Here is a 72,089-nt window from a genome sequence, read left to right on the forward strand (position 1 = left end):
ATTTCCATCCTACGGGTAAAAGATACAAGCTCTCTGGTCTACTTGCGTCCCGTATTGTTATAAACCTCAAAACTAAACTTAACTCGAGGTTGCATCTATCCTTTTCCATAGTTATCCTGTATCTAATGGCATTACCAACACTAGATGCAAATTGTTCCCTGACACACACTTCTGACCCCTGGCGTGTCCTAATCGCTAGGATGAGATCAAGTATTGCACTCTCTCATTGGGACTAACTATCTGCTGATTAAGGTTCCTTCCTTAACTGATTAAGAAAACTATCCCAGTGGTCCTTTCACAGTCAGTACCAAGAATCTTAAACTCACCCGATGCCACAACCTGATGTCTCTTACAACAGACTCCGAACTCTCCACAGATTTGTTCCTCTAAATCCCCCGACTGTACGGTGGTCGATAATGTTGCCCCATGAACGAGTTCATACCCTTCTCATTCCTCAGTTCCACCTGTGAAGCCTCACCTTAGCTTAAATTATATAAACATTAGTACGACAAAAACAGCGGTAAACTGGAAGGCTGAGCTAACAGACTTGCCCCTCCTGCAAACAAATCTTACTAATGGCTAAACTATCATGCTTTCAATCGTTGGCTCCGACCCTGAGCTCATCTGCTCTTCGTATAATACTTATTGCTTTGAAATGGACGTAGCTCAGAACATGAGATCCAGCAGGTTCAACATTTTGCTCGCTGACTTTATCTGAGGTCTTAACAACATCTGTCCCAACAATGACTCAACTTTCTGTTCAATCATTCTGGTTATCATCCCCCTGCAACTCTAGCTTAAACAACACATCGACCCCTTTCTTAATGGCAAACCTTCCCGCTGGGATATTAGTTCCACTCTGGTTCAGGTGTAAACTGAGAGAGTTGCCAGATGGCGGAGAAAATGAAGGAGCTGCACAACGAGGGGCGGTGTGGCGCGATCTCCAGGCAGGAGTCTGTGCTGTCTCCCAGTGTTCATTCGGCAGAACACAAGAGCAGTTGTTGTAGTTTCTAGATTTCGGTGGCTTTTACACTGTCTCGGACCTCAAGCTGATTATATATACATGTGCTCGTGCGCGCGCGTGCGTGTGTGCGCCTGTACATAAAGCGTGAATATATCTCACTGATACCCTACATATGCTTGCTATCTTGCTATTTTATACATATTATGTGAGCTTGGTGTATCGTGTGGCAGTTGGTATTGCGTTTTGAAGCTTGGCCCTGGCGGTCATATGTGATGGAATTGCAAATAAACTTGAAAAGAATTGAATTGAAATGAAATAAACCGCTCCGTTTGCAGAGGTCGCAGCTTCCGAGCAGGAGCGCCCAGTGATACAGATATCTCAAGACTTCGTTCCAAATCCTAACATTTCAGTCACAGTTTAAACTGAATGTTCTTTCAAAGTTTGCAGAACCGGCTCCATTTTCCTGCCTATATACTGGTTAGTATATCGACCGCATACCATTGAGAAATCTCGTTCTCGTCCTCAGTCCCTCTTTTCTGCTCACCTAACAAAGACTACCCTCAGGATAAAGCTCGGCAAATTTCACTGCTTTCCTTTCTGAGCCACAGAGCCATAGTCTCTGTCAGAGACCTGACCGGTGAGACTTTCCCCTGCTTGGTAATTTGCACCCCTCTCCTCCCATCCAGAAGCATCCAAACTGGTCTACCTGTTATTGAGCGGATTGGCCGCAAGGGATGTCTGCACTGGCTCTGGTCTAAAGTGGTCTAACGCAACTCTTCCGCACATCTACCCTCACCCCATCCGCCCACCACCCCACTCGGGATGAAGTTTTGTCCAAACAAACGATCGGCCTGTTCACACAGAACAGAGCAAAGGCTCAGAAACGAGAGATCAATATCCGTTTGAAGGGAGCTGGTTGGTGTAACACTAGACGTCACCTCTCCCCCTTCCTCGCCATACTTCTATATAAACAGTGAGAGGGAGACGTGTAAAGGAGGAAGACGGTTAATGGAAGCGGGGTGGACCTGCAGGGGATCAAGCAGATCAGGGAGACGTGGAGAGGTGTTGGAGAAGGAGGAGATGACGAAGACGGCACGCAGCGCAGTGAACGGAGGGTTGCTAGAGTCAAGAAGTGTGGAAGAAGAATGCGGTGGCGGAAACGGACTGGGCTGCAGAGGAAGTCGTGGCGGACGGTGACAAGGATGGTCGTCTGGGAAGGAGGGTTGACGAGAAACAGGAGGCCGAAATCTCAATGAACCAGAAACACCTTCTTCCCTTCCGCTGGCATTTTCTTGAACGTATGAGCACCACCTCCACATTTTTTGCGGCATTTATTAGCTTGTTGCATTTGACGGTAATTTTTACATATTAGCGCCCCACTGATCCTTCAAAAGAACAAATCTCAGGTGGTCTACGTCACAGATAATACAACAGACCGTGAATCCGGTAGAGAAGATGCGGTACTGGTGGACAGGATATTTGACACGCTGGCCTTCATCAGTCAGGACACTGAGTCCGGGAGTCGGAGGTCACGTTGCAGTTGCAGATGACGTCGGTCGGGCCGCACATGGAGTATGGAGTTTAGTTCTGCTTGCCTTGCTCTGAGAACACTCTCAACGAACTGGAAAGATTACAGAGGGAGAATTCCGAAGTTTCTGCCAGGATTTTAGGAGCTGAGTTATGGTGCAGTCGGAAATTTTCAGGCTTTATTTTGTGACCATGTAGAGCTGTACAAAACTACAAGGGGCACGGATAAGGCGAATACATGCACTCTTATTCCACAGGACTGGGGTATCGAGAACATTGACGCGCATGATTGAGGTGAGAGTAGCTGAAGACAGAAGCGGGAGAGCGAGTTGAGTTCCATAAAAGGGAAAGAGAGGGATTGGGAGAGTGTGTAGAGGGGGAATAGAGAATCGAGAGAGAGACAGGGATAGAAGAGGAAGAGTTCGGGGAAAGGGAGGCGAGATGCGGGAGAGAGAAAATGCGGATGAAATGGAAGAGGGGGGAGTGGAGAGGGATGAGAGAGAGTGTTTAGAGGAACGAAGGTGAAGAGTGGGCGAGATGGTGGGTAAGATTGCGATAGAGGGAAAGATAATAAGGCAAGGGTGAGGGGCAGAGCTGATGATGTAATGTGAGTCGGTGAGATAAAGACGGTTTTGCCACTTGTTTAAGTCGACCATATTGACTGTTGACAGAGATCTTGGATCTTTTCAGAAAGATCTGAGCACAGAAGCGCCGACTTCTCGCAAATGAAGCAACGCTTATCCTCACTGCAATGTTCAAAGTGAGGGTACCATCCACATTCAATGCATTCGAAGACTCCAGCCTTCATTTGGAACACGATATTCGAGGCCACTCTCCTATCAAGAAGGGGTAAGCAATATCAGCGTACCTTCAGCAGGCAGCCGTGTGTTACTCCCCAAAATCACTGACGCCCACTCTCGCCAACGACCTGCGGCACCCCAAAATTTCCCACAATCCCACTTTCCCAGCACAGCCCTGTGTCAGTATCCAGAATTTTCACAATGGTCCACTTTCTCACTGCAGCCCTTTGTCAGTCCCCAAAATATTCCCACAGCGCCAGTCTCTCCCAAGGCCCAATATCAGTCCTCAAAATGCTGCCACATCTTCAATGTCTCCCCACAGGCCTGTGTTTTCTGCCTAAGTACTCAGACTCACCACTCCCACCACACAGATCAGTGTCAGTCCAAACTACACGGCCTGACTCTCTCCCCACAGCCCCGTGCCGGAACCCAAAATAATCCCACTGCTCAACCCTCTTCTTAGAGACCTGTGTCAATCATCAAAACACCTCCCGCTTCCCATGCTCTCCCCACGGACGTGTCTCAGTCCCCAGAGTACTCCCACTGAACTATTCTCTCCCCACAGATCTGTGTGTGTCCGCTATGTACACCCCTCCCTCATTCCCTCACCACAGACATGTGCTAGGCCCCAAAGTGTTCCCACTGCCTCACTCTCTCCCACAACCTGGGTCAGTTCCCAAAAGAGCTCTGCAGCTCCAGTCTCTCCCCACAGTCCCGTGTTAGTCCCCAAAATACGTGTACATCCCACTTTCACTCCAAGACCCCGCGCGAGTCCCCACGATAAACCCAATGCCTAGCCTTCTCCCTAAAGATCTGTGGCAACCACCAAAACACTCCCACTTCGCACTCTCTTCCCACAGCCCATGTCAGTTCCAACATTAATTCAACTGCACACACTCTACCAACAGACTTTGTCAATCCCCAAACAAAGCCAATTGCACACGCTCTCCATACAGCCCTTATCAGTCCGCAAACTAATATCAATGCCCACTCCTTCTTGCAAACAGCGTCAGTCCCCAAACTAATCTCACTGCCCACTCCCCTCTCGCAGACTGTGTCAGTCCCCAAACTAAACAGATTGCCCACTCCCTTCACTCAGCCTGCACCGATCCCCGACTCACTCTTTTCTCAGAAACTTGCAATACCCCAAATCTCACCCATAGTTGCATTTTCCAATCCAGTATGAACTGCCTTGGTCGCGGACAGATTTCTCAACAAAATTCTGTGAAAATAAATTACTATCATTAAAGTTTGAATTTAAGGAGCGTCACGTTACGTCTGACAAAGAGAGAGCGCGAAAGGATGGTGTGGAAGGAACTCTGTATCTCACACCAGTAGAATGTGATGGCAAGATACAGGGAGCCCCACTCTGTGTCTGAACCGGGGAGTGTGTAATGCGACGGTGTGGAGGGAGATTCACTCTGTGCCTGACCCCGGGAGTGTGTGATGGGACGGTGTGGTGGGAGATCACTCTGTGTCTGACACCGGGAGTGTGTGATGAGATGGTATGGAAGGGAGACCACTCTGTGTCTGACCACGGGAGTGTGTGATGGAACGTACTGGACGGAGACTCACTCTGTGTCTGAACCGGGGAGTGTGCGATGCCACGGTGTGGAGGGAGATTCACTCTGTGCCTGACCCCGGGAGTGTGTGATGGGACGGTGTGGTAGGAGATCACTCTCTGTCTGACACCGGGAGTGTGTGATGAGACGGTATGGGAGGGAGAGCACTCTGTGTCTGACCACGGGAGTGTGTGATGGGACGGTGTGGTGGGAGGTCACTCTGTGTCTGACACCGGGAGTGTGTGATGAGATGGTATGGAAGGGAGACCACTCTGTGTCTGACCTCGGGAGTGTGTGATGGGACGTACTGGACGGAGACTCACTCTGTGTCTGAACCGGGGAGTGTGCGATGCGACGGTGTGGAGTGAGCTTCACTTTGTGTCTGATCAAGGGAGTGTGAGTTGGGACGGTGATGCTGGAGCCTAACTCTGACTCTGAGCCCCGGAGTGTGTGATGAGACCGTATGGAGGGAGCTCAAGTAGATTCGATTTAGAGTTGCAGCAATGCAGATCGGCCTCAGTGTAGGATCTTTCAAACGTTGATATGTAATAAAGCCGGTCTTCATTTCTTTTTTTTTAAACTTTTTTTATTGCATTTTTAAATGGTTACAAAGTAAAGTATGAAAAAACAATGTATGTTACCCTTACCCCCTCCCTTAACCCCTCCCCCCTAACTGCCCTATAGAAAAAAAAGAGAAAGAAAGAAAGAATGCCTGGTTGTTGGAAGAACTCCACATGCTCCATGGAATTCGTAATAACTTTAATATGTATATTTATTTCTTTCCCCTAATAAGCAATTGTTTCATCTTCAGAGCATCTATATATTTAATCCTGTCTTTTGTAAATAAGGGCTCCAAATTTTCAGAAATGTTTCATATTTATCTCTTAAATTATAAGTATTTTTTTCTAATGGAATACAACCATAGATTTCTTTCTTCCAAGAGTCTATACTTAAATGTGTATCCGATTTCCAAGTAACTGCAATAGCTTTTTTGGCTACTGCCAGTGCAATTTTTATAAATTCTTTCTGATACTTATTTAGTTTGAGTTTCGGTTTTATCCCTTCAATATCACCTAGTAAAATAATATTGGATTATGAGGAAATTGTGTTCCTGTAATTTGTTCCAGTAAAAGTCTTAAATTTGTCCAAAAAGGTTGAATTTTAGAGCAAGACCATGTCGAATGTAAAAAAGTACCAGTTTCCTGGTTACATCGGAAACACTGATCCGATAAATTTGGATTTATTTTTTTTATTTTTTTGTGGTGTAATATATAATTGATGTAGAAAATTATACTGCGCTAATCTTAACCGAAGATTTATTGTATTTGTCATACTATCAAGACACAGTCTTGACCAATTTGTTTCTTCAATTTTAATATTCAAATCACTTTCCCATTTTTGTCTTGACTTATGCACTCCTTGTTTAAATACCTGTCTTTGAATCAAATTATACATACAAGATATATTTATTTTATTATTTCCTTTTTGAATTAAAATTTCTATTTCATTAGATTTCGACAATAACATTGTTTGACCTAATTTTTCTATTAAATAAGCCCTTAATTGAAAGTAACAAAATAAAGTGTTATTTGATATTTTATATTTATTCTTTAATTGATCAAATGACATTAATATACCTCCTTCAAAACAATTCCCTATATATCTAATCCCATTTTGAATCCAGTTATATAAAAGTTGATTGTCCATTGTGAAAGGAATAAGTCTATTTTGAATTAAAGATCTCTTTGCTAATAAAGATTTTTTTTGTCTCATCATCAACATTTATCTTATTCTATAAATCAATCAAATGTTTTAATATAGGAGATTCTTTCTTTTCCCGTATCCATTTAGATTCCCATTTGTATATAAAATCTTCTGGTACGTTTTCTCCTATTTTATCTAATTCTATTCTAATCCATGCCGGTTTATCTTTCTCGAAAAAAGATGCAATAAATCTAAGTTGATTTGCTTTATAATAATTCCTAAAATTTGAAAGTTGTAATCCTCCTGGATCAAATTTCCATGTCAATTTTTCCAACGATATTCTTGATATCTTACCTTTCCAGAGGAATTTCCTCACATATTTGTTTAACTCTTGAAAAAACTTCTGGGGTAATTGATTGTAATGATTGAAATAAATATTGTAATCTAGGGAATATATTAATTTTTATAGTATTTACTCTACCTACTAATGTTATTGGTAATGCCATCCATTTTTCAAGATCTTCCTGAATTTTTTTCAAAAGTGGTAAATAATTTAATTTGTGTAAGATTTTTATATCATTATCAACTCTTATACCTAAATATTTTATACCATTTGCTGGCCATCTAAATTGAGTTATTAATCGACATTGATTATAATCTCCTTTAGTAAGAGGTAAAATTTCACTTTTATCCCAATTTATTTTATAACCCGATATTTTCCCATATTCTTCTCGTCTATAAGATAATTTGCGTAGTGAATGTAATGGATCTGTTAAATAAAGTAGAACATCATCAGCAAATAAGTTAATCTTGTATTCTTCCTGATTAACTCTGAAACCCTTAATATCTGGGTCCATTCTAATTAATTCAGCTGGTGGTTCTATTGCCAACACAAGTAAAGCAGGTGATAGTGGGCAACCTTGCCTTGTTGATCTTGTTAACTGAAATGATGTTGAAATTTGACCATTTGTCACTACTTTAGCTTTGGGATTAGTATTTAAGGTTTTAATCCATTTTATAAATGATGTTCCTAGTCCATATTTTTCCAGTACCCTAAATAAAAAATCCCATTCCAATCTATCAAATGCTTTTTCTACATCTAAAGCAACTGCCACACTCATTTCCTCCCTCTTTTGTGCTAGATGGATTATACTAAATAACCGAGTTACATTATCTGCCGATTGTCTATTTTTCATAAATCCTGTTTGATCCATATGCACTAATTTTGGTAAGCATTTAGATGATCTATTAGATAAGATTTTTGCTGTTATTTTATAATCGGTGTTTAATAAATAAATAGGTCTATATGATGTTGGTTTTAAAAGGTCTCTATCTTTTTTTGGCAACACTATTAAAATAGCTGTTGAAAAAGATTCTGGAAGTTTATGCGTTCTTTCCGCTTGATATATTAACTCCATAAAAGGAGGAATTAATAAATCTTTAAACTTTTTTATAAAATTCAGGTGGAAAACCATCTTCTCCTGGAGATTTATTACTTTGAAGTGATCCCAAAGCTTCTTCAACTTCCTTCAATGTAAAAGGCATACCTAATCCCTTCTGTTCTTCTGTATTTAATTTTGGAAGAGTTATTTGTGATAAAAATTTTTCTATCTTAACGTCATCATTCTTTGATTCTGATTCATACAACTCAGAATAAAAATTCTTAAAAGCCTCATTAATTTCTAGAGGTTTATAAGTAATTTCATTCACTTTTGTTCGAATTGCATTTATTGTTTTAGAAATCTGATCAGTTTTTAACTGCCATGCAAGAAATTCACCTAGTTCATAATATCTCTGTTTAGTTCTCATAATTGCTTTTTCTGTTCAATATGTCTGGAGTGTATTATGTTTTAACTTCTTATTAATAAGTTGCCTTCATTTTTCTTCTGTCATATTTCTTTGAGATTCTTTTTCTAATTTTATAATCTCTTTTTCCAATTGATCTATTTCTTTCATATATTCCTTCTTAATTTTAGAAGTATAACATTATCTGGCCTCTCAAATATGCTATCATTGCTTCCCACAATATAAATTTATCATCAACTGAATGTAAATTTGTATCTAAAAAGAACTGAATCTGCTTTTTCATAAAATCACAAAAATCTTGACGTTTTAGTAGAATTGAATTAAATCTCCATCTATAAATTGATTCCTCTTTATCTATCATTATCATTGTCATTATTAAAGGAGAGTGATCAGACAATATTCTTGCTTTATATTCCACATTTTTCACTCTATCTTGAGTATTTGTTGATAATAGGAAAAAATCTATCCTTGAATATGTTTTATGTCTATTTGAATAAAATGAATAATCCCTTTCTTTTGGATTGATTCTTCTCCATATATCAATCAAATTTAAATCTTTCATCAATGATAGAGTTAATTTTGCTACTTTTGATTTTGTAATAGCCTTTGTTGATCTATCTAAAACTGGATCTAAACAAAATATTAAAATCTCCACCTATTAATATTTTATCATGTGCTTTAGCCAAATTCAAAAAGACCTCCTATATAAATTTTACATCATTTTCATTTGGTGCATAAATATTCATAAGAGTCCATAGTTCTGAAAAAAATTGACAATGTATAATTAAATATCTTCCGGCCGAATCAATTAATATATTTTGTATTTTAATTGGTAAATTTTTATTAACCAAAATTGCAACTCCTCTTGCCTTTGAGTTAAGTGAAACTGCAATAACATTTCCAACCCAGTCTCTTTTTAATTTCTGATGTTCTATATCCGTTAAATGAGTTTCTTGTAAGAAAGCTATATCTATTTTCATTTTTTTTATTATATGTTAAAATTCTTTTTCTTTTTATTGGTCCATTAAGCCCACTAACATTAAAACTTAAAAAAATCAATAAATTAGTCATTATTTTTATTTATGTCACTCCAATCTATAATAATACCTAATCTTTCAACTTTCATTGCATCCTGGGAAATCTTTTTAGAAGTCACCATGTTGCTATGTGTGTCCCCACCAATCATCCAGGCAAAACAATAGAAGAAAAATAGAAAATAAAGAAAAAAACAAAATACCCCCTTACTAATGTTGTGAAAGAAAAAAAACACAACATTACCCCCCTCTATTGTACGGGTCATGGCAATCGCCATGATTACACACGTGAATCCCGTAGTAACCGATTCAAAGCTCCGCAGCCCCCCGCAACATAAAAAGTATATATTAAAAAACATACTATTCTCAATTAATATTTCTAAAATTTTACTTTTCTCCCTTATATCGTCCTTAAATGTCCATCAGTTCCATTTGCTTTCTCTGTCTTCGTCTTTAACCATTACATTTAGAAATCGCTACGTTTAATTAACGAAGAGATGGAAGGTTTTGTGCAAACACCTCCGCATCTGGATAATCAGAAAAAAATCTTTTTCCTTCCTCCAAAAAATTTATCAGTGTTGCTGGGTGACGCATTAAAAACTTATAACCTTTGTCCCATAAAACATTTTTAGCTGGATTAAATTCTTTCTTTCTCTTCAAAAGGTTATAACTTATATCAGGATAAAAAAGAACTGGTTTCCCTGCTATCATCAACGGACCTTTTCTACTTTTAGCACCCTGGGCAGCCGCCCTCAAAATCTTTTCTTTATCCTGGTATCTTAAACATCTTATCAAAATTGATCGCGGATTTTGATCATCTTGAGATCTTGGTCTTAAGGCTCTGTGCACCCTTTCAATCTCAATTAAAGTTTCTTCTCCCATTTCCAATTTCTCCGGAATCCATTTTTGAAAAAAAATTATTGGGTCTTCTCCTTCGGTACCTTCTTTAAGTCCAACAATTTTAATATTGTTGCGTCTACTAAAATTTTCAAGCTTATCAATTTTTCCCACGAGTTGTTTTCTTTCTGATGTCCAGGCATCATTATCATCTTCCATCTTCTTCATTCTTCCATCCATTTCTTCCATTTTGACGTCCAAATCTGTAATTTTCTTTTCCATTTTTTCCTGTTAATTTGTCATTTTATCAAACATAGCCTCCATATTTGTTATTGTTTTCTTTAATTACTTTTTGGTAACTTTTAATGCATTTAATTTATGCATTATTTGCCTCAAAATCTTTTTTGTATTTTCAGAGGAACTTTCATCTTCTTCTTCTGCTCCATCTTCGCCTGATTTTTCCAGAGAGTCCGCCTCTCTCTCAGACTCGATTCACTGTCGATTTCAGTCGTTGCTGGGTTTTGTAGTTCTGGTTGCTCTCTTTTGCGCATGCTCGTTCCTTTACGGTTGCGCAGTTCTCGTTGATCTTTTCCTTTAGAAATGGCCGATGCTGCCGCAGTCACCTTTTCTGTTTCACCGGTGCTGTGTTGTAACTGAGTCCGCGGTTCTTCAGTAGAAGTAGGCCTTGATTCTGTTCCAACTTGAGCGGTCTTCGCGGTAGCAGTTTTCTTCATCCTCTGTTTATGAGGCATAGCTTAAAACAATCCAAAGTAATTTATAAGTAACCTTAAAAAAGTATTAATTAACTTTTCTTCACTTAAACATTAATTTATTAACTTTTTTACGGGAGGGCTGGGTTCCAGCGTACCGAGCCTACGTCATCACGTGACTTCCCCCCCCCCCTCCTCCCCGGTCTTCATTTCTGATCCAGTCCTTGGAACAAGCATGCTCTGGAATTCAGGAACAAGGAACAGTGATTCTCCCTCTGCCCGTCTGGGAGTCAGTCATTGAATCGTTAACCCCTCCACACCGTCCCATCACACACTTGCGGGGCCAGACACAGAGTGAATCTCCCACCACACCGTCCCATCACACAATCCCGGTGTCAGACGCAGAGGGAATCTCACTCCACACCGTCCCATCACACACAACCGGTGTCAGACGCAAAGTGAACTTCCCTCCACACCGTCCCATCACACAATCCCGGGGTCAGACACAGAGTGAATCTCCCTCCACACCGTCCCATCACACACTCCCGGGGTCAGACACAGAGTGAATCTCCCTCCACACCGTCTCATCACACGCGCCCGGGGTCAGACACAAAGTGAATCTCCCTCCACACCGTCCCATCACACACTCCAGGGGTCAGACACGGAGTGAATTTCGCTCCACACCGTCACATCACACACTCCCGGGGTCAGACGCTGAGTGAATTTCCCGCCACACCATCCCATCACATACTCCCGGGTTCAGACACAGACTGAATCTCCCTCCACACCGTCCCATCGCACACTCCCGGTGTGAGACACAGATTGAATCTCCCTCCACACCGTCCCATCACACACTCCCGGGGTCAGACACAGAGTGAATTTCCCTCCACACCGTCCCATCACACACTCCCAGTGTCAGACACAGAGTGAATCTCCCTCCACACCGTCCCATCACACACTCCCGGCGTCAGTCACGGAATAAATCTCCCTCCACACCGTCCCATCACACACTACCGGTTTCAGACACAAAGTGAATTTCCCGCCACACCATCCCATCACATACTCCCGGGTTCAGACACAGACTGAATCTCCCTCCACACCGTCCCATCGCACACTCCCGGTGTGAGACACAGATTGAATCTCCCTCCACACCGTCCCATCACACACTCCCGGGGTCAGACACAGAGTGAATTTCCCTCCACACCGTCCCATCACACACTCCCAGTGTCAGACACAGAGTGAATCTCCCTCCACACCGTCCCATCACACACTCCCGGCGTCAGTCACAGAGTGAATCTCCCTCCACACCGTCCCTTCACACACTCCCGGGGTCAGACACAGAGTGAATCTCCCTCCACACCGTCCCTTCACCCACTCCCGGGATCAGACACAGAGTGAATCTCCCGCCACAGCGTTCCATTATACACTCCCGGGGTCAGACACAGGGTGAATTTCCCTCCACACCGTCCCATCACACACTCCCAGTGTCAGACACAGAGTGAATCTCCCTCCACACCGTCCCATCACACACTCCCGGCGTCAGTCACAGAGTGAATCTCCCACCACACCGTCCCTTCACACACTCCCGGGGTCAGACACAGAGTGAATCTCCCTCCACACCGTCCCTTCACCCACTCCCGGGATCAGACACAGAGTGAATCTCCCGCCACAGCGTTCCATTATACACTCCCGTGGTCAGACACAGAATGAATCTCCCCCCACCCCGTCCCATCACACACTACCGGTGTCAGACACAAAGTGAATTTCCCTCCACACCGTCCCATCACACACTCCCGGGGTCAGACACAGAGTGAATCTCCCTCCACACCGTCTCATCACACACGCCCGGGGTCAGACACAAAGTGAATCTCCCTCCACACCGTCCCATCACACACTCCAGGGGTCAGACACGGAGTGAATTTCGCTCCACACCGTCACATCACACACTCCCGGGGTCAGACGCTGAGTGAATCTCCCTCCACCCCGTTCCATCACACACTCTCGTGGTCAGTCACGGAATAAATCTCCCTCCACACCGTCCCATCACACACTACCGGTTTCAGACACAAAGTGAATTTCCCGCCACACCGTCCCATCACATACTCCCGGGTTCAGACACAGACTGAATCTCCCTCCACACCGTCCCATCGCACACTCCCGGTGTGAGACACAGATTGAATCTCCCTCCACACCGTCCCATCACACACTCCCGGGGTCAGACACAGAGTGAATATCCCTCCGAACCACCATGAGAGGCCTTGTTGAAAGCTTTTCAAATTCGAATAATACAATATCCACCCCGGGCTTCATCAATCAACCATTTTTCATAAACGATGTGATCAAGTTTGTAAACTATAATCTCACCCACACAAAGCCATTTTGCAAACCTCAAAAAAATATGCCTTTACCGATGTGAGTTGAGTCTATGAGTAAGAATTAATGTAAAGACTAATGCACGAGTCAACCATTTACCGGACGTACAAAAAAGCTGGATGAGCTCAGCAGGGCCGGCAGCATCAGTTGAAAAAAGCAGTCAATGTTTCTGGTCGAGAACCTTCGTCAGGTCTAAAGAAGCAGGGTGCAGGGGCCCTATGAAGAAGATGGCGGAAAACCAATCAGAGGAAAGATCAAGGGTGGGGAGGGGAAGCAGGGCGGGGTTAGGCAGGAGAGGAGAAGAAGGAATCTAAGGGGAAAGCACAATGGGTTGCTGACCCCACCAGACCACCACACCAGCCTCCGGAACCAGCATATTATCCTACGCAACTTCCGCCACCTTCAACAGGAGCCCACCACTAAGGACATCGTTCCCTCTCTACCCCTCTCTTCTTTTCGCAGGGATCGTTCGCACGCATCTATCCGAACTTCTCTTAAATATTGAAATCAAACTTGCATGCAACACTCATTCTGGCAGCTCGTTCCAACACCCTCACAACCGTCTGAGTGAAGAACTTTCCTTTCCTGTTCTCCTTAAACTTTCACCCATCATCCTTAACTCATGCCCTCTGGTTGTAGTACCTCCCAACCCCCATGGAAAAAGCCGACTTGCATTCACCCAATCACTGGGACTTCATCTGTGCAGGGGTGATCGATACCAAAGGGATGGTTTCCATCTTCACTAGAAAGGGGTGGTGGTCAGTATCCTGAGGTTCTGCGCTGTTTTTTCACCACACGTTTTCTGACAAACGATCATCGCAATTGGCAAACAAGAGGAAATCTACAGTTGCTGGAAATTCGAGCAACAAACTCAAAATGCTGGAGGAGCTTCGCAGGTCAGGCAGCATCTTTGGAAAAAAAAGTACTTCTCCTGTTAATGCTGTCTGGCCTGCTGAGTTCTTCAAGCAATTTGTGTGTGTAGACCATCGTACGTTATAGTCTGTAACTTCCTTTTGGAATTGAAGACAATTCGATGTGGCTGAACCGAGGCGAGATAGCCGATCCTTTGCTGAGAGCAAGGAAGACACAAGCTTCGATCGATGTCAGCGCCGTGCGAAAGCCAGTTGCAGGTGCTGAGGTTTGGGCAAGATTGAGTCTGTGTTTTACTTTAGTAGCAATGTTAGATCTGTGAAGGGAGCACTGGTCTGAACTGCCCAGAGAAATTACACTTGCCAATGGAACTGTTTTGAACGCTGACATTAAATTTCTTATAATGGTCTGCACGAATCCTAATCTCTGAAACTACTTCACGAGAATGAGCGTGAAGTCTGTTATTGCAACTACGGGGTAATGGGATCAGATTTAGCTAACTGTACGGACAATAGCTATGTCACCAGTAATATCACAACTTCTGCTGATGGCAGTTACAGAGTCGGCTGGCAGGCTGAACAAACGCTGTCAAGGGGTTATTACAATTCGGCATATGTAGTACCAAATAAATACCATCTGCCAGCGTTGAAGGATGAGGGAGACTGAGCAACGTTACTGGATTGCAGTGTTCCTGTTCTGGGACCGTGGATAGACAGAAAAAGCCAGAGAGAGCAGCACCGCCTAGTGGCCACATATTTTAATTCCACGTCCCATTCCCATTCTGATATGTCTATCCACGACTCCTCTACTATCACGATGAAGCCACACTCAGGTTAGAGGAACAACACCGCATATTCCGTCTGGGTAGCCTCCAACCTGATGGAATGAACATTGATTTTTCTAACCCGTTAATAACCTTCCTCCCTTTCTTAGCCCATCCCTGATTGATTTATTCCCCACCCTCCCTTTTTACGGAGACACTAATCTTACCTCCACTAATGCCCACTTTTAAGTACTCACCCTGGCATTTTAAAGCTGCACCTTGTCATATTTGATACTTGCATCCTGGGTAAGTGATTCTGCTTGTCTACTCCTCTCTGAGTTTTATAAACTTCTACCATTTCACCTGTCAGCCTCCTTCACTTCGTGGAAAACATTCCAAGTCAGTATGATCTTTCCTTGTAACTGAATCCCGCGGTCCAGGTAACATTCCTGTGAATCGTTTTTGCATCGTTTCAGCTTAACCACATCCTTCCTCTCGTGGTGACCAGAACTGCACAGGGTACTCCTGGTGTGGTTTCATTATTGATTTGTACAACTGTATTATGATGTCCCAGCTCCTCCCAAAGCCTTTTGCCGATGAAGGCAAGCATGACGTGCACCTTCTTCACAACCTTGTCTGCCTGTGTTGGCACCTTCATGAAATTATTTACCTGTACCCCAAGACTTTCTTTTTGTCAGCAATCCTCAGGAACCTATTATTCTCTGTCTGTGTCATAACCTGCTTTAACTTTCCAAAATCCATCATTGTGCATTTGTCTGACACTGTAACAAAACCTCTCTATTTCTCTACAGCAATAAATATCAATGAACCATTCACCTCTGAACCTTGGTCATATATGTTTTTATGAACCACTCACTACACCCATCTCTACTTTGTTGTGCAGGAGAACACATTGCCGCCTCTCTATTTCTCTCATTGACAATTTATCTCTACATAAATAATTGTCTGACTTTTGTTTCCTCCTGCTTCTCCGCATGCCATCACACTTTACCACATTAAGCTTCATTTACCAAGTATTCTTCTCACCAACTTCCTCCTGTCTTGTTGGAGAGACCAAATGTTCAATCACAACACGTCCCCTCATCACTTTCCCCATTATTGACACTGTGGATTCGGCACATTCTGCCCTTCCATCGGGTCATTAATATCAATAAGTCACTGATGATCCAGAACTGGTCCCTGGAAAACTCCACCAATTATATCCTCCTTACACGTTACTCTGTCTCAGTATGATAACCTGACTTCAATCAATATTAACACACTTCCTTCCCAGCACAGAGCTCTTGTCTTGTGCACTTGCCTTACATGTGGTAAATGCCCCTGAAAGTACAAAGATTCACTTCTCCAACTTCCACTATAAAGTCTCAAAACTCTGGTATCACACAGAATGCTGGTGGAACGCAACAGGCGAGGCAGCATCTATAGGGAGAAGGGCTGTCGAAGTTTCGTTCCGAGACCCTTCGTCAGGACTAACTGAACGGAAAGATAGTAAGAGATTTGAAAGTGGGGGGGGAATGCAAAATGTCAGGAGAAGACCGGAGGGGGTGGGGTGAAGCTGAGAGCCAGAGAGATGATTGGTAAAAGGGTTACAGAGCTCGAGAAGGGAAAGTATCATGGGACGGGATGCCGAGTGAGAAAGAAAAGGGGAGGGGAGCACCAGAGGGAGATGGAGAACAGGCAGAGTGATGCGCAGAGAGAGAAAGAAAAAAATAAAGGGAGAAAGGGGAAAAAAACTAAATATGTCAGGGATGGGGTAAGAAGGTGCATTAACGGAAGTTAGAGAAGTCAATGTTCATGCCATCAGGTTGGAGGCTAACCAGCTGGTATATAAGGTGGTATTCCTCCAACCTGAGTGTGGGGTGAAGAGTCTCGGCCCGAAACGTCGACAGTGCTTCTCCTAATAGATGCTGCCTGGCCTGCTGTGTTCCACCGGCATTTTCTGTGTGTTGTTTTAATATTCAGTAACCCAGGTTACAGGGTCCAAGACCAGGTTCCAGATGGACAGGGTGGTGAAGAGGGGTTTGGAACACTGTCCTTCAGTCAGGGCACCGAATATAGAAGCTGGGAAGAAATGGTGCAGATGTACACCACGTTGGTTTCGCCGTATTTTGCAAATAGTGTTTAGTTCAGGTCGCCCTGCTGTATGACAGACACCAATCAGCTGGAAAGAGTGCAGAGGAGATTTACTGGGATGTGACTGGATCTCAAAGGACTGAATTGTGAAAGGTGTTTTGGACAATTTTCCCCGGAATGTCAGAGAATGAGTGCTGGTATTGCAGAGGTGTATTGCAGTGTGGGTCGAATAAAACAGTCTTTCTGCCAGTGTTGGGGAATCAGGAACCGGAAGGCATTGGTGTAAGAGGAGATCTAATAGGAACCTGAAGGGCAACATTTCCAAGCACAGGCTGGTCAGCAAATGGAATGAGCTACTGGGGGAGAGATTGAATCAGGTACATTGAAGCAGTACTCGGACAGGCTAATGGGAAGGAAAGGTTTTGAAGGATATGGGTCAAAAGGTGGTAAATGGGAAAAGGACGGAGGATAACATTGTTCATAATATCGTTGTGAAGCGGTTACAGACCAGAAGCTCAGATGGGAATTTTGGTCAGTGAGGACCATTTGAGCTGAAGACTTGTTTCTGTGCTGTCTGAATCTGACTGTAAACCCTCTTGGTTTAGTTCAATGACATTAAACTTTTCTAAATGACTTGTCATTTCTTCACAGATTATAGACTCCAGTACAGTTACCTACTTTGTTTTCCTTTCTCTTCCACCCTTCAGCAATGGTTTTCAGCTCCACTAGGACCTTTCTGTAACAGTGATTTTTGACAGATTCCAATGTCTCTACTTTCTCTCCAGCCTTCCTGTGAAACCGTCTGGTGCAGGTCGTTGGGAACTGGATATTTTTGCTTTTAGTCCCATTAGTTTATCACCCCTGATGGTGATTGCTACACATTATGGCACAACATTGAAATGTCACCGTTAGATGTCTGTAGGATGTTTGCTGTGTCCCCACTGAAAACACTAATGGAAATTATTGAGTTAACTAATCTGTTTTTCCTTGATATTTTTATCTTTTGTCGCATCATGAGTTACTGGAAAAATCCCGACTGTTTTGTCCACCCTGTCGTTGCCTCTTTGTTTGTTCTCTGAGTTAATATTTACCTTGAACTCTTTTAACCACAGACTGTTGTTTGCTCTCTGTGATTCCTCTGTCTGATCGGGATAAATTTCGGCTTTAACGAACCTTCTCCTTAAACATCTGCCACTGCTCATATTCAGGATCCTTCACCGCAAGAACTCTCTGTAATACAACCTCTTTACACAGATTACAACTGAAATGACATGTTCCTGGGTAAATAAACTACTGTATGAAACTGTCTCTGACCATTCCACAAATTCCTCTTCCACTGTACCAGTTTGATTATTTTAATCAATAAACAAACAGAAGCAAACACACAGAGAATGTTGGAGGAACTCAGCAACCAGTCGACAGCTCGGGCTGCGAACCTTCATTCTGATTAAAGAGAAAGAGACAAAAGCCAGAATTAGGAGATGGGGGAGGAGTAGAAGGACAAGTGAGTGCGGCAGGGGTCTGGTTTCTTGAGGAACGATTATGTGAAGAGCTGAGTGACAGGCAGAAAAGGCAAAGAGATGAAGAGAAAGGAATCTAACAGGAGAGACGCAGGACCACGGGATTACACAAAAGAGATGGAGAGCCAGACAGAATTGATGAGGAGGACATGGCGGTGCGTGAGGGGAAGTGAAGGAGTAAAAAGCCACCAGAATGGGGCGGGGGGATCCGAAGGAACGCTGAGGTGGAGTGGGCGGAAGAAGCACAGGATATTCATTTCTTGAATTTGAAGAAATCAATGTTCATGCCGTCGAGATTGGAGGCTACACAATCGGAATATGAGTCGTTGCTCATTCAACCTATACTTGGCCTCATCGCAGCAGGAGAGGAGGCCATAGTCAGACATGCTGTTGATGGCCCTCCGCTGGTCAGGTTCGACCATGGATATTGTACCTTCGCGGATGAAAGTCAATATGCAAGTCAGGGTAGTACGATACATAAAGCAAGCTGTTGCCCATGCAGGGGTGAATGCTCTCCACGCAGCTGATGATTCCAGACCAATGGTCAAGACCGATGCAGTCAGGCACCAGAGGTGTCTCAGAATTAGCGGTGTGCATCGAAGTAGGGATGACCGTCTCTAATGACATTTGAAATATTTCTGTCACAGCCCAAGCTGTATCGACACTAACTTCCCTCAAGGTCCTAGGGGAAATCCTGACAGGACCCGAAGGCTTTTGCCATTTTATATTCGTTAAAAGCGCCAGTACTTCCTCTTTTTTAGTCATCATACTTTCCACAACTACTATACTTGTTTCCTTTATCTTACACGATACAATATCCTTCTCCTTATTGAATACCGAAGAAAATAAATTGTTCAAAATCGACCCCATCTCTTTTGGCTCCACATATAGCTGTCCACTCTGATTCTCTAAGGGACCAATTTTCTCCCTTACTATCCTTTTGCTATTGATATAACTGTAGAAACCTTTAGGATTTATTTTCACCATACTTGCCAAAGCAACCTCGTATCTTCTTTTAGCTTTTCTATTTTCTTCCTTAAGATTTATTTATATTCTTTATATTCCTCAAACTCGTCATTTACACCATGCTGCCTATATTTATTATAGACCTTTCTCTTTTTCGAAATAATCTTCCAATGTCCCTTGAAAACCATGGCTCTCTCAAACATCTCACACTCTCTCATACCCGGACTCCAGCACCATCAATACTGGTTCCAAAGACCATGGAATGGCCCCGCCGTCGATCTCGGCTGCCACAGCAACCCAGGGCATATTCAAAATCCGGACTCCAGCATCATCAATGCCAGTTCCAACGACCATGGACACCTTCAACGCGATTGCGCAGTCCCCAACTGCGACTCCAGCCTTGAACACCAGGCTGGGTCTTCACGTGCAGCGGTTGTGACTCCTGTCTGACCTTCCCCAAGCACCACTCTGCAATCTCCTCTCCCTCAATCCAATCGTCAGCTCCTGGACCCTCAGAGGCTCCACCTTCCTCTCACCCTAATCCTCCCCTCTCCACCGACTTCACCAGCCTCTCACCGTGATCCCATCTCTCACCCGTGCCGGGTATTTACCATCCCCTCCGACATTCAACTCTCTGAGGCAGAGTGTTCTGTCCTCAGTAAAGACCTCATCTTTGTGCTCCTTCGCCCAAACCTCAGCGAGTTCGACGTACGCCATGATGCTGAACTTTTCTTCCGCCGGCTCCGTCTACGAGCCTAATTCTTCGGCAAGGACTCCCACCCCCACCGATGACCCGTCTTCAACCAAACTCCTCTTCATGGACACCCCGCTCTGGTCTTCTGCCTGCTCTGGATCTCTTTATTGCTAGCTGCTGACGGAACATCAACCATCTGGACTTCACCGCACCTTGTTCCACTTCCAACCTCACTTCTTCCGAACACTCTGCTCTCCGCTCCAACCCCAAACTCAGTATCAAGCCCGTTGATAAGGGGGCGCTGTTGTCGCCTAGTGTACTGACATCTACATGGCCGAGGCACAGCGACAACTCACTGATACCTCCTCTTACTTACGGCTCGATCATGACCCTACTAAGGAGCACCAGGCCACTGTCTCCCACACCATCACCAACCTTGTCAGCTCAGGGGAGCTCCTATCCCCTGACACCAATCTCATAGTTCCCACACCCCGTACTTCCCGTCTCAGCCTCCTGCACAAGATCCACAAACCTGCCTGTCCAGGTAGACCTATTGTCTCAGCTTGCTTCTGCCCGACCGGACTCATTTCTGCGTATCCTGACACTGTTTTATCCAACCTTGTTCAATCCCTTCCCACCTATGTTCGTGACACTTCTCATGTTCTGAATTTTTTCAGTGATTTTTAGTTCTATTGCCCCCCACTGCTTTATTTTCGCCATAGACGTGCAGTCCCTATATACCTCCATCCCCCACCAAGAAGGTCTTAAAGCTCTCCGATTATTTTTGGATTCCAGACCAAACCAATTCCCGTCTATCACCACTCAACTCCGTCTAGAGGAATTCGTTCTCACTCTCAATAATTTGTCCTTTGGCTCCTCCCACTTCCTCCATACCAAAGGTGCAGCCAGGGGCACCCGCATGGGTCCCATCTACGTCAGCCTTTCTGTTGGCTTTGTGGAGCAGTCCATGTTCCAAGCCTATACGAGTATCTGCCCCCCTCTTTTCCTTCGCTACATCGACGACTGCATTGGTGCTGTTTTCTGCACGCATGCTGAACACGTTGATTTCATTAACTTTCCCTCCAACTTCCATCCTGTTCTCAAATTTACCTGGTCCATTTCCGACACCTCCCTCCCCTTTCTTAATCTTCCTGTCTCCATCTCTGGAGACGGCTTATCTACACATATCTTCTATAAGCCGACTGAATCTCACAGCTACCTGGACTATTTGAATTCCCACCATGTCTCTTGCAAAAATGTCATCCCCTCTTCGCAATTCCTGCGTATCCGCCGCATCTGCTCTCGGGATGAGGCTTTTCATTCCAGGACGATGAAGATGTCTTCCTTTTTCTATATACCGTCTGGGCAGCATCCAACTTGATGGCATGAACATTGACTTCTCTAACTTTCGTTAATGCCCCTCGCCTTCTTACCCTAGCCCTGATTTAGTTATTCCCACCCCCCCCGCCACTTTTTGTTCTCTCTCTGTCCATCACGCTGCCTGTTCTCCATCTCACTCTGGTGTTCCTCTCCACCTTTCTTTCTCCCTAGGCCTCCCGATCCATGTTCCTTTCCCTTCTCCAGCCCTGTATCCCTTTTGCCAATCAACTCTCTAGCTTTTTGCTTCAACCCACCCGCTCAGGTCTTTTCTTATATTTTTGCATTCCCCCCTCCACCTCCTATTTTCAAATCACTATCTTTTCTTTCAGTTAGTCCTGACGAATGGTCTCGGCCCGAAACATCGACAATGCTTCTTTCTATACATGCTGCCTGGCCTTCTGCGTTCCACCTTCATCTTGTGTGTGTTTCTCGAATTAGCAGCATCTGCAGATTTCCTTGTGTTTACATTGATTTCTTACAATTTTAAAGGTAAGGTTGCTATTAATTGATACCAAATTATTCAAAGGAAAATGTTCATTCTTATGAAAATTTATTTTATGTCCTGAAAACTGGCAAAAACAGGAGAATGAAGGAAGTACGAAAGGTAATGAAGTCTTAACATTAAAAATATAAAGCAAAAGGTCATCGGCATAATGCAAAAGTTCTAAAGAAAGGACATATTTGACACAGCTTTGTGGACCAAGGAGCCTGTATTGTGCTGTTGCAATTCTATGTTCTCTATATTCCTATTCTACCTGTTTCCTCAACACTACATGCCCTTCCACGAATCTTTCTAACATCTGAAACTTGGCAACACAACCATCTATTCTATCATTTAAGTCATTATATACAGCAAAAAAAAAAAGAAGTGATCCCAACACCGACCACTGCGGAACACCACTGGCCACTGGCAGGTAACCGGAAAAGGAGCATTTTATTCCCAATTGCTGCCTCTTACCAATCAGCCAATGACCTAACAATGTTAATAACATTCTAGTAATAACGTGGGCTCTTACTTTGGTAATCAGCCATCTGTGTGGTAACTTGTCAAAGGCCTTCCTAACGTCCAGATAAACAAAATCTGCTGCATCCCATGTATCTATCCTACTTGTATTCTCCTCAAAGAATTCCAACAGGAAGACGTGAATTATTCAAAGAGTAAATAAATAGACTAAGCTCAGAGATAGTGCTTAGCCGATGACGAATTATTTTGACACAACTAAAGCATCCATTTATCACTGACTGAAGAGTCGTGGAAGATTGAAGATTGTCACCATCCAGACTTTAGGTGATCCTAACCCTCTGTGCAATTCCCAATCTACAATACAAGGTCAGCAATATTCATTTGTTACTGAAAGCTTGGAGCCATAAACATGGAATAAAATAAACATTTAATATTGAATCGGATAGAAAACCTGATTCATAAAGGTTTGGATACAGGAGGAAGTGGTTTATGATGAATGTTAAATTGTGCCAATGCTTAAAATAAGGGATAGCAAAAAATAAAGGCCTGAAAGAGGACCACAAGCTTTAGGTTTGGAGGCCATTGTGCCTCAATGACCCTGAGTTCTATGTTGTCTGGAGACACGGGCTTCCGCTTTGGCTCTCGGCAGTATCAGCCGTACCAAATAGGTTAAAAAGTAGAGGCCAGGCTAAGAGAGGTCCACGGGTCTGGGCGTTCAGCCAAGGAATAACAACTCTGACTGGTAAGACCAAACTGCTCCAGAAACAGCAATGAAGAATTATTCTAGATCTGAGTGTAATGCTTCTCCTCAGTCTCCACGTGGGATGTGTACTGGACTGCACTGAAACCCAAGAGGAAGCTACTGACATGGTGAAGAAAGCCCTGACCACGGCCAGAGAAGAAAGACATTTATTTCTGCCCTAACTGTCAGTAGTGTAATTGGCAGAAAATATAAATAAAATAGTTGCACTTGGACTTTTAGCATTTTTCATTCTCAAATTATAACAGCTCAGAAGTGGTAGTCGGATGCAGCAAATTGAAGTACTTTATTACACAGAAGGAAACAACTCCAATGTCATGATGAACATCCTCTTATCATTAGTCGTGTGCTCTGAATCATTCACCAGGAAATGCTGATGGATATTTGCCATACACACACATACTCATTGCAGAAATCAAAATCATATTTCTGGAGGTGTATTTCCTCAGCATCAGCTTGGCCTACAATTGAGACTAGATACAATTGGAAAGGAAGCTGAAATGTTTTCTCTGGAACACCAGAGACTGAGGCGGGATCAGATAAAAGTTTATAAGATTAAAAGAGGCACAGATAGATTAGACGGGGAGTATCTGTTTCCCGGGGTTGAAATGTCAAATACCAAAGGGTAGGCATCTAGAGTGAGAAGGCATGGGTTCAAAGGGCACATGAGAGGTAGGCTTTTGACTCAGAGAGTTGTGGATGACTGGAATGCATTGTTCTTACGAGCTCTTAACAGATCTTTACTTACCAAACGGTTGCATGCTGTGTTCTGGACAGCTATGTGGGAATATGCATCTCAGACTTTCGCACATATTTTCCTGTGAATTGACAAGAAACAAAGAACAGTGAATTCAGCTTGCAGCTCCGTTATCTCAGACTATTGAATTTGTTGCCCATGGAAGAATTCCACAGCATGCTTTCTGGAGTGCTGTTGCACTGAAAAGGGTTCAGGTATGAGGACAGGTGACAGAAAATAGTTGAGAGAATAACACACCCCAATCCTCATGGAGGGATCAGAAATTAAATGAGGGAGCTAAGTTCCTGGGTGTGAATATATCCGAGGACCTAACCTGGACCCAACATATTTATGCTGTTGTAAAGAAGGTATTTCGGCGGCTATATTTCAATAGAAATTTGAGTAGATTTTGAATGTCACCAAAAACGCTATACTTTCTTGGAAGCTTGACAAAATTTGACATGTTAGCTGAAACATTTACAAATTTCCACAGATGTATGTTAGAGAGTATATTGACTGGTTTTCTCGTGGCCTGATATGGAAACATCAATGCCATTGTACGGAAAAGCCTGTCAGTAGTAGTAAATATGACCCAGTCCGTCATTGGTAAACCAAACCCACTAATCCCTCCTACCTAAACCATGTCCAAATCCCTCCATCTTCCTGCATCAGATCACCTCTCAGTCTCTGGAGTTGCAGTGAAAACAACTATTTTATTACCCCTCTTGTGATAGTACACACCCTTTAACTGAGGCAGCATCCTGGTAAACATACTCTGCACCCTCTACAGAGCCTCCACATCCTTCCAAGTGTGGGGCCACCAGAACTTTATGCAGTGATCCTGACGTGGCCCAACGAGAGTTTTACCAAGTGGGAACATGAATTTTGAACTCAATACCTCGACAAATAAATGAAAGCATTCTGTAAGCTTCTCTGAAGCAACATATCAACCTGTGTAGCTACATTCAACTAGCAATGAATGGGGATGCCATGATCTCTGCTCAGCAACACTCTAAAAGACCTTGTCCATAACAGCGTTCTGTCTCTTTGCATTTGCCCTGCAGAGTTGCAGTTCCTCACATTTCTCTGGGTCAAATTCCATCTGCCATTTCTCAGCCTATATCTGCAACTGATCTATATTTTGTTGTATTTATTGCCACTCCCTTGTACTATCCACAGCTCCGTCAATCCTGGTATCATCTGCTAATTTACTAACGAATCCATCTACATTTTCATCCAGGACATCTAGAGACATTACAAGCAGCAGAGGTCCCATAATAGATCGCTGTGAAACTCCACTAATCGAAGACCTCCAGCTCCAATGTTTTCCTTCAACCACTCCTCCTGTCTCTTATGCGAAAGCCAGTACTGACTCCAAACAGCCAATTCCCTGCCAACCACATGCATCTGAATTTTCCGGATTACCATCCAAAAAGACTTTGCCCAGCGCCTGAGTAAAATCAATGTAGATACACGCACTGCCTACCCTTATCAAGCTCTATGTAAATAGCTTCTATTTGGATAAACAAGTTTGCCAAGAATAATCAATTGAAGGTGACCATGAACAAACAGGTCCTGACTCAGTGTCGTCAGTTGGGGGTCGTATGTGCGCACTGTCCCTGGGATCAAATCCACATATTTAGACATCAAAGTTAACACTATTGCTGCCAGAAGAAGTGAGAAACAAGATACACTTAAACATCATCCATAACATTTCCAATCTGTTGAACCCATTTCCCTGCAATTTAGTGAAAGACTGTCTATAGCCGTAGTTATGTGTCTTGTCAGGACCTCAGTCCGAGCATGATTCAGCTGTACCCTGTCCAATCAAATCATCTCCATTCCTCCCCAAAAGTGGGACCAAAGTATCATGAATATCAGCAATCTTCCTCCAGTCTTTGAGGCACACTTTTAACTCCCTAATCTAATTGATCCTGTAACAAGCGCACGCACTTTACATAACAATGCAGAGTATATTAACCTTTTGATTCTGATTCCTATATTTATTTCTTAGCTGCTTAGCAGTCACTTTTCAGTGGTTAACCTATTTGCTGGACTCACCTGGACCAGGACCACTGATCATTTTTTTTCTCCCACCCCAAATTCCTCCGCAGTTCAGATGTGATGCCCCAAATCTATTATTTACTTATTTATTGAGATGCAAGATGGAACAAGGACTTCCATCCCCTCAAGCTGCGCCACCTAGTAAACCAAGGTACAAGCTGTGTAATCACAGGACAATTTGTAATGATCAATTCCCAAGCCTATCGGTCTTTGAACCGTGAAAAGAAACTCGATCAGTCGGGAATATCCCAAGCTTTCCACTCAGTGGATGTAAAGAGACTCCGAGCATGATGGGACTGGAATTGTTCTCCAAACTCCGGAACGTCCCAGTCGCCCCACTCTTTGAGAAATGTGAAAGGCAGAAGATAGGAAAGAAGGGGCCAGATAATCAGACTTTAGTGGTAGGGACGATGTTGGAGTTGATTGTAAAGGATGTGGTTTAGGGATTCTGGGAGGCACGAATAGCTTGTCGGAGGCATGGTTTCCTTGAGAAAACCATGCCTGACTAATCTGTTGGAATTCTTTGAAGAAAGAAAAAAATAAGATAGACAAATATGTTGATGTTGTGTCGATATAGATAAGTTGATGTTGTGGACATAGATTTTCAGAAGGCTTTTCACAAGCTGCCACACATAAGGCTGTTTAACAAACTATAAACCCATGGTATTATTGAAAAGATACCAGCACGGATTCAAGAAGTGCTGCTTACCAGGAGGAAAAGAGCGGGGAGAATGGGATCCTTTTCTGATTCATTACCTTGACTATTGGTGTTCCTCATGGCTTTGTGTTGTGACCAATTTTTTTTTATTATATGAGAATGATTTGAATGATGGGATTGATGGACCTGATGGAATTGATGGCCTTGTTGCAAAGTTTGCAGACGATACAAAGTTAAGTGAATCGGCAGTAGATTTGAAAGAATAGGGAAGATACAGAAGAATTCGACACATTAAGGGAATGGTCAAATAAGTGGCAGATGAATCCAATGTTGAGAGGTTTATGGTTGTAAACTTTGTTAGAAGAAATGAAAGTTTTACTGCTTTCTAAATGGAAATAAAACATAAAAATCTGAAGTGCAAAAGCATTTGGGATTCCTGTGCAGCATTTGAAAACTTAATTTGTTGGTTGATTCTGTGGTCAGGAAGGTAAATGCCGTGTAAAATTTTATTTCAAGAGAATCAGAATATAAAACCGAGGATTGAATGTCTTGTAATATGAAGAGCATTTAGAACATAGAACATGGAAAACTTCCTGCACAATGCAGGTCCTTTGGCCCACAATGGTTTACCGAACATTTTTTTGAATTTTGAATTTACCCCGGATTACACATAGCCCTCTATTTTTTCTAAACTCCATGTTCCATCCCAGGAGTCTCTTCAAATACCCTATTGTATCCTCCTGCACCATTCCACAAACTCATCACTCACTGCTTAAAATACGTACCCCTGACATCTCCTCTGTATCTACTTCCAAACACCTTCAAAATGTGCCCTCACACATTAGCCTTTTCAGCCCTGGGATAAGACCTCTGACTATCTGCACAAACAAAGCCCCTGATCATCTTATACACCTCTATTATGTCACCACCCATCCTTCGTTGCTCTGAGAAGAAAAGGACAAGATCATTCAATCTATTCTCAATGGGCATGCTCCTCACTACCGGGACCATCCTCGTAAATCTCCTCTGCACCCTCTCTGTAGTCTCCACATTCTTCCTTTTGTGCAGCGACCAGAACTGGACACAGTATTCCAAGTGGGGTCTGACAGGGGTACTATATAGCTGCAATATTAACCTCTCGGCTCTTGATCTCAATCCCACAGTTGGTGAAGGCCAATGCACCGTATGTCTCATCAACCACAGTCAACCTGAACAGCAGCTTTGAGTGTCCTATGGACTTGGACCCCAAGATCCCTCTGTTCCTCCACACTGCCAAGAATTTTACTATTAATACTATATTCTGACATCATAATTCACCTACCAAAATGAACCACCTCACATTATCTTTGTTGAACTCCATCTGCCAACTCTCAGCCCAGTTTTGCACCATATCAATGTTCTGCTGTGATATCTGACAGCTTTCCACACTATCCACAACACGCCCAACCTCTGTGACATCAGCAAATTTACTAAATCCTCTTCCACTTCCTCATCTAGACCATTTATAAAAATCAGAATGAGAAGGGCGTCTAGAACAGGTCCCTGAGGCACACGACTGGTCGCCGAACTCTATGCAGAATATGACTCGTTTAAAATCACACTTTTCCATCTGTGGGCAAGCTAGTTCTGGATGCTCAAAGCAATGTCCCTTGGATCCCATGCCTGCTTAGTTTCTCCATAAGCTTTCCATGGGATATCATATGAATTGCATTACTAAAGTCCATATACACTAAATTTTCCGCTCTACCTTAATCAATATATTTAGTTACATCCTCAAAAAATTCAATCAGACTCGTAAGGCACAACCTTCTTTGACAAAGCCATGCTTTTAATTTATAATCATATTATACCTCTCCATATGTTTATAAATTCGACCTCACGGGATCTCTCCACCAAAGTACTAACCATCAACTGAAGTAAGACTCACTGGTCTTCAATTTCCCGGGCTAACTCTGCTTCCTTTGTTGAATAATGGAACAAGATCTGCAACACTCCAATCCTCCGGAACTACTTCTGTCCCCATTCATGAAGCAAATATCATTGCCATGGGCTCCACCCCTCGCCTTCCACAGTCGCCTGTGTTCCATTCACACGTATCCCCCGGCACTCTTTATTGGTCCTATTCTCTCACGTCTTATCCCCTTGCTATTCCTGTCCTTGTAGAATGCCTTGGGGTTTTCCTTTATCCTGCTCATCAATCCTTCACCTGGCCGCTTCTGGCCTCAATCTTCTAGATCTCAATCATTATCTAGTCTTTCGCACCTTTCATGAGCTTTTGCTCTCCTCTTGATTAGAGTTACAACAGCATTTGTACCCCATGGTTCCTGTCCCGTACCATCCTCTCCCTGTCTCATTAGAACACATCTCTTCAGGAATCCACACAAACATCCACTGAACATTTACCACATTTCTGCCATACATTTCCTGATAACATCTGCTCCCAATTCAAGCTTCCACGTTCCTACCGGATAGCATGATATTTCCCCCTACTCTTATTAAACGTTTTCCTAACTTATCTGTTCCTATCTCTCTCCAATGTTATGGTAAAGGAGATAGAATTGTGATTTCTATCTCCAAAATGCTCTACAACTGAGAGACCTGACACCTGACTAGGTTCATTTCCCAATACTCGATCAAGTACAGCCTCTCCTCATGTAGGCTTATCATCATATTTTGGCAAGAAACTTTCCTGAACCCGCCTAACAATGCCACTCCATCTGAACCCCTTGCTCGATGGAGATGCTAATTAACATTTGGGAAATTAAAATCGCCCACTAAGTCAACCCTGTTATTATTGCATCTTTGATGTCCCTGTCATCTGAGTCACAGGGGCAGACTCTGTGTCAGAAGTGCCACCATAGTTGCTTCCCCCATAGACTGTCTCCCCCAACAGTACTCTGCATTGTTTTCAAAGCATTTTCATAGCACCAGACATGTTAGACTGCCACCAACATAATAGTACCCTCACCCCATAACCAACATTTCTACTTCATATCCAAGATCCACAAACCCGCCTGGTTCAATGAATTTCTCCCAGAGCCATGAACAGTGAGATCTCTTCCTAAAGGTAAATGCCTTTTCAAAATACACTTGGCCTCTGTTTGTTAACCCTGATTTTTCCAGAGCCCAATTTATACTCAAAAGTATCAGAGGCAAAGTGGATCTACCTCAGCCTGCACAGGTGAATTTGACTTTCCTCCACTTCTGTAATTTGTGCATTGTTAACCTGCACCGACAAACACACTAGCTCAACAGGTTCAGTAATTCAAGTTCAAGTACAGACAACCAAATAAAGAAATGTTCCTCCAAACCATGGTGCACTCAGAAAACATATACCCACAAAGCACAGCACATAAAACACACCATTGTCACAAATAAATGGCTAAAATAAAATTCACAATACATGCAGTGGGCAGCACGGGTGAATTGTAAAGAGTAAACAGTAAACAATAAACAGCTCACATTGCTCGTGATGAGACCTTGGTGGTGCGAGGATATTTATTAGGTTCTCAGCCTGAGGGAAGAAGCTGTTACCCAGTCTGGCAGTCGTAGACTTGATGCTCCAGCATTTAATTCCTAAAGATTGTGGGTGTCAAAGAGATTGGCGGATGTGTGGTACGAGACCTGAACAAATTCAACTTCGTTATTTCACGAATGCTGCCCTCAAACGTTGTTAACATTCATTCTGTCTTTGTTCCTTGAGCGTATCCTGTCAACCAGCGAGTCCAGAATTATTGTTGTCATGGAGAATGGCTGGGAACAGAAGCAGTTCTTGCAGTCTCCATTTCTCTAAGTTCATCTTTCTCCCTCTATGATACGTCAGTCTTCCATCAGCTGAATAACAGAACTGAGCAGCAACAAGATAAGCAAGGCCACATGGTCGACAGGCACCAGTAGAACACACAAAGGGTGAAATATACATTGATCAATTTGTACTTTTTACGACTGCACATAAAATATATTGGAATACGATGCACTGTTTCGATGTAAGTGAACAATTGGTGAGGTGTAGAAGAGGATATTTTAGGTCCGAATGTAAATGTCTGGGTCAATACGAGTGGCATTCAGATCTGTCACTGAAAGGGTAGCGATGAGCGTACTGGAAATATAGGTGCAGCAGATAAACACCAGTAACATTTTTAAACCTGATGTGGATGTAAGGCAAAGAACACCATGAATCTATCAAGTTCAGACAGTGACCAGCCTCTGATCTCTGCTGGATAGTGGAACAGGTTTAGTAGTCCCACAGGAAACACTGAGATTCTAAAGTGTTTGAGATTATCACTCATCATTCACTCAAAATCTACATTATGCAAGCTGTCCTCTTACTACAATTGTTCTCTGGAGAACCTCTCAGCATGGCCTACGACAATTCATCTGGGTATGTTTCCATCTTGGCCCACAGACACTTCATAACGCCAGTCCATGGGGTTAATTCAGTATTAAGCCCGAAAGCTGAGTGCTGCTTACTATATATAAAGTCACACTCGATAACGGAGTCAGCTCACAGGGGAGCTGGAAGCACTAGTGACAGTAGATCAGTTTGTCAATTGATCCTCTGCACTGGTTTGCCAGCTGACTGCACATCAGCTGGACTCGAAGAGCACAGGGCCAGTTCCAGAGCGAGCTGCTGCTCTGCTGACATCGGCAATCAATGAGGAGCTTTTTCCACAAACTCAGTGTTAAAGATTCATCGGCTGAAAACACATGTCCACTATTACAAAAAGAAAATAATCTGAACTACTTAATAAAATAGATTTGGAGAAATATACTGCACAGAAAACAGGCACTTCGGCCAAACACATCCACGCTGAGCAAGTTACCTGAATGAGCTTCTTATTTGCCCTCAATGACCCTCTAAACCTTTCTAATCAATGCACATGTCCAAATGTCTTCTAAATGGTAAAAACATGTCTATTAACTTAGTTTGTACTTAGTAAATCTGAGATGAATTTAGCCAGGGGATTTCCCAGCTTGTGAACTGGGAAGATCTGTGAAATGTCACTCTCTCTTTTTGGACTCTATGGAAAGTCTATGGTGGAGCACAGGGGCCGTCGGCTGAGTCCAATGCAGGATTTACAGTTGTCCAGTTATGGGGATTTCCCTCCACAGATACGTATTAGTCGCAATTAGAGATCAGACTTGACATCTATTGCACAAAGACCAGCTCGTTCAATTCATACAAAGTCTGCAGGGTAACATAGTATTCCTCAGCTGACGAGAAATAAATCTCAATAATTTATTCACGATGCCCGATGACCTACCTTTTTCCCTTCAGGAGCTGGGGTTTGGATTCAAAGATATTAAGTGGTGTAAAGTGCTGACCACTGATTTGCTACGTGGAAGTGGGTGAGATGATTCTGCATTGACAGAAAAGCTGACGTCATCCTGTTACGTATTCCGGCAACAATGAATATATGTTCGGCAAGGGGTTCTGTATAACAAATAACACGTTTATTAAACACAGAAAACAAACCCCCCAAAAGTAAACAAACACTAACGTAACCGGAAACAGCTGCTGTGCGGCAGCTCAAACAGTCCTTAAAGCGATATTGCAAAAAGAGTTCTTTAAAGTAGTATTGCCAAAAGTTCGATATGCTCACAGTTCAGCTAAAAGGAGAGACTTTATAAGACTATTTAAATTTTCTTTCACGTCGCTTCACTTCGATACCCGATGTCGAACTTCTCCCACGACGAATTTACAAAACGGAACGGCTTAAAGGCACTGACCTTTCCTTTATCGCACTGTCCTCAATCTCCTGCTTTCCCGCAGAGATTAACACGTGAACAGTCCACGAAATCCTTTCGAATAAGGATTAAATAAGGTCGAACCCGTTTCACCGTCGAAGTAGATCCTCCTCGATCTTCGATCTTCACTCTCCACTGATTTCGGAACTAGCAGTATTTCAAGAACCTGCTGGCAATGATCTTTTAAACTTTTGGCATTTGATAAAACTTCACCCTTCAGCTAAACTGCGTCATCCCATTAAATCACGCAGTGGCATGAAATCAACTTGACAAATCCAGCCACGAGCTGTCCCTCCTCACAGGGTGGAGTCTTCCTTTTATAACCAGTTAAAAAAAAAACTGTCACATGATCTCTACTGGTGGGAAACTGACGTTATTTCACCATCACAAGACCATTACCTCAAGTCCAGTACAGCTTCAACCCCTGTCAAGTGACAAGGGCACCACTGTCATGTCACGAGTACGTAACCATCCATTCAGGGAATATACTGTTTTTAACTTTCCATTTGTTTTACAGTACCCAGTGAAAAGCATCCACTTCATGTGACAGAAGCCATAACAGATCATAAGTCTGTTGGTTATTCAAACTCTATCTGGAGACCTAATAGAGAAATCCCATCCTTACCCATTCTGGTTTTTCTTCACTCTCATCCCTACATCTAGACTCCTGACAAGCTCCTGGAGACTTGATACTATCAAAAGGCTTGTCAGGACGGGGACAGGATTGGACCCAAATGCAGAACGCAGGCACTGAAGTACTAGGGGTAGGACAGGATGGGGATGCCATGGCATGCAGGGGCTTATGCAGGCGGGGCTGGATCCCCGATTTCGTGATAGGGCAGGAGGATCCCAGAGCTCGTGGCGGGCCGCATGGATCCCGGGCAGGGCCACCTCCCAGGCTAAAAACACGGAGGCATCTGCAAGGAGCGGACAACTGGGCAGGTGCGGGGCACAACCCTTAGTGAGTAATGGGTGGAAAGGGCAGAATCCCCACCGGGCAGCGGCAGTCCAGCCAGGCCTGCCCGAGGGAGGCAGGGAATCAGAAGAAAGCTGGGTCCAGGGAGAGCTGTAGGGCTACCGTGATACACCGGTTTATTGGGAAGGGCAACCGACAGCGTGACAGCGCAGGCAAGGCGACTAAGGCGGAACAGCGGGACCAGCGCACACGAGAGAAGCAGTGGAACAAGACCAACCGGACAGAACAGATGCAGAAGAGGCCGGCAACCAGGGCAAAACAGGATTCCGAGCAGGCCGGCAACCAGGGAAAGAGCAGAATTCAGAGCCGGCAGCCCAGGTACAGATCGGGTAAAACCGGCTTCGGAGTAGGACAACCCACACCCAGGCTCAGTCCGCGAGTCCCTTATAAACACCTGCCCCCTATTAGGCGACAGCTGTCCCTCCTTAAGTCAAGACGATCCAATGGCTCCGGGTGACAGGAGGGCTGGCTGGAGGAAGAGAAGAATGCTTAGATTCATGGTACTTTGCTTCCACTATTGGGGAAGGATGGAGATGATTTGATTGGACAAGTTCCAGCTGAAACATGCTAGGTCTGAAGTCCTGACAAATCACATAACTAGGGCTGTGGACAGTATTTCACTAAATAGCAGGGAAGTCGGTTCAACAGATTGGAATTGGAATGTTTTTATTATTGCCATAGGTACCGCAATAGTGAATGTTTTTGCATGTGTACCCTTGAGACAAATCAAATCATATCGTTACACAGTGTAATGAGGTAGGATAAGGTAAAACATTAATAATGCAGAAGGTGTAGAATAATGTGCTGAATAATTACAATAGAATTAAGGAAAAGTATGGATGAAATAATAGCATCCATGACATCACTGACGAGCGCTGCCTCTAAAAGGCAGCATCCATCATGAAGGACCACCACCACCCAGGACATGCCTTCTTCCCATTTCTACCATCATGGAGGAGGTACAGGAGCCTGAAGGCACACACTCAATGGTTCAGCGACAGCCTCTTCCCATCTGACATCGGATTTCTTACTTATTTAACTTTTTTATACTATTTTTATAGAAACCTAACTGTGATTTACTGGTTTTATTATAATGTATTACGATGTACTTCTCGAGCATAACAAATTTCAAGACATATAGCAGTGATATTAAACCTAATTCTTTTTGTGAATATTAAAGAGGATACAAAGAGTACTTTTACAGATGTATAAACAGTAAAAGAGAGTGTAGAATGGATATTGGACCTCTGGGAAATGACACTGGAGAAGTTGTCAGATACACTGAAACGGCAGAGAACTGTACACGTACTTTGTGTCAGTGTCCAATGTTTTCCGACATGAAGAGCATGCCAGAAATTGAAGCCTGGGCGGCATCGAGTATAGTCCTTTTAATAAGGAGAAATTGCTTGGAGAGTTGTAAATCCTGACGGTGGATGGACAAGACACCACAGATTCGCAAAAAGAGGCTGAAGCGATTGTGGAGGCATTCATAGTGCAAGAATACTTAGTCAGGAATTGTTCCCCGTGACCGGGAAATCACAAATGTCACTCTACTCCTGAGGAACACAGGAAGGAAAAAGATAAGAAATTATTGGTTGCTTACCAAGATTGCAGTGGATGGTGCAATTTGAGAGTCCATGCTACGGATGTGGTATAAGTGCATCTTGGTTCTTACTTCTCCTAACAGTAAGAGTGTTCACTTTGATTTTGTAAATATGTGGATTTCATCTCCAGGCACAGTGAGTATATAAGATCCCCATTTGTAAACACTAAGATATGAACTGTTTGTTCATAGTCACAGTGCATTGATTACTCTTCACAAACATGTTTATCCAAATATTTGCGCAATTGCAAAATACTCCATTTGAGGTTTCTCCCCTCCCTGAATCACAATATATAGGGGACAACCACCGAAATCTGATACAGCAGGTCAACGAAAGCAACTTCGATTTCTTCGTTACAGGTAAATCTGAGTTTTCTGAGTCTTTCTGAAATTATTATTGTCAAGCATTAAATGGAGATGGCTTCATTGGTAAATTGGCAGATGATGAAACAATTGCTGGAGCTGTGGATAGTGTGGAGAACTGGCAATAAATTTAGCAAAATTTAGATCAATTGCAGATATAGGCTGGGAAATGGCAAATGGAAATTGACCCAGATAAATGTGACGAATTGCACCTCAGTAAGGCAAATGCAAGACAGAACACTGTTATGGGCAAGGTCCTTCGGTGTTGCTGAGCAGAGAGATCATGGCATCCTAGTTCATTGCTAGTTGTAAGTAGCTACACAAGTTGGTATGTTGTTTAGAAATAGGCTTACAACATGCTTGCATTTATTATTCGAATAATTTAGCTCAATAGTCATGTTCCTACTTTGTAAGACTCTCGTTGGGCCACATCTGGATGACTGCATACAGTTCTGGTCACCCCGCACTTGGAAGGATGTGGAGGCTTTGGAGAGGGTGAAGAATATGTTTACCAGGATGCTGCTTCATTTAGAGGGTGTGTGCTATCACAGGAGGCGTAATAAAATGTTGTTTCCACTGGAGCTCCAAAAGCTGAGGGGTGATCTGATAGAGGATTGCAGGAAGATGGAGGGTATGGACATGGTATAGGCAGGAAGGATTAGTGTTTGGGTGTTTTTGATTTGCTTTATAGCTAGTTCATCACAACAATGTGGCCCAAATGGCCTGGTGCTGTGCTGTACTCTTCATTGTTCTATGTTCTCAAAGCATTTTCACAGCAAACTGACATGTTTGACTGTTACTTTGTAGCTGTTGGTTAAATCCTTTGCAATTTACAACTTGCTATTTCTAAACCCAAGGTAAAGATTCCAATTAGAATTTTAAATCTCTCACAATATCATTAAACATGTTGGCTCCTAAACTACACAAGCAGCAATGACGTTAAATTAGTTTCGACATTCCATGTTCATGAGATGTTCTTCTGCACACCATTGATTTAACATGTCGTAATTTGAGTTACTAGCACCTTTCTGTCACCTTAAACAGTCTGACATATCACAGAAACAAATATTTTCACCCATAGAACTGCCAAAGATCAGATGACTTATCTTTAAACGCTGGAATCTCTTGTACATGAAAGTCGCTGAAGGTTCTGAGATTCTCAAACCACCCTGCCTGGCACATGTGATCAATCCATGGTCAAGGTCACTAAGATCTCATTTCTCTTCTATGCTGATGTTTGGTCTCAACAGCAAATGAATCTCTTGACCATTCCTGCATGCTTTTATGCATTAAGTTACATCGAAAATTTTGGATGATGAGATATCGGCACTAACAAGTGTAGTGGGATGTACGGGTGTCCATAATAAAGTGGCCACTGAATGTATTATGCTCTGATTGGGCTGTCCCGAACCATTTCTCTGTCATTGAGGTATTTTAGAAGTAGAGTTTCTGATAAATTGAAAAAAACAGCATCCAATCTCACTCATGCAGCAACGTTACGACAATGTGTTCGATAATGACACTGATAGAAAGGACAAGGACTGAACACCAGGGAGAACTTGCCCATCTTTTCCAAGGTACATGGAAATCACTCAAGAGGCTTTAGCATCTCTGCCTGGATTGCTTCAGAGCTGCATTGAAATAGCATCCTAGAATTTGAACTGTTCACAAGATTGGACCTTGAACCCATTCTATAGCCTCAAGGGAAGAATCACACCACCTGGTCACACTTGACACTGATACGAACTCAGCATAAAAACAACTTTAGGGAAATGGAAAACAATCAGCTCAGCAAAGGCAGCAGAACCGGAACTTGCAGCTCATACGGAATGGAATCTAAATTCATACTCTCTGTGATTAAAGAAGAGAATAGTAATTTTAATGTTATTCTATGTACAATTGAAGGGTGTTCTAAAGTAGTCTTCAAGGCTACCAGAGTCTGTACTTCTGCAGATAATCTATTACCTTCAGTGACAGGTATCTGATTGTACAAGACAATATGTGGGAACTGAATTCAGCACAGATATACTATAGCCTATTGTTGAACACACACAACTTAAACTACAAAAATACAGTATTGCCTTTAAAACTGATCTGATTTACTGTCCCAGCTATCCAACGATAAGTCATTCTTGTCATATAGAAGTATGTCTGTATTTACTTTACCTGTATTCTCAGTTTTCTGAAATATTCTACCTCTCAATTTGTAGTTTCCAAAAGTCATAGGAGCAGAATTAGGCCATTTAAACCCAAAGGGTTTGCCCCACCATTCCATTTTGGCTGATTTATTATCCCTCTCAACCCCATTTGCTTCCCCTGGTCAGGAACCTTTCACAAACATACTAATGAATAATCTATCAATTTCCACTTTACACATCCCCAATCACTTAGCTTCACAGCTGTCTGTGGCAAGCAATTCCACAGATTCACCACCTTCTGGCTTGAGAAATCCCTCTTCATCCCTGTTGTAAAGGGACATACTTCTACTCCAAGGCTGTACCATCTGGTCCCAAACTCCACCACCACAAAAGACATCCTCTCTACTTCAACTCTATCTAGGTCTTTCAATATCCATAAGCTTTCAATGTCCTTCTTTTCTCTTTACCAGAGCTATCAAAAGTGAGATACCATCCTCCAGATAATGGCCTTCCAAAAAACACTGGTCGTCCTGGTGTTTCTCCTGCTGCTTGTTAACACTGAGTTTTCCAAAGCTCAAATGTACAGACGTCTTGAACAAAGATTAAACAGTAATGCAGAGGGAATTTCTTCACAGGTAGGATTGTCTTACCTCCACTTCTTTAACAGTGTTCATTGTTGAAATTGCCTGCAATCCCAAAAATTGAACAGGTTCAGGAACTCAAGTTCAAATTCAATTTTCTTTACAGATATACAACCAAACGAAACAACATTCCTCTACAACGTGCTCCAACCACAGAACATTGATCGCACAAAGCACATAAAATAAATATTGTCAAAAATAAGTGAATAAAATATAATTCACAATGCATGCAGTGTGCAGCACATTAAAAAAAAAACAACTAACAGTAAAGAGCTCACTGTCTTGTGATGAGAGGTCGGGAGTGGCAGGGCATTCATTGGTTTTGTAACCTAATGAAAGAAGCTATTACCCAGTCTAGCAGTCATAGTCCTCAAGCTCCAGTACCTCCTTCCCGATGATTATAGGTCAAAGAGATTGGGTGATATGTGCCAGGGATCCTCAATGATGCTTTGGGATTTGACTAAATCAAATGTGTCAGATCATTAATATTCCAAACAACATTTTATTTAAAGTCAAACCTCTATTTTTTGATATAATGAACATACTGAAATGCAATAAAAAAACATTAATTTTTCCAAGTCAAATTGAGTTTATTCTTATCATAAATTCAGTGAGGTACGGATTCAGTACCAAGGAAAATTCGCATGCAGCAACATCACAAAGATGAAGGGACAGACAGCACACAGAATATAGATTATGCATTAGCTCTTCCTTAAGTCATGCCATATGCAATAAAGTCGAGTTGCCATCATGAGTATATATTTTCAGAAGTTAATTGGCTGGAATAGTAATGAATGGGAGATTGGTTTGACTAGACAAAATAGATGAATGTTACTTGAGGCAGGCATCCCCAACAGGGCTGAAAACAACGTCAATTACAATTTCCCACGAGAAGTTACTCACGGACAGTTATAGAAAATCGTGTTGGTCTTGCAATGAAAATGTTCCCATGATACTTCAGGGTTTATTCATCGAGAAGATACTTTGATTGATGCACCAGTTGGGTGGGAAGTGGACGGGGTAATATTTTGGTAATATTTTCTGAGGAGCTGATTGGTCAAACTAAATAGTGAGAACTGGTGCCGAATACTTTCCTGTGTTCAATGGTGGGTGAGGTTCACCAATGACGGACTGGGCCATATTTAGTACATATTACAGGCTTTTCCGTACAATGGCATTGATGCTTCCATATCAGGCCAAGATGAAACCAGTCAATAAACTCTCTAACAGACATCTGTAGAAATTTGTCAATGTTTCAGATAATAATTCAAATTTTGTCAAGCTTCCAAGAAAGCATAGCATTTTTGGTGACATTCCAAATCTCCTCAAATTCCGATTGAAATATACCCGCCGTCACACCTTCTTTACAGCTGTATCAATATGTTGGGTCCAGGTTAGCTCCTCGGACACACTGGCCCCCAGGAACTTTAAATGGCTCCCTCACTGCATTTCTGATCCCTCCATGAGGATTGGTGTGTGTCATTCACTCAACTATAATGTGTCATCTGTCCTCATACCCGAACTCTATATTCTCAAACCCGACCTCCGGAAAACACAGTGAGGAATTCTTCCATGGGCAAGAAAGTCAATGGTCTGAGATAACTGAGCTGCAAGTTGAATTCACAATTCTTTGTTTCTTGTCAATTCACAGGAAAATATGGGCGAAAGTCCGAGAAGCAGATTCCCACCACTGAACAGGTGACTTTGTGGTTTGTTAGAAGTAAAGGTCTGTTAAGATCTATTAAGAACTGTGCATTCCAGTGATCCACCACTCTCTGAATAAAACAAAACCCTACGCCTCACATGCCCTTTGAACACACGCCTTCTCACTTTAAATGCCTGCCCTTTGGTATTTGACATTTCAACCCCGGGAATCAGATACTCCCTGTCTACTCTATCTATGCCTCTTTTAAACTTATAAACCTTCATCGGAATTCCACACAGGATCTGGTGCTCCAGAGGAAACAACTCACCGTCCTTTCCAATTGTATCTAGTCTCAATTGTAAGCTAAGCTTTCGCTGAGGAAATCCAGCTCCAGTAATATGATTTTTATTTCTGCATGTGTGTGTGTGGCAAATATCCATCGACATTTCCTGGTACATGCCTCAGAGCATCGACTGATGATAAGAGGATGTTCACCATGACACTGGAGTAAACTCTAGATGTCTCATTCTCCTGTGTAGTAAAGGACTTCAATTTGCTGTATCCTACTACAAGTTCTGAGTTATCATAATTCGAAAATGAGCAATGCTAAAAGTTCATGTGCAACGGTTGTATTTATATTTTCTGCCCATTACACTACTGGTGTTTTTGGCAGCAATAAAGGTCTTCCTTCTCTGGCTGTGTTCAGTGCTTCCTTCATCATGTCAGTGTTACGCCTGTGACAATAGACAATAGGTGCAGTAGACCATTCGGCCCTACAAGCCTGCACCGCCATTTTGAAATCATGGCTGATCAATTACTATCAATACCCTGTTCCTGCTTTGTCCCCATATCTCTTGATTCCCTTATCCATGATACCTATCTAGCTCCTTCTTGAAAGCATCCAGAGAATTGGCCTCCACTATCTTCCAAGGCAGTGCATTCCAGACCCCCACAACTCTCTGGGAGAAGAAGCTTTTCCTTAACTCTGTCCTAAATGACCTACCCCTTATTCTCAAACCATGCCCTCTGCTACTGGACTCTCCCAGCACCTGGAACATATTTCCTGCCTCTATCTAGTCCAATCTCTTAATAATCTTACATGCTTCAATCAGATCCCCTCTCAATCTCCTTAATTCTAGCGTGTACAAGCCCAGTCTCTCTAACCTCTCTGCGTAAGACAGTCCAGACACCCCAGGAATTAACCTCGTGAATCTTCCTCTACAGCCAGGATGTCCTTCCTTAACCCTGGAGACCAAAACTGTACACTATACTCCAGGTGAGGTCTCATCAGGGCTCTGTACAAATGCAGGAGGATTTCCTTGCTCTTGTACTCAATTCCCTTTGCAATAAAGGCCAACATTCCATTAGCCTTCTTCACTGCCTGCTGCACTTGCTCATTCACCTTCAGTGACTGATGAACAAGGACTCCGAGATCGCTTTGTATTGCTCCCTTACCCAACTCTAAACCGTTCAGATAATGATCTACCTTCCTGTTCTTACTCCCAAAGTGGATAACCTCACACTTATTCACATTAAACGCCATCTGCCTAGTATCTGCCCACTCACCCAGCCTATCCAAGTCACCCTGAATTCTCCCAGCATCCTCATCACATGTCGTACTGCCACCCAGCTTAGTATCATCAGCAAATTTGCTGATGTTATTCTTTATGCCTTCATCTAAATCATTAACGTAAGTGGTAAACAGCTGTGGTCCCAATACCGAGCCCTGTGGCACCCCACTAGTCACCACCTGCCATTCCGAGAAACACCCATTCACACCTACCCTTTGCTTTCTATCTGCCAACCAGTTTTCTATCCATGTAAATGCCTTCCCCCCGATGCCATGAGCTTTGATTTTACCCACCAATCTTCTATGTGGGACCTTATCAAATGCCTTCTGAAAATCAAGGTACACTACATCCACTGGATCTCACCCGTCTAACTTCCTGGTTACTTCCTCGAAAAACTCCAACAGATTAGTCAAGCATGATTCACCCTTGGTAAATCCATGCTGGATCGGGCCAATCCTATCACTCCTATCTAGATATGCCACTATTTCATCCTTAATAATGGACTCCAGCATCTTTCCCACCACCGATGTCAGGCTGACAGGTCGATAGTTCTCTGTTTTCTCCCTCTTCCTTTTTGAGAATTGCAAGATCGCTATTAAGTCAGGGTAGGAAACCCAGGAAATGAGAGAGAGAAGTTTGGAATGTCCTGGCCCCCAGCGATACAAAGCCACGGAAAAGGTCATTGTTTCTTGGAGGCGGAATTCTGTATTGAATACTATGCTTCGTGGATGCCCTCAGGCAACGTGGGCAGGTTAGGGGATGGCATCATTCCACCCTGAGTGACATCTGAGACCCTATGAGTGGGGATAAAAGAGGGTCTGGGGAACAGCTCCTTGAGACGCACCAGAAGAAAGGCTAGAACTCCTGTAACAGCGTAATAGTGAAAGCCGGCGGAAAAGCCCACGTAGAAATATAGAAATATAAAACCATAAATAATTAAATAATAATAAATTATGCCAAGTGGAAGTAATCAGTGATTCATAGTCATTTTATTCGTGACAACATTAATTCGTTATCAGCTAAGCACTGTTTCTGAGTTTAGTCTATTCATTTACTATATTAATAATTCACATGTCAAGACAAGACAAGGTAAAGGAGCAGAAGTAGGCCATTCGGCCCCTTGAGTCTGCTCCGCCACTTCACCATGAGCTTAAGTATTCTCCCATCTCCAACTTCCGACTTTTTCCCCATATTCCTTGATACCCTGACTAATTAGATTCCCATCAATCTCCTCCTTAAACACCCTCAATTAACACCCTTAATGCACCCACACTGCATGTGGCAACGAATTCCATAATTCCACGACCATGATGCCTCAAACAGAATTACAGGACAATGAGTTCCAATCAATTTGCAATCAATGCCCACATTACACAATAATCCGTTTTGCTTTGGTATCATACTACAAACTTTCTCAATGTTTCTGTTGACATGTCACTCATTAAGTGAATACCAAATCGTCAGTCCTGTTGTAGTGATTTGAAGTGCTTTGTAATTTAATTAAAATTGTCATTTGATAACGTATATTGATAACTTTCAACAAAAGTAATCAGTCTATAATATTAGCTAAGCAGAGTCTGCTGTGTCACATATCGGGGAATGTTTCTGTTCTCTTGATAAAACTAGATCTATGTAAAGGCAACAAAGGAGCACTTTATGAACTTTAATTAATATTGTATAATACAATAGTTGTATCTAGTCTCAATTGTAAGCCAAGCTGACACTGAGGAAATACAGCTCCAGAAATAAGATTTTTATTTCTGCAAGGAGTATGTGTGTGTGGCAAATATCAAGCAGCATTTCCTGGTGCATGATTCAGAGCACACGACTGATGATAAGAGGATGTTCACCACGACATTGGAGTAAACTCCAGATGTCTCTTTCTTCTGTGCAGTAAAGGAATTAAATTTTCTGCATCCTACTACAAGTTCTGAGTTATCATAATTCGAAAACGAACAATGCTGAAAGTCAAATGCAACTGTTCTATTTATATTTTCTGCCCATTACACTACCGGTGTTTTTGGCAGCAATAAAGGTCTTCCTCTCTGGTTGTGTCCAGGGCTTCCTTCATCATGTCAGTACTTCCACTTAGCTTACGCTACTGTCTAGTATGCATTTCATGTGGAGACTCAGGAATACAGTTACACTCAGATGTAGAATTATTCTTTATTGCTTTTCCAGACCAGTTTTGATTTACCAGTCTGAATTTTTATTGCTAAACTGAAACCCCGAACGGGCAGGACCCATGGACATCTCTTCGCCTGGCCTCTACTTATTGACCTGTTAGGTATGGCTGATACTACCAAGAGCTAAAGCAGAAGGCCCTGACTCCAGACAACATAGAACTCAGGGTCATTGAGGCACATGGTCCTTCAAACCTGATGACATGTCTGTGGTCTTCTTGCAGCCCTTTATTTATTGCCATCCCTTATTTCAAGCATTGGCACAATTTAACATTCATCATAATCCACTTCCTCTTGTTCCAAACCTTTATGTGTCAGGTTTTTTTTATCCTATTCAATATTAATCATTTGTTGTATTCCAGGTTTTAAGGTACTATGCTTTCAGTAACAAATGAATATTTCTGAACTTGTGTTGTAGATGGCGAGCTGCCCAAAAGGAACGAGCACTCCCAGCAATGATCCATCGGAAGGAATTCAGTCTGCCAGAAACTTCAGTCAGACAGACAGACTGAACGACATACTTTATTGATCCCGAAGGAAATTGGCTCTCGTTACATTCATGCTAAACAGGAATTGTGTAGAAATATAGCAATATTTAACCAGAAATAATTAAATAATTATAAATTATGCCAAGTAGAAATAATCAGTGATTCATAGTCACTTTATTTGTGACAACATTAATTCGTCATGAGCTAAGTACTGTCTCTGTTATAGTCTATTCGTTTACTCTATTAATAATTCATATTACATTTCAAGCAAGGTAAAGGTGCAGAAGGAGGCCATTCGACCCATTGAGTCTGCTCTGCCACTCCACCATGAGCTGAACTATTCTCCCATCTAGATCCAATTTCCGACTTTTTCCCCATATCCCTTGATACACTGACTAATTAGATACCTATCAATCTCCTCCTTAAGCACCTTCAATGATTGGGCCTCCACACTGTATGTGGCAACGAATTCCATAATTCCACCACCATCTGGCTAAAAATATGTACCTTTTGCAATAATTTGATGAGAATGCCAGTAGGATAGATAAAGGGGATGCAGTGTATTTTGTATATCTGGGCGTTAAGAAGTCCTTTGACACAAGTGCCAACCAGAAGGCTGCGCATTTAATTAAGAGCCCATGGTATTACAAGATTGTTACTAACATGGGTAGTACATTGGCTGATTGGTAGGAGGCAGCGAGTGGGAATAAATGGATCCTGTTCTGGTTGGCTGCCAGTGGCTAGTGGTGATCCGCAGGGTTCCTATGGGGCCACTTATTTTTATGCTGTATATAATGACTTAGATGAAGGAATAGATGGCTTTCCTGCCAGGTTTGCAGATATTAGGAATATTGGTGGAGGGACATGAAATGTTGAGGAAACAGATATGATAGAAACATAGAAACACGGAACTACTGCACAATACAGGCCCTCCAGCCTACAAAGCTGTGCCGAACATGTCCTTACCTTAGAAATTTTGCATTATGCCGATGACCTTTTGCTTTATATTCCTAATGTTGAGACTTTATTAGCTATCGTACATTCTTTTGTCTCCTGTTTTAGTCAGTATTCAGGATAAGAGTGAACTTATTCTATTGAATCATTTAGTATCAATTAATACAAACCTTTCTTTTAAAATTGTAAGAAATAAACTTACTTATTTGGATGGAACAATTACTAAGAACCATAAATAGTTATTTAAAGAAAATTTGGGCCTGGGACCCCAAGATCCCTCTGATCCTCCTCACTGCCAAGAGTCTAGGCATTAACTCTACATTCTGCCATCATATTTGACCTACCAAAATGAACCAGGCCACACTTATCTGGGTTGAACTTCATCTACCATTTCTCAGCCCAGTTTTGCATCTTATTAATGCCTCATCTCATTAAATTACCTCATCTCAGTAATTTATAAAAATCACGAAGAGTTGGAGTCCCAGAATAGATCCCTGAGGCACAACACTGGACTCTGGCCTCCATGCAGAATATGACCCGTCTCCAAGCACATTTTGCCTTCTGGGGGTAAGTCAGTTCAGGATCCACAAAGCAGTGTCTCCTTGGATCCCATGTATCCTTACTTTCTCATGGGGTTGAGGAGGAGATAATACAAAGGATCATCAATGTTTGAATGGCAGAGCTGATTCAATGGGCCAGATTATCTCATTCTGCTCTTATGTCATATGGTCTTAAACAAGTACGTCTAAAATTAATTATTTATAATAATTTTGTGTTTAATGGGGACAATCTCAAGAGCACAGATATTAGGTATGGTGAATAAATGTTGCCAATATCAGTAGTAACCACTTCCAGTCTTACAATAAATGCTAATGAAGAACACATTGTTTGTATGTTTCATTGATTGTTAATTATTATTACAAGTGTTGCACTATTTCACATTTCTTTAACACACATTATACAGTGCTGAACTTCTATTGGCTGGAACTTTTGGTAGTGACACTAAGTTTCTGACCTTGTGCTGTTGATCAGTTTTAACCCAGATGCTCACTGTAACTTGCGGAGAAGATATTCCTGATGTCACTTTCAGGGTCTATGGTGCAGCTGTCTGAAAAAAATGAACAGCACAAATGTCATTATTGTAATCGACATACGGCTACATACATCATCTCCAATAACTATATGATTTTCACTCCAATGGAAGAACTGCAGGAACGAGACTGCAGGATTTTCTGGGATTTGAAATCAGATGGTGTCATTCTCGTAAATGCTTATGTAGTGTTCTCGCACAGCTGTAAAATAACTCTGAACTAAACACCAAGCATAAACCAATCAATGAGGCGGTCCCAGTAAGATTAACCATTTACTGTTCACTCTTCCACATTAAGGTATGGTGAAAACTGTTGATAAAACAATACAAAAAATATACTGTATTTGTTTCCTTCTTGACATCACATTTACATCATAAACACTTGCAAAAGTAAAACGACAACAACAATCTTACATTAAAGTGCAACATACAGTCAGAATCTACCCACGCCATCGACTGGCTTTAAATACACTTCAACACAAACTATCCGCATCTCTTTAAATAACAAAAAACATAAACTTTATCAATCATCATTACTTTTAACAGAATCAGCGTTAACATTTTTAATTCAACATATCGATTATCTCATGAACTTAGGGCGTTGATTCACTAATGTTTCTCGTGCGTAGAAAGAAAACTTTTCTCGCGCTGATACTGTACACATAAGCCCCCTCCTTCCTGTTTCTCCAAACCGGTATTCTCCCACAACACACGGCGAAACCGGGAGTGACGTCATCACATGCCGCTATATATCACAGAAAATGAATTTACTTTAAACAACCTTAACTTTAACTAGAAAATGATAACAACAAATTACTAAAGCAAAAGTATAATAAACTAAACAAATGCCTTAAAGGCAACACAGCTTAGGATCCCAAATGACTGCTCCGAAGATAAAATAATTGGTTATTTGGGGAAAGAAATAAGTATATATAATAAACTTATTACGAACTCCGTGGAGCATCTGGGGATCTTCAGATATACATGCACTCTCGCTTTCTTTCTTTTTTTTTTCATTTTCTTTTTTACTGTAGGGTTGTTAGAGGGGAGGGGCTAAGGGTATATTTGTTTTTCTTTCTGTAATTATTTGAAAACGCAATAAAAAAACGTTTTAAAAAGAGGATCATTAAAAAAGGTCATTTAGTACAGAGTTATGGAAAAACTTCTTCTCCAAGAGAGTTGTGGGGGTCTGGAATGCACTGCCTCGGAAGGTAGTTGAGGCTTTCAAGGAGCTAAATAGGTATCTTATGGATAGGGGAATCAAGGGATTAGGGGACAAGGCAGGAACAGGGTATTGATAGTAATTGATCAGGCATGATCTCAAAATGGCGGTGCAGGCTCGAAGGGCTGAATGGTCTACTTCTGCACCTATTGTCTATTGTCACAGGCGTAACACTGACATGATGAAGGAAGCCCTGAACACAGCCAAAGAAGGAAGACCTTTATTGCTGCCAAAACACCAGTAGTGTAATGGGCAGAAAATTTAAATAGAACAGTTGCACCTGAACTTTTAGCATTGCTCATTTTCGAATTATGATAACTCAGAACCTGTAGTAGGATGCAGCAAATTGAAGTCCTTTACTACACAGGAGAAGGAGACATCTGGAGTTTACTCCAGTGTCATGGTGAGCATCCTCTTATCATCAGTCGATGCTCTGAAGCATGTACCAGGAAATGTCGACGGATATTTGCCACACACACACATGCTCCTTGCAGAAATAAAAATCATATTTCTGGAGCTGTATTTCCACAGCGTCAGTCTGGCTTACAATTGAGACTGGGTACAATTGGAAAGGACGGTGAGTTGTTTCCTCTGGAGCACCATAGCCTGAGGGGAATTGCGATGAAGGTTTATAAGTTTAAAAGAGGCATAGATAGAGTAGACAGGGAGTATCTGATTCCCGGGGTTGAAATGTCAAATACCAAAGGGCAGGCATTTACAGTGAGAAGGTGTGTGTTCAAAGGGCATGTGAGGCGTAGGGTTTTATTTATTCAGAGAGTAGTGGATCACTGGAATGCACAGTTCTTAATAGATCTTAACAGACCTTTACTTCTAACAAACCACAAAGTCACCTATTGTGTCGTGGGAATCTGATTCTCAGACTTTCGCTCATATTTGAATTGACAATTAACAAAGAATTGTGAAGTCAACTTGCTGCTCAGTTATCTCAGACCATTGACTTTGTTGCCCATGGAAGAATTCCTCAACGTGTTTTCCGGAGTTCGGGTATGAGGACAGATGACACATAATAGTTGAGTGAACGAAACACACTGATCCTCATGGAGGGATCAGAAATGCAGTGAGGGAGCTATTTTTAGATCCTGGGTGCCAGTATGTCCGAGGAGCTGACCTGGACCCAAAATATTGATACAGCTGTAAAGAAGGTGTGACGGCGGCTATATTTCTATAGGAATTTGAGGAGATTTGGAATGTCACCAAAAACGCTATGCTTTCTTGGAAGCTTGACAAAATTTGAATTATTATCTGAAACGTTGATTAATTTCTACAGATGTCTGTTAGAGAGTTTATTGACTAGTTTCATCTTGGCCTGATATGGAAGCATCAATGCCATTGTACGGAAAAGCCTGTAATAAGTACTAAATATGGCCCAGTCCGTCATTGGTGAACCTCACCCACCATTGAATACAGGAAAGTATTCGGCACCAGTTCTCACTATTTAGTTTGACCAGTCAGCTCCTCAGAAAATATTACCAAAATATTACCCCGTCCACCTCCCACCGAACTGGTACATCAATCAAAGTATCTTCTCGATGAATAAACCCTGAACTATCATGGGAACATTTCCATTACAAGACCTACACGATTTTGTATAACTGTCCGTGAGTAACGTCTCGTGGGAAATTGTAATTGACAATGTTTTCAGCACTCTTGGGGATGCCTGCCTCAAGTGACATTCATCTATTTTGTCTAGTCAAACCAATCTCCCATTCATTACTATTCCAGCCAATTAACTTCTGAAAATATATACTCATGATGGCAAATCGACTTTATTGCATATGGCATGACTTAAGGTAGACCTAATGCATAATCTATATTCTGTGTGCTGTCTGTCCCTTCATCTTTGTGATGTTGCTGCATGCAAATTTTCCTTGGTACTGAACCCGTACCTCACTGAACTTATGATAATAAGAATAAACTCAATTTGACTTGGAAAAATTAATGTTTTATATTGCATTTCAGTATGTTCATTATATCAAAAAATAGATGTTTGACTTTAAATAAAATGTTGTTTGGAATATTAATGATCTGACACATTTGATTTAGTCAAAGCCCAAAGCATCATTGAGGATCCCTGGCACATATCGCCCAATCTCTTTGACCTATAATCATCGAGAAGGAGGCATTGCAGCTTGAGGACTACGACTGCTAGACTGGGTAATAGCTTCTTCCATTAGGTTATAAAACCAATGAATGCCCTGCCACAACCGACCTCTCATCACGGGACAGTGAGCTCTCTACTGTTAGTTGTTTTTTTAATGTGCTGCACGCTGCATGCATTGTGAGTTATATTTTATGCACTTATTTTTGACAATATTTAGTTTTATGTGCTTTGTGCGATCAATGATCTGTGGTTGGAGCAAGTTGCAGAGGAATGTTGTTTCGTTTGGTTAAAGAAGTGGAGGTAAGACAATCCTACCTGTGAAGTAATTCCCTCTGCATTACTGTTTAATCTGATATCAAGTCGTCTGACCCCTCGGGCTTTGGAAAACTCAGTGTTAACAATCAGCAGGAGAAACACCAGGACGACAAGAGTTTTTTGGAAGGCCATTATCTGGAGGAAGAAATCTCACTTTTGATAGCTCTGGTAAAGAGAAAAGAAGGACATTGAAAGCTTATGGATATTGAAAGACCTAGATAGAGTTGAAGTAGAGAGGATGTATTTTGTGGTGGGGAGTTTGGGACCAGACGGTACAGCCTTGGAGTAGAAGTATGTCCCTTTACAGTAGGGATGAGGAGGAATTTCTCGAGCCAGAAGGTGGTGAATCTGTGGAATTGCTTGCCACAGACAGCTGTGAAGCTATGTAATTGGGGATGGGTAAAGCGGAGGTTGATAGTTTATTCATTAATATGTTTGTGATAGGTTCCGGAGCAGGGGAAGCAAATGGGGTTGAGAGGGATAATAAATCATCCAAAATGGAATGATGGGCAGACCCGTTGGTTCTAAATGGCCTAATTCTGCTCCTATGACTTTTGGAAACTACAAATTGAGAGGGAGGATATTTCAGAAAACTGAGAATACAGGTAAAATGAATACAGACATACTACTATATGACAAGAATGACTTATCTTTGGATAGCTGGGACAGTAAATCAGATCAGTTTTAAAGGCAATACTGTATTTTTCTAGTTTAAGTTGTGTGTGTGAAACAATGGGCTATAGTATATCTGTGCTGAATTCGATTCCCACATATTGTCTTGTACAATCAGACACTGTCACTGAAGGTAATAGATTATCTGCAGAAGTACAGACTCTAGTAGCCTTGAAGACAACCTTAGGACACCTTTCAATTGAAGATAGAATAATATTAAATTTACTATTCTCTTCTTTAATCACAGAGAGTATGAATTTAGATTCCATTCAGTATGAGCTGCAAGTTCCTGTACTGCTGCCTTTGCTGAGCTGATTGTTTTACATTTCCCTAAAGTTGTTTCTATGCTGAGTTCTTAACAGTGTCAAGAGTGACAAGGTGGTGTGATTATTTCCTTGAGGCTATAGCGTGGGTTTGAGGTCCAATCGAGTGAACAGTTCAAATTCTAGGATGCTATTTCAATGCCATCCTGAATGAATCCAGGCAGATATGTTAAAGCCTCTTGAGTGATTTCCATATACCTTGGAAAAGATGGGCAAGTTCTCCCTGGTTTTGAGTCATTTTCCTTTCTATCAGGGCATAACATTGCTGCATGTGTGAGGTTGGTTGCTGTGTTTCCAATTTATCAGAAACTCTACTTCTAAAATACCTCAATGACAGAGAAATGGTTCAGGACAGCCCAAGCAGAGCATAGTACATTCAGTGGCCACTTTATTAGGAACACCCGTACATCCCATTACACTTGTTAGTGCCGATATCTCATCATCCAATATTTTCGATGAAACTTAATGCATAAAACATTCAAGAATGGTCAAGAGATTCATTTGTTGTTGAGACCAAACAACAACATAGGAGAGAAATGAGATCTTAGTGACTTTGACCATGGATTGATCATTTGTACCAGGCAAGGTGGATTGAGAATATCAGAGCCTTCAGCGACTTTCATGTACAAGAGTTTAAAGCGTTTACAGATAAGTCATTTGATCATTGGCTGTTCTATCAGTGAAAACGTTTGTTTCTGTGATATGTCAGACTGTTTAAGCTGACAGAAAGGTGCTATTAAATTACCACATGTTAAATCAATGGTGTGCAGAAGAACATCTCATGAACAGGGAATGACGAAACTAATTTAACGTCATTGCTGCTTGTGTGGTTTAAGAGCCAAAATGTCTAATGATATTGTGAGAGATTTAAAATACTAAATGGAATCTTTACCTTGAGTTTAGAAATAGCAAATTGTAAATCGCAAAGTATTTAACCAACAGCTACAAGGTAACTGTCAAATGGGTCAGTTTGCTATGAAAATGCTTTGAGAACTAAGGAGAACATAGAACAATGAAGAGTACAGCACAACAGCAGGCCATTAGGGCCACAATGTTGTGATGAACTAGCTATAAAGCAAATCAAAAACACCCAAACACTAATCCTTCCAGCCTATACCATGTCCATACTCTCCATCTTCCTGCAATCCTCTATCAGATCACCCCTCAGCCTTTGGAGCTCCAGTGGAAACAACATTTTATTACGCCTCCTGTGATAGCACACACCCTCTAAATGAAGCAGCATCCTGGTAAACATATTCTTCACCCTCTCCAAAGCCTCCACATCCTTCCAAGTGTGGGGCGACCAGAACTGTATGCAGTCATCCAGATGTGGCCCAACGAGAGTCTTACAAAGTAGGAACATGACTATTGAGCTAAATGCTTCGAATAATAAATGCAAGCATGTTGTAAGCCTATTTCTAAACAACATACCAACTTGTGTAGCAACTTACAACTAGCAATGAACGAGGATGCCATGATCTCTCTGCTCAGCAACACCAAAGGACCTTGCCCATAACAGTGTTCTGTCTTGCGTTTGCCTTACTGAGGTGCAATTCGTCACATTTATCTGGGTCAAATTCCATTTGCCATTTCCCAGCCTATATCTGCAATTGATCTACATTTTGCTGTATTTATTGCCAGTCCTCCACACTATCCACAGCTCCATCAATTGTTTCTTCATCTTCCAATTTACCAATGAAGCCATCTCCATTTAATGCTTGTCAATAATTATTTCAGAAAGACTCAGAATAAAATAAGATGTACCTGTAACAAAGAAATGGAAGTTGCTTTCTTTGAGCTGCTGTATCAGATTTAGGTGGTTGTCCCCTATATATTGTGATTCAGGGAGGGGAGGAACCTCAAGTGGAGTATTTTGCAATGGCGCAAATAGTTTCTATTTGGATAGACATGTTTGTGAAGAGTAATCAATGCACTGTGACTATTCAAATGGGGATTTTATATCCTCACTGTGCCTGGAGATGAAATCCACATATTTACAAATCAAAGTGAACACTCTTACTGTCAGGAGAAGTAAGAAGTAAGAAGTAATGTTTTCTTTTCTTCTTGACCAGCCTTTGTACACCAGAGTTTCTGCACACTACCATCACTTCCGTGTCTCATGGGAACGTAACTATTGCAGAACTTCACTCAAGTATTCCCTGAACATTTGCCACACTACCGTACTTTTCCTTGAGAGCATTTGTTTCCAAATTCCTGCCTGATAGCCTCATAATTCCCCTTATTCCAATTAAATTCTTTTCTAACTTGTCTGCTCCGAATATCTCTCCAATGATATTGTAAAGGAGATAGGATTATATTCACTATCTCCAAAATGCTCTCCTACTGAGAGATCTGACACGTGACCAAGTTCATTTCGCACTACCAAATCAAGTGCAGCCTCTCCTCTTGTAGGCTTAATTACGTATTGTGTCAAGAAGCCTTCCAGAACACACCAAACAAACTCCACCTCATAAAAACCCTTGCTCTAGAGAGATGCTAATCTATATTTGGCAAATTAAAATTTCCCATCATGACAACTCTGTTATTCTTACACCTTTCCGGAATCTGTTTCCCTATCTGCTCCTCGATATTGCTGGTAATATAGGCTCTCCCCTTCTCTGTTCATTGTTTTGGGTGATTTTCACTGATTTTGAAGGGCCGTGCCTCACACAGCCAGACTGTTGCAATACAATGCTCTCCTCTAAGGTATGAGCAAAATGGTGGGTAAATATTCGATGGAGCAGAAACAAGTGGGGTCAGCAAAAAGGAGGCTCTATATGTGATGGAGGCTCGAGTTGATGGGGAGTAGAAAGAGGGAACCAGAGCAGGAGGATGAGGCTACAAATGAAAGTTCAGCAACATCTGGAAACTGATTGACTGAAAAAAAAGAGGTTTATGTTTGCAAAATGCTGGCGGGTCTCAATAGCCCCAGCAGCATCTATGCAGAGGAATAAACCGTGAATATTATGAGCCCAAACACTTCATCCTACATAGACTGTTTATTTCTCTGCTGAGATGCTGCCCGACTTGCTGAGCTCCTGCAGGACTTTGTGTGTTACTTTGCAGTTTATTCTCAGCATCTGCCGAACCTCGAGTTTCATATCTGCAGTGGGACTTTGACAGTTGTCATACAGAATGCCTGTTGACATTGAGTAATAAAGAGGAGAAAATCTGCAGTTATTGAAATCCAAGGAGAACACACAAAATGCTAGGGAAACTCTGCAGGACAGGCAGCATCTGTGGATAAAGTACAGTTTACATTTTGGGCCAAGATTCTTCAGTAGGACTGGGGAACAAACAATGAGGAGTAAATTTAAAGGTGGGGGAGGGGGGAGAGAAACACAAAGTGATAACTGGAACTGGGAGAGGGAGAGATGAAGTAAGGAGCTGGGAAGTTGATTGGTGAAAGAGCTACAGGGCTGGAGAAGAGCAAGTCTGATAGGAGAGAACGGAAGGGCGTGGAAGAAAGAAAGGGGGGGGGAGAAACACCCGAGGGAGGTGATGGGCAGGCGACAAGAGGGAAAAGTGGATGGGGATTGATGATGGAGGGGAGGCATGACCGGAAGATCAAGAAATCGATGTTCATGCCATCAGATTGGAGGCTGTCCTGACAGAATACAAGGTGTTGTTCCTCCTACCTGAGTGTGGCCTCATCGCGACAGTATAGAAGGCGATGGATTGACATTTCCACTGACTATATTGTTTCTGGAAGCTTGCTGTGTTGAAGTAGATGCTGAGATTTCTGCATAAAAACATTGACTGCTTTTGGGACATGTGCTGTTGAACCAGCACTTGTCCCCTCAAACTAATCCAGTATATTAACAACAACATGTCCCCTCCCTTTTCCAAAATATAATTCAACCACTCTAATACCATATATCCCATATGTTTACACAAATGGGAAATCAGGAATATTGGTCTATAACTAGGAGGATCCAACAGGGGTTTACCAGGATCCTGAATAGACACTACAATTGCAATTTTCCATGAGGAGGGAAGATGGCCTGAATGCCAAATAGGATTCAAAAATGTAATATTATCTCCAAAGAGCTCTGGCCATACGTTTAAACATGCAATAACTTATATCATCCTTTCCTGGAGCCGTCAGCCCTGTATTAATAATCGTTTTCCTAAATTCACACAAATAAAACTCTACATCACTGTCATTGCTACAGCAGGTTTCCAACACGTCTGGGTATTCACTTAACAGCTTATCCCTACATTGTTTAGTCCCTTCATTATTTTGATTATGAGTTACAGCAAATGACCAAGCCAGTAACTAAACCCTCTCTGTTTCAGTCACAATTGTATCACCTTCTTTAATCAATACTGGGAACCCTATGAATCCCTCACCCCCACTTTCTTAATCATTCCCCTAACACCTCCAAGTTTAATAGTCCTTCGAATTCTAGCACAATATGACCTCTAGTAAATATTTTTCACAACCTTCATTACTTTCCTCACCACGGCCTGTGACCTGTTACACTTAATAAGATCACGCGGACAGTGATACTTCTTAACTTTCCAAAATGCCACATTTTTCTGAATAATTGCCTCTGCACACTCCTCCGTCCACCATGGTACAGCTTTTCTCCTATTAATGCACTTTTTAATATGAGTCTCTTCCAGCAAATTTGAGGAATAACGTGACAACCTTTCTTTGCAGAAATCGACATCATGCTCACCATTCCATCCACACAGATGTTCCATTCATCACATAAAACATTACAACTTCTCCAATTTGCTTTACCGAAATTCCACCTCCTCAAAGTGGCATCTTGGTCTAAACCCAGGCTTATAAATAGAGGAAAATGATCACTCCCCAATGTTTCATCTCCCATGACATACCACTCACTCACTGCAGCATGAATGTTTGAAACCAAAGTTAAATTTACAGCAATTTCAGAACTATTATGAACATTAAATCTCATAACTCTCCCACCAGTTAGACACAGTGAAATATCTAAAACTCTTCTGCAATCAAACCAGCACCATCATTCTGAGAACAAGCCCACAGTGAAGTCTATGCATTAAAATCCCCAACCATACAACCCTTAGTGAGCTGGAGCTACATATACTCTCCAAGACATCAATCGAAAGCTTTCCACCATGGTTATAATAATATACCTCTTTAATGTCGCTCCCTGTTGAATCAAATACTTCTACAAGTGTCTCATACATTTCATTCACATCCACAACTGTATGCCTTCTCCCTTTCTGTATAAAATTTGCAATAGCACCTTCTCTACCAAATAATCTATCACGCGTAATTACAATATAATCCTGGAAGGAAGAATTTAAATGTGGGAAACTAGGTTTCCTGAATACATACAACGTCAGATAGATTTGATAATTCTGAAATAAACTTGGAGTCTTGACCGTGAAAAATTCTGGCTTCCGGAAATATGCGTATTCTCCCTTCATATACAGTCTGGAGAAATGTAGCGGGACGTTTATGATTGGTGAAACAGATTTAAACTAAGTGTAGTTAATATTGCCACGGTGTCTGGAGATTTAGTTCACTGATTTCTTTCAATTGATAAATGTTAGCGGACGGTCATTGTGTAAACTCACGTCAGTTTACCTGCGGATGGCCCTTCAGAAAGTGGAGCTTTAACAAATACAGTCTGAACAAACCGTGAGTGTTCAGCTCTCGTGTTGGAATGGGGTTAGGAGAAGTAACCAAAATGGGCCAAAACTCAAAGAACCGCATTCTCCACGGTAATTAAAACAGAAGCAACAATTAGTGTCTTCTTCAGAGAAACCTGATGACCGAGAGGAAATGACAGGGAAGGGGTGCGTCACGAGTCCGTGCCTGTGCAGTACGCAGGAATGTAACAGAGAAATCGGGATTCTGCTGAATAGTGGACAGCAATTTCTGAGTAACGGAGATAAGATTCTGAATGAGCGCATCATAAAGCAATTTTCAAACTTACCTCAAGTCCATGTCGCAATATTCTTTTAATGAAACCGTGAGTGGCTCTTAAAAGATCCTTTGATTTTCCCGTTTGTTTTGTCAGTAAACTTGTCTTCAGTTGGAGCTGGTGTACTTGGTCACCGCCATTGTCCCTTCGGACACGGCGTGCTTGGCCAGCTCCCCGGGCAGCAGCAGGCGCACGGCTGGATCTCCCGGGAGCTGATGGTGGACCGCTTGTTGTAATGGGCCAGGCGGGATGCCTCACCCGCGATGCGCTCGAAGATATCGTTCACGAATGAATTCATGATGCTCATGGCCTTGGAGGAGATGCCGGTGTCGGGGTGAACCTGCTTCATCACTTTGTAACTCTCCTTCCTCGACCTCTTGCGCTTCTTGCCAGACTTGCTCGCCGGTTTGGACGGAGCTTTCTTGGCGCCCTTCTTGGGAGCGGGTTTCGGTGGATCAGGCAGTTCCCCGTCGGTTTCAAACACAATAATAATCAGAAACTGTTCGGAGCCCGGACTAAATAGGCAGCGCACAAAATGGTATGTTAATTAGAATGGCGACGCTGAGCATTCCGATTGGCTGCTTGGAGAAAGGAATCACCAAGCGGAACGCTGGGGGATGGGAAGCGGCACCAATGTGTGACGGTTCGCGCTGCGTTTAATACAGGAGGAAGGACAGAGGGCAGAGACAGGCGGGGGTGCGGGCTGCAATTGAAAAGGGAAACGCAAATTTAAAAGCAGTACGAAAATAAAATTAGATGAAATATTGTAAAATTAAACACGAAGACGTTCAGTTCATGACACAGGGCAGCAGGAGAGCGAAGGAGAGATTTGGACATTTCAAAGTAAAGTTCAAATCGAGTTTATTTATGCACACAGGTGAAAGGAACAACGGATTTGTAGCAGCATCACAGACACATTTCATCTGACACAACATTGACAAGAAACACTGGAATTAAATATAAATTATACCAACATATTCAAATAGACAGAGGACTATCAGAACAAAATCAAAATAACAAAGAGATTATGCGGGCAGTCGGAGAATCACCCCTTTTGTGTTTCTTCATCTCGTCACTCTCGATTCAGTGTCACGCTACGCTGCCACATTGATCCGGCACATGCCTTCATCCACCAGGTCCAACACTTGCCTTTGTTGGATCTTACTCCTCCTTACACTAGTCTTCGAGTTTGTGGGTGTGTGGCCAGGGTTAGAAGGGGTGGGTGCCACTTCTTAGGATTGGGTTTGAGGGTAGGGCTGGTGGATGTATATGTGAGGCTGGAAGAGATAAAGCTGTGGAGTTTAGTATGGTGAGATATGTGGGACTATGGTGGATAGGGTAGTGTAGTGCAGCCACTTTAATCTAGCCGATGCCTTTCATTAACGTGGCCTGACTCCCACTTGGCTTAAAGAACCGGGTGTGCAAAGGGACACATCATCAGTACTGCAACCTGGGGTCATTGGGGGTTTCGGGTCGTTAATCATGAGACTCTCTTACCCAGGTGACCGAGCCAGGGTTGATCAGACCCAGCTTGTGTTTATCCCATGGACCAAGATAATCAGAGGCACTGTAATTCTGCAAGTTGTGGGTATTTTCGAACTTGTTACTTGGCTGTATTTTGACCATTTGGAGAGTACAATATTCTGAGGCCTTGTAATCAGGCTTTACCTCCTCGTAAGGTTCCACTTTCCTGCTTTAAATTTACATCTGTCTTTATTTTGCATCTGTGTGCCTGGGATTGCATGGGTTAATGATTGAGGTTTGCAGATTTGTCCATTATTCCAAAATACAAAAATCTCTGAAATCCAGAACCTTTTCTGCTGACATGACGTCACAAATGGTGAATTTTACCAGGATTAAATGGCTTGTCATATGAAAAGCGTTTCCTAGCTCTGGGCCTCTCTTCCCCGTGACGTTGGAGAAAGAAGGGTTGCCGAATTGAAACCTATCAAATAGTGGAAGAGCTTGATTGAGTGGATGTGGAGAGGATTTTTCCTGTGGTGCGAGTGTCTAAAGCCAGACCACACAGCTTCAAAATAGAATATCCTTTCAGAATGGAGAGGAGGAGGAATTCCTTCAGCCAGAGAGTGGTGAATCGGTGGAGTTTTTTGCAACAGGCAGCAGGAGAGGCCAAATCACTGGGTGTAGGCAGAGATTCATAGATTCTTTAGTGGTCAGGGCATAAAGGGATACAAGGGCAGATAAGAGGTAAGAGGATAAATTGATCAGTGATGATGAAATGGCAGAGCAGGCTCGATGGGCGAAATGGCTGAATTCTGCTCCTATATCTTATGGTCTTATGGACTGAGTGACGAAAACTCTCCCAGAGACTGGTGATCTCAGCTTTGACACAACCCAGCACCTGAGGCTCCAGATTACTTATCCAGCGAATACAGAAGTTCTTCATTTTCTGATTAAAAAGATATAATTCCATTTCCATCTTGAATGCATGTCACCGCATTCTAATGTAAAAGAGTAATGATGCTTTGGGCTGAGAACCTTCACACTGTGATCTGATGGAAGGGTCTTGGCCCGAAGTGTTAACTGTTTACTCTTTGGCATACAGGCTGCCTGTCCTCATGAGTTCCACCAGCATCTTGTGTTGCTTTGGATTTCCAGCATCAGCAGATTCTCTCGTGTTTGCGATTTACACCTCATTCTGAGGGTATTTTCCTCAATTATGGAACTCTCATTCAGGGGAAAGATCCTCCTTGCCTACTGTCTGTCACATCCTGAAAGAATCTAACAGATTTCCTCGTTTTCTCATTAAGTGCAAGGAATACAGACCCAGCCCACTCACTGTCCTCTCACATAACCAACCCTCCATCCTTGGAACCAGCCCAGTCAGTGTGGGGAACAGTCACTGCACTCCCTCTATTGCAGGGATATCCTTCCTGAGGAAGTGTGACCAAACACGGTCACTACATTCAAGGTGTGCTCTCACCAGGACCCTATAGAATCCACTGAGATATCTGTACCCCTCTTCTCCACTCCTCCTGATCACAGGACAAAATACTGTTTGCCCCTCTCATTACTTGTTGTATCTGCATGTTAACTCAAGTGATTTGTTTACAATGACACCCAGGTCCCTTTGAACATCCCCATGTGGAAATGACTCTTACAGTTTGTTCCTGGGAATAGGTGATCTCACTTTTCCCCACATTCTTTTCCATCCGCCCCATCCTCAACCATTCACTCTCCTCTCTACATCCCCCAAACCTTCTCACTACTGACACTGTCCGTTCCGCTCTGCGAGAGCAACAGACGTTGTCACTGAGTCGTGCAGCAGAGAAACAGGCCCTTCAGCCCAACACATCCATGCTGACAAAGTGGACAAACAAAACCATTCTCAGTTACCTACATTTGGCCCATGTCCCTGTGAAACTTCCCTCTCTACAGTGCAAGAGATATTGCAATGGTGCCCACCTATATCATCACTGGCGGTAGTTTGTTACAAGTAAATAGCGCATTCTGTGTACAAAACCTGCTCCTCATGGTCCCATTTAAATCTTCCCTCTCTCACTTTATACCTGGAATCTCTAGCGTCCAACTCCATGACCCTGGAGATAACAGATTCACTACTGAACATATCAATGTCTGCCATTATGTTATCAACCTCTCTAATGTCACATACACTCTGATGAGGAATTTCCAGCCTATCTAGCCTCCTGTTAAATCCATTTTGCACCCTCTCCAGTTTAATGTCACCCTCTGCTCACAGGGCAACTATAAATGTACGTCATGCTCCAAGAGTCGTTTCCCCAAGGCTGGTAGAGCTGTAATGTGACGTCACTGCTCAGTGTCCAATACTCTCCCGATGAATGCTGGTGTGGCAAACACCTTCTTCACCGTCCTGCCTACCTGTGTTTACACTTTGAAGGAATTCGATATCTGCACCCCGATATCTCTGTTTTACAGCACTCCCAGGGACCGACCATTCCCCACGGCAGTTCTGCCCTGGTTCGTGAATGACAATGGAACATCTCTTGTTCTTGTTTGCAGACTCGAAGGGCAGAATGGAATACTCCTGCACCTATTTTCCATGTTTCTATCTCACATTCCTCAAATCACTGAGCTCATTGATCACCGTCCTGTTGTATTGCTAGTTACATTTTTTCACTCTTTAAAGGGATCTGCATATTTGCTGAGCCGGGCATTGACATTGTCAGCCGAGTCTTTAATGATTGAACTGCAGCAGCAGACCTGACTCAGCTCCCAGGCTTTTCCTTCCAGTGATACACGCACAGTGCTGGGGGAACTCAGCAGGCCAGGCAGCATCTGTGAGAAACAGTAAATAGCCGACGTTTCAGGCCGAGACCCCCCAGAATCTGAACAATGTTTGGTTTTCCTTCGATCCTTTCCTAAGTTACAGGATAACATAACCCATCCTCCAATCCTCTGCCACTACTCCTGCCCAAGAAACACACAGAGAGACAGAGCGGGGAGTGAGGGGACAGAGTCAGAGTGACGGACAGAGCCGAGAGCGGCCTCTCATCGTCCAGCTCCGCCTTCACTTTACTAGGCCCGGCAATTTCCAATGGTTTATCCGAAACACAGAGCTCCAGAGAGGGGAAAGAAAACTGCCTTACAGACTACGTGCATACTGAAAGATTCCTTGGAATTTACTGGCTGTCGGACTTCATGCAATCAGAATACATTGTGATTGGCGCAGGATTAATTTCAAATCACCCGCCAATTTCACAGCACCCAGCAACGGTGCTTGATTACTTTTTCATGTTATTTACCATTAATTGTATCATGGATTAATCTGCTTCAAAAGTAACTAAGCCAAATATATCGATAAAAATAATTAAAAGGTTGTGGACACGGCTCCCTCTGTGAGGTGTTGGGTGGCTCTTAGAAGAGTCTTTGTGTTGTTCTCCGCCTTCACTTTACTAGGCCCGGCAATTTCCTATCCGCAGCACAGCGCTCGAGCGGAAAATAAACCTCCCTCACACAACACGTAAACACTGAAGGTTTTCTGGAAATTTGCTGATTCTCATGCTTTAAATTATAGGAAGTGCTTTTCCATTCCGGAAATACCCGAGAAACTCGGTCTGTCGCTCCCCGGCCCCGTGACCAGTGCGAGCGCCCTCACACACAGCAGTTGGTGGGCGAGGGGGCAGTCACTTCCAGTGATAAGAGGGTTAATTCATCAGAACAATTGTTCCTCTGGGTCGCGAGGGAAATGAAAGTCCGGTCACATAGAGGAACAGGATAAGACTGATATTAGGATATATAGACCACGCTTCTGGCGCCTTCTAAACCCCAGGTAAAGTGGTGGCTGAGGAGCTGGTGTGAGATGGTTGATGCACCATCAATAACTCACTCTGAGACGTAAGGCGAGATATCGGCTTTAATTGACTGAAGAAGGAACCAGCAGCGAGTGACCATCATACTACATCTTGGAGAATGAGGGAGAGGATCAGACCTCGATCGCCTTTATACAGGGGCCTGTGGGAGGAGCGTGTCCAGACAGGCACATAGTTCACCACATTCACCCCCCCCCCTACACTTTGTTTAAACGTGTCCCCATGTGGCGAAGTTTCTTACAGGTCAAGTCTATCAGGTGGTCGAATCTGTCGCTGCGATCTCCGTAGCTCCGGCTGTGATTGCACCGATGCCGGCGATATTGGTGATTGCACAGGAGACGGAGGTTGTGCTGGTTCCAACTCATGCATGTGCGAGGCACCTGGTATATAGGTGTCATGAGGAGTCTATGTAGGGCCTGGTGAGCGCGGTGTCACCTCGGGTACAGGGTTCATAGTTACTGGAGAGTGTTCAGGGTAGTGGTCTGCTGCACCTGCGGGCGCCAGGTCGCGGATGGTGACCGTGTCCTCCCGCCCATCAGGTAGAACCACGTCGGCATACTGGGGGTTCGCATGCAGAAGGTGAACCCTCTCGACCAGCGGGGAGTATTTATTGTTGCTCACATGTTTCCGGAGCAGCACTGGCCCCGGGGACGTCAGCCAAACAGGTAGAGTGGTCCCAGTGACAGACTTCCTGGGAAAAGAGAATAGGAGTTCGTGAGGGGGGGTTGGGGCCGCCATCCAACCACCTGGGCACTCCAAGGGCTTGTGCTTGGCTCAATGATCCCCTCCCTGAGCAGCCACTGCCCCTCTGACTGAGTGAAGGCCCTGTCCCCCGCACTCTACCGCCTGCTTTTAGTCGTCACAGGTTTACAGTCGGGGTCAGGTTGGCTGACAACGGTGGGGGAGGGACCTGGAGAGTGGAGAGACTGCAAGTGGTATCGGTAGCGCAGCTGTCGTGCTGGATGGGATGTGTGTGCCGCTGTGTGTGTGTGTGGTCAGCAGTGATGAAGTTCCACAGAACTGAGGATTCCGGACAGTGAGTGGTGGGAGGGGCCCGTCATATACCACAGTCACACTTTCGAGATGGCTCTGGAAGTCCAGCCCCAATAGCACAGGTGCGCACAGATTAGGCATGACCAGCAGCGCAAAGTTCCGATATGCTGTGCCTTGCACCACCAATGTCGCTACACAACCCGCCGGGATGTCTGTGGAATGCGACCCAGAAGCCAAATGGATCTTCTGACTTACTGGCCGTGTTGCGAGTCCGCAGCGTTGCACTGTGTCCGGGTGAATAAAACTCTTAGTGCTGCCCGTGTCAAACAGGCATGTAGTCCTGTGCCCCTCCACCCGGATGTCCATCATTGAACTTGCAAGCTGGTGTGGGGCGCTTTGGCCGAGGGTCACAGTGGCCAGAGACGAGCCGCCGGGGTACCCGGTAAGCATCGGCTGGTCGGGCGCGGGGCATGCTGACGCCAACAAAGATGGCCGCCCACATCCGGGGTACCCGGTAAGCATCCAAGGGTCGGGGGCGGGGTATGGTGACGCCGACAAAGATGGCCGCTCACATCCGGGGTACCCGGAAAGCATCCGAGGGTCGGGGGTGGGGCATGCTGACGCGGACAAAGAAGACCGCCAACATCCGGGCATACAAGATGGCGGCCCCCACGTCTCACTAGCAGTGCTGCACTCCGCTCGCAGTTTAGACTTACAGACCTCGGCGAAATGGCCCCGCTTTCCGCAGCTGGAGCAGGTCGCTTCTCGCGCTGGACAGCGTTTTCGGGGGTGCATTTTGAGGCCGCAGAAATAACAAAGCACAGGCTTCTGACGGGCCACCGCCATGGTCGGGTTCGGGGAGCTGGTGGAATCGCACTGGCAGCGTCGATTTCGCTCGCGGGAGCCGGCGGTGGCGGGGTCGGATGCGTCCACGGAACCGGCGGGGAATCGCGCGACTGGACAGCGTCGGCGTAGTGCAGCGCAGCTTCCAGAACTTTGGCCGTCTCGATCGAGCGTAAGGTAAGATCAGAGTGTTCCAGCAGTCGCTGGCGCACGTACACTGACCTCAGTCCCGTCACAAAGGCGTCTCGCACCAGCAGTTCCGCATGTTGTTCTGCCGCGAGCGTCTTGCAGTCACAAGCTCGGACGAGTGTCTGTAGTGCTCGGAGAAACTCCGCGCTCGATTCTCCAGGCCGCTGTAGCTAAACGATGTCTTGCGTAGATGGTGTTCACATGCCGCACGTACTGTCTGTTGAGGGCGTCCAGTGCCCCTTCGTAGGTCGGCAGGTCCCGGCTAATGGAATAAACTTTTGGAGTGACCCTCGAGAGGAGAATTCTGTGCATAACGGCGGTTTCAGTTGTACGAACCTCCTCCAAGTATGATTGGAAGCATGCAAGCCAGTGTTCAAAAGCGAGAGCTGCTTCAGGGTCTTGAGTGTCCAAATCCAACCTTTCCGGACGTAAAACGGTTTCCATGTTTTAAAACTTCCAGTCAATAAAATTGATGCACCATCAATAACTCACTCTGAGACGAAAGGCGAGATATCGGCTTTTATTGACTGAAGAAGGAACCAGCAGCGAGTGACCATCATACTACATCCTGGAGAATGAGGCAGAGGATCAGACCTCGATCGCCTTTATACAGGGGCCTGTGGGAGGAGCCACAGGAGCAGTCAGAAGGGGGCGTGTCCAGACAGGCACATAGTTCACCACAGTGGTTGAGGCTTCAGCTACAACGCCTCTCAAAGGGAAGATGGAACGAGTACATCGAGAGGGGTGCTTTCTTCTTGCTACACGGAAGGGGTTAAACGAGCAGGAATGAGGTCCTACGAAGTGATTTTCGGGAACTCAGAAAAAAGCAGGACTTCCAGCATTGCAATCTCGGAATTCTGCCACAAACTATGTGCTGGTGTGGTGAGAATTCCATAACTTTAATATGTTGATGATGATCTGATGCAGGAGCGAGGGCTTCAGATTCATGGATCAATGGGCTCCCTTCCAGGCAGGTGGGAGACCGGGACAAACAAGGCCATTTGCATCTGAACCGGAGGGGAACCAAATTCCTCACCAGGAGGTTTAATGGTGTCACTTGACAGAGTTTGAACTCGAGTAGTAAGTGGGAGAATATACGTATGACAAGACCGTCTGGAAAGAACGAGAGCTAATAAACATGCTGGAACTGATGGGCTGAAATGAGTTTATTTCAACATTATGTTGTCGGAGGGATAAGGCTGGCAGCTCAACATTCCTGGCTTTCATTGTCCTACACGTGAGTTGGGGTAGGGTGGATTTAGCAGGAGCAGAGGTTACCCCACTGGGAATGTCCCAACGAACTGGAAGGCTCACTTGCAGAGGCAATCTGCAGTTACACTGATAGGATTATCATATTGGACCCCACTGACCAGTGCAGGGACTTTTATCTTCCCTAGAATTGATTGGATCTTGCTCAATACTAAGATGCACAAGATTTCTTCACTGAATCTGAAGAGTGTTTGAAACGTTATGTACAGAGCCCAACCAGAGGAGACAACAGACATGAGGAATTAGTTTTGGGAAATGAGCCAGGCCAGCTGACAGCTAAGAGTCAGTGAATATTCTGGGATCTTATTTTCTTTCTTAGTGATGAGGAAGAATAAAATCAGATCTTGTATGAAGGTACTGAATTGCAGGAGTGCAAGTTAGTTGGGAGTAAGACAGAAGCCAAGGGGCATTGATTGGGAGCAGCCACCGTCAGACAAGTCCACATCTGACGTGCGGGAGCTGTTTAAAGACCAGCAGATCCGAGTTTGAAATTGAGGTACAGGATTTATCCACATTTGAAAAGGCATGGCTTGCTTAGTGACAATCAGCATGGTTTTGTGTGGGCAGATCACGCTTGACAAAATTGATCGAGGTTTCGGTGGTGGTGATACAGATTATTAGATATAGGAGTAGAATTAAGCCATTTGGCGTATCGAGTCTGCTCTGTCATTTCATATTGGCTGATACATTTTTCCTCTCAGCCCCAATCTCCTGCCTTCTCCCTGTACCCCTTCCAGTACTGACCATTCAAGAATCCATCAAGCTCTGCCTTAAATACCTAAAGTCCTGGCCTCCACAGCTGCCGCCTGTGGCAATGAATTCCACAGATTCACCAACTCTAAAGAAATTCCTCCTCATCTCCAATCTGGAAGTGAGCCCCTCTCTTCTGAGGCTGTGTCCTCTGGACTTAAACATTCCCATACTCTCCATATCAACTTTATCAAGGCCTTTCACCATTTGATAGGTTTCAATTAGTCATCACTCATTGTTCTAACTTCCAGGGAATAAAGGCCCAGAGCCATCAATCACTCTTCATATGACAAGCTGTTTAATCCTGGAATCATTTGTGAGAATCTTTTTTGAAACCCATCCAGTTCCATCTCATCCTTCCTAAGATAAAGGGCCCAAAACTGCTCCCAATACTCCAAGTGAGACCTCACCAGTACTTCATAAAGTCTCATCATTACATCCTTGCTTTTATATTCTAATCCTCTTGAAATGAATGCTAACATCATATTTGCCTTCCTCACCACAGACTCAACCTGCAAATTAACCTTTAGAGAACCAGCACAATGACTCCCAAATCCCTCTGCAACTCATTTTTGTATCTTCTCTCCATTTAGAAAATAGTCGACCCTAATATCTCTTTAACTGAAGTGCATGACCATACACTTCCCAGTTCTGTATTCCATCTGCCACTTCTTTGCCCATTCTCTCCATCCATCTGTCCTTCTCTATTTCCTCAGAAATACCTGCACCTCCACTTGTCTCTTCATATCATTTGCAAGTTTTGCAACAAATCCATCAAATCCATCGTCAATTTGGATAGGCATACAGACAGGAAGGGAATGGAGGGTTATGGGCTGAGTGCAGGTCGCTGGGATCAGGTGGGAGTAAGTGTTCGGCATGGACTAAAATGGCCGAGGTGGCCTGTTTCCGGGCTGTAATTGTTATACGGTTGTAAGAGACAGGTGGAGGCGCAGGTATTTTTCAGGAAATAGGGAAGGACTGGCAGATGAAGAGAATGGGCAAAGAAATCATTGACAGATAACGTATATATAGATATAGATTTTAATTTCAATTCAGAAATGGATTCCTCATAGAAGTCTATGTAGGGCTGGAAGTCCGTGTGCAGAGGTGATCCACGAGGCCTGATGCTGGGAATTAAGTTGTTTCTGATATATATCAATGTTTGGATGAACATGTTGATGGGTGGTTTACAAGTTTACATGTGACAGCAAGATTGGTGGAATTGTGGACGGTGTAACTATTGATCAATGCACACAGTGGGACTTAGATCACAAACATATGCAGAGTAATTCCAGAAGTTACTGAATCTGGGAGGGATTGTGGTATTGCACTTTGGGAGATCAAATGGAAGAAGGAAGTATAATGTTAATGATTGACCCCTTCACAGCATTGATGAAACGAGTGATCTTGGGGATCTTGGGATCCAGGCACATAGTTCTCAGAACGTGGCAAAACAACGGGTTAAGGTATACGGAATGCTGGTCCCCACTGGTCAGGGTGTGGAGTATAAGAGTAAGGGAGTTTTGTATTAAGACAGGCATACAAACGTACAGGGAATGGACCATGTCCAGGTAGGTCAACTTCTGGCAGAGTGAAGGATTAGAGGGACCTTGGGGTCTGAGTCCATAGGATGCTCAAAGCAGATGCCCAGGTTGACTCCGCGGTTAAGAAGGCGTATGGTGTATTGGCCTTCATCAATCGTGGGAATGAATTTAGAAGCTGAGGGGTAATGTTGCAGCTATACGTGACCATGGTCAGACCCCACTTGGAGTACTGTGCTCAGTTCTGGTTGCCTCACTACAGGAAAAATGTGGAAGCCATTGAAAGGGTGCAGAGGAGATTTACAAGGATGTTGCCTGGAATGGGGAGCTTGCCTTATGAGAATAGGTTGAGTCAACATGGTATTTTCTCCTTGGAGCGAAGGAGGATGAGAGCTGACCTGATAGAGTTGTACAAGATGATGAGAGGCATTGATCATGTGGATAGTCAGAGATTTTTTCCCAGGGCTGAAATGGCTGCCCCAAGATGACACAGCTTTAAGGTGCTGGGGAGTAGGTACAGAGGAAATGCCAGGGGTAAGTTTTTTTTTTTACTCAGAGAGTGGTGAGTGCGTGGAATGGGCTGCTGGCAATGGTGGTGGATGCAGATACGATAGGGTCTATTAAGAGGCTTTTAGATAGGTACATGGAGCTTAGCAAAATAGAGGGCTATAGTTAAGCCTGGTAATTTCTGAGGTAGGGGCAGGTTTGGCACAACATTGTGGGCTGAAATGCCTGTACTGACATCGGGAGTGTGTGAAGTGATAGTATGGAAGGTGATTCACTCTGTGTTTGAATCGGTGAATGTGTGACGGGGCTGCGTGGAGCAAATTTCACTCTATTACTGAATCCAGGAGAGTATGATGGGACATTGTGGGGTTGGATTCACTCTGTGTCTGACCATGCGATTGTGAGACCTGACATTGCTGCATCACTCTAAGTCTCACTCCGGGAGTGTCTGATGGGACAGTATAGATCCAACTTCACTCTGTGTCTGACAGCGGGATTATCTGATGAGACACGGCCCAGAGAGATATCCCCCACGTCTGACACCTGAAATATGTTATGGCACCGTGGAGAGAGCGTTTCACGCTGAGTCCGGGAGTGTGTGACGGGACGGTGCAGCGGGGGATTCACTCTGTGTCTGAATTCGGGAGTGAGTGATGGGACGTTGCATAGGGAGGTTCACTATGTGTCTGAGTATATAATAGGATCGTAGACCGAGAGCGTTTGTGTTTGATTCCAGGAGTGTGTGATGGGACAGTGCAGATGGACGTTTATTCTATGTGACCACGGATTGAGTGATTGGATAGTGTGGAGGGAGTCTGACCCCGGTAGTGTGTGATGGGCCGGTGTGGAGGGAGATTAACTCTGTGTCTGACTCCGTGAGTGTGTGATGGGACGGTGTGGAGGGAGATTCACTCTGTGTTTGACCCCGGGAGTGTGTGATGAAACGGTGTGGAGGGGGATTCACTCTTTGTGTGACCCCGGGAGTGTGTGATGAGACGGTGTGGAGGGGTATTCACTCTGTGCCTGACACCGGGAGTGTGTGATGGGACGGTGTGCAGGGAGATTCACTCTGTGTCTGACCCCGGGAGTGTGTGATGGGACGGTGTGCAGGGAGATTCACTCTGTGTCTGACCCGGTGAGTGTGCCATGGGAAGGTGTGGAGGGAGATTCACTCTGTGTCTGACCCGGTGAGTGTGCCATGGGAAGGTGTGGGCGGATCTTCGCTTTGTGTGAATACACAGGTGGGTGTGATGGAAAGGTTCAGAAAGAGCCTCACTCTGTTACCTGTCATTAGATGCGTGATGGGACAAGCATGGAGATTCACACTGTGTTAGACTCGGGAGTGTAAGATAGGGTCGTGTGGAGGCAGCTTCATTCTGTGCCTGAAATTTGCTATGTGGTGCGTTGAGAAGCAGACGATGGATATGCACTCTCACTCCGATATTCGTCGTGTGCGCTGAGGGCGTTTCTTTCTGTGTTTCACCGCTGGAGTGTGAGATGGGACGGTGGAGAGAGAGATTCGCACTGTGTCGGATCAAGGCTGTGTGTGATTGGACTTTGTAGAGGATCTAAATTCTGTTCTCTGACACCGCGAGTGTGTGAAGGGCGGTGTTGAGGAAATTTACTTGTGGCAGCTTATGGCAAAGTCTGCACACCATTGCTACGTTATGTCTACAGATAACGGGGTTTTAGAATGTCTACAATCCAATGATAGGTATGTTTTTTTTCTTTCTTGTGGGTCTGAGAGAAGGTTTTCACACCCTTTTGTTTGCGAGAGTTGAAGAGAGAAGATGCGAGCGGAGAGAACTGGTAGTCCGCCGGACGGAGTGGACTTGGAGCGAGGATCTGACTTGAAGGAACGAGTGGACTGAACCATGAGCTCCAACGTGCAGATTAGACTATTTCATTAAAATGGGCCTTTTTTCTTTTTATTTTTATTGATGTTCTATGTTTAAGAGTCGCAAGGAAATGGTGCAGCTCTAGAAAAGCCTGGTTCGGCCACACTTGGAGTACCGTGTCCAGTTCTGGTTGGCTCACTCTAGGAAGGATGCGGAAGCATTGGAAAGGGTACACAGGAGATTGACCAGGATGTTGCCTGTTTCAGAGAGTATGGATTATGATCAGAGATTAAGGGAGCTAGTGCTTTACAAAGAGAGAAGGAGGATGAGAGGAGACATGTTAGAGGTGTACAAGATATTAAGAGGAATGTGTAGAGTGGATATCTGGCGCCTCTATTCCAGGGCGCCACTGATCAGCACAACAGGACATGGCTTTAAGGTAAGTGGCAGGAAGATCAAGACAGATATAAGAGGAACGTTTTTTACTCAGAGTGAGGTTGTTGTGTGGAATGCACTGCCCGAGTCAGTGGTGGAGACAAATAAACTAGCGAAATTTAAGAGACTACTAGACAGGTATATGGAGAAAATGAAGGTAGGGGGATATATGGGAGGAAGGGTTTAAACGTTGGCAAAACATAGTGGGCCACAAGGCCTGTACTGTGCTATATTATTCGATGTTCTATGTTCTATTCATTCTGTGTCTTGACCCTGGGTCTATGTGATGGATGGTGTGCAGGGAAATTCACTGTGTCTGATCCTTGTTAATGTACGATGAGACGTTGCGGAGAGATATTCACACTGTGCCTGACCTCAGGAGTGCGTTGTGGGAATTTCACTCTGTGTGTCTCCCCGGGTGTGTGTGTTGGGGAAGTGTGAAGGGAGATTCCCTCAGTTGTCTCACTGACCCTTGTCCCTGATTTTCAGAACAAACGTGTTCCAAGGACTGGGTCACAAATAAAGACCGGTGTTATTACGTATCCACGGTTGATGCATCTTTCCAAAAATCGATGCAAGAATGTTCAAACCGTCATTCAAGGCTGCTGGAAATCAATTCATGTGATGATACGGTATGTGTCACAGCACGAGACGATCCCACAGTAACACATCACACACCCCCGGGGTCAGACACTGAAAGGAACCTCTCCACACCGTCCCGTCACACACTGCCGGGGACAGACACAGAGTGAATCTGCCACAACACCATCCCATGACACACACCCGGGGTGAGACACAGAGTGAATCTCCCCCCACGTCAGCCCATTACACACTCCCGGGGTCAGACACAGATTGAAAATCCCTCCACACCGTCCCATCACACAATCCCGGGGTCAGACACAGAGTCAATCTCCCTCCACACCGTCCCATCACACACTCCCGGGTCAGACACAGAGTGAATCTTCCTCCACACCGTCCCATCACACAATCTCGGGTTCAGACACAGAGAGAAGCTCCTTCCGGACAGACCCATCCCAGATTGCTGTTGTAATCAGCTGAGAGAAGCTCCGTACATATTCTTCGATTCTAGGCATTAATCAAGTAAATTTAAATTCACAGAGCTTTGCATCCCACAATCTTCTAGACAGCAAATTTGCTTACTGGATTGGAAAATGCGAAAACGGGTGAGATTATATCTAATCTATGGGGTGAAGATTTGTTATTGACATAGTCCTGACGGGAGAAAATTGGATTAGTTTACGGACTGAAGTTGTTTTGTCGTAAAAGGGAGGGGCATTGTGATTTGTTTGTAGGCTGTATGTGGGTAGAGGGTAGGGTGGTACAATGGGTATATTTTGGGGCCGACACGTGTCTGTCGGGGAAGGACACTGCAGTGGGAATATTTCGGAAACTGCCAGAGGGCAGTGTGCAGAGATCAGTGACCGAGACTATTTTGTTACTGACCCATGTGGCTGAGGAGAGCCCGGTGCAATGGGATTATTTTGGAGATAGTCGCCGGGCTGTGAGGAGATGGAGCAACAGTGGGAATAGTTTGGTGAGTGACATGGATCTGAGGGGCGAGAGTGGGAAAACTGGATTAGTTTGGAGACCAATACAGGGCGATGGAACACATTTGGTTTACGGAATT

The 72,089-nt window shown here is 43.5% G+C and overlaps 1 long non-coding RNA gene across 2 annotated transcripts; it reads right to left on the bottom strand.

Annotated features, from left to right (window-relative positions):
• Positions 1-3,236: 3,236 nt before the first annotated feature.
• On the bottom strand, positions 3,237-57,228 carry LOC132389590 (uncharacterized). 2 transcript variants are annotated; one of them, XR_009510602.1, is made up of 5 exons: positions 56,777-57,228; positions 46,112-46,204; positions 24,077-24,146; positions 4,449-4,513; positions 3,237-3,327 (listed from the first exon to the last, which is right to left on the bottom strand). It is a non-coding gene; the product is annotated as an uncharacterized LOC132389590 (long non-coding RNA). The 2 variants fall into 2 exon arrangements; XR_009510601.1 differs by lacking the exon at positions 3,237-3,327 and having other exon boundaries at positions 4,378-4,513.
• Positions 57,229-72,089: the final 14,861 nt, after the last annotated feature.

The sequence above is a fragment of the Hypanus sabinus genome, unplaced genomic scaffold, assembly GCF_030144855.1.
Source record: "Hypanus sabinus isolate sHypSab1 unplaced genomic scaffold, sHypSab1.hap1 scaffold_608, whole genome shotgun sequence".
NCBI lineage: Eukaryota > Metazoa > Chordata > Chondrichthyes > Myliobatiformes > Dasyatidae > Hypanus > Hypanus sabinus.